Source organism: Cryptomeria japonica, chromosome 3 (genome assembly GCF_030272615.1).
Source record: "Cryptomeria japonica chromosome 3, Sugi_1.0, whole genome shotgun sequence".
Classification (NCBI taxonomy): Eukaryota; Viridiplantae; Streptophyta; class Pinopsida; order Cupressales; family Cupressaceae; genus Cryptomeria; species Cryptomeria japonica.
Genome location: NC_081407.1, coordinates 732,113,191 through 732,185,279, shown reverse-complemented (window position 1 = coordinate 732,185,279; position 72,089 = coordinate 732,113,191). Strand labels below are relative to the sequence as shown.

At 34.1% G+C, this 72,089-nt stretch overlaps 1 protein-coding gene and 1 long non-coding RNA gene across 2 annotated transcripts; one reads left to right on the top strand and one right to left on the bottom strand.

Moving 5' to 3' along the window:
• Window positions 1-19,088: 19,088 nt before the first annotated feature.
• On the top strand, window positions 19,089-20,026 carry LOC131074896 (uncharacterized). Its single transcript, XM_058011629.2, has 2 exons — window positions 19,089-19,142; window positions 19,472-20,026. The coding sequence occupies exons 1-2, from the start codon at window positions 19,089-19,091 to the stop codon at window positions 20,024-20,026; spliced, it is 609 nt and encodes a 202-aa protein (XP_057867612.1).
• Window positions 20,027-21,282: 1,256 nt separating this feature from the next.
• LOC131074905 (uncharacterized) lies at window positions 21,283-61,204 on the bottom strand. The gene is made up of 4 exons (XR_009113137.1): window positions 61,095-61,204; window positions 60,792-60,885; window positions 31,276-31,616; window positions 21,283-21,572 (listed from the first exon to the last, which is right to left on the bottom strand). It is a non-coding gene; the product is annotated as an uncharacterized LOC131074905 (long non-coding RNA).
• Window positions 61,205-72,089: the final 10,885 nt, after the last annotated feature.

Here is a 72,089-nt window from a genome sequence, read left to right as displayed (position 1 = left end):
AAGACAAAATGAATTGGCAAAAATTGAAATATTTAACCATGACTACAAACTTCCACCCATACTGAAGCATCTAGTGAGAGGCTAGAAGGAAGTATCAAGGCATTGTAAAGCCTCATAAACATTATGGCAATCTTCAATGAGGGTAGGAAATTAATAATTTGAAAAGTTGCCATTGACAAGATGGTAAGGTGACTCACAAAGAGAAATTCCCCTAACCCATCCAATAGAAATAGCATTGGCAAGCATGTACCCAAATTCCTCAGTGGACAACATATACAAGGAAGGAGCCTTAGGGCACAATCTTCGTGAATAGATGTGAATAACCCAAAAACCAAGAATTGGCAACCACTAATGGTGATGCAAGTAGAAGCATCCCGAAAATGCATCTTCATAGATTGGATAAACTAGGGGCGAAAAACCAAGAGCTCCCAACATGGCTAGAATAAAAGACCATCCAATTCTATCATAGGCTTTAGCAAATTTGATCTTAAGAAAGATGGTATACTGATTAGATCAACAAGACCACTCCATAACTTCCCATACCACAATGATGTTGTCTAGAATAAATCTAGACTTAATGAAGCTAGTCTATTCAAGGTGGACAATCTATGGTAGAAGATGACAAATTTTGAACATGAGGGCCTTGGCAATAATCTTATAAGAAACATTGACCAAGGTGATAGGCCACTAGTTACAAATGTCTTTAGGGTCTTTGACTCTAGGTATGAACTTAAAATGTTTTCTTTATTAATTAATTGATCAAGGGATTGAGAATGAAAGGCTTCCAGATAGACCTTATACAAATTAGGTCCCACATAAGGCCAAAGAGATTCATAAAATTCAAAAGGAAATCCATCACACCTAGGACCGTTGTCATGGTCCATAGAGAAGGAATCTTCCTTAAGATCCCCAATGGTGAGAAACTAGTCACAAGAAACCTTTTGGTCTTCAAAAAATTAAGAGGGGACAACATTGTGGCATTCCTGCAAAGGTCTATCTCACTTGGGTAAAGCATCCTGAGTAGTGAATACATTCTCATAGTGGTAAACAAATGCTTGAGAATATCCAGTAGCTCAAATTGTACCATTTTCACTTAATTTTTTTGGTACTAGGTGAGGAGTGATGTGCATGAAGAGCCAGGAATAATTCTTTGGAAGCATGATCTCATCCTGTCCTTAAGCCAGTGAAGTCTAAAGTTGATTTGGGCTCCACATGTAGCATGGCTATCAACAATATTGTTATTATGGCATAGATGAGAAACCCTAACTTGTAGGGTGGGAGAGAAAGGATTGGTCATAAGAGCCTCTATGACATGGTGGAGATCTAGTGTAGTAGCCTCATATGACTATTCATGATATATCGATAGTTGTTTTCAATAAATCCAGAAAAAATAAGCCATTCTATGAGTAGAATTATTCCACCAAGAAATCTACCCATCTTGCTGAGTAGGATGGATCTCTAAATTCCAAACTTGTTGAATGTGATCCATCATGGGCTGGTGATTCAACAAGAAAGTATTTTAAAAAAAAATGGTCATGTTTGGTCATACACAAACCACTGCCATTGAATCTTGAACTTGATGGGATAGTGGTTTGACAAGGTAACCTCCAAGAGAGGTAAAATCAGGAGATCTTGATAGTCTCAAAAAGAGAAAGAATATTATGTCATCATCATAGCATAATCAATATGTTTCAAAACTCTATCAGTATTGGCTTGAAAAATACTCCACGTATGCCAAATGCCTTGGAAATGACAACAATATGTATTGGTATCAAAAAGACCTATTTTATAACCCATGTAAAACCATGCCTCCCTTTCACCAATTGTCCATTGAAAGGGAATTAAACCTTCTTTGTCAGAGGTAGCCTCCACCATATTAACGTCATTGCACAACATCCAAGTAGCAATCTGTAATCCACCACCACAACAAAGATTGCTCAACAACATCATTTGGAGCATAAAGATTAATAATCCCAAAAGAATGATTGTTCACATAAATATAATGATCCAAACAAGCCACTGAGTAGGATATGACCCATGAGCCATGATAGAAGACTATCAACATGGCGCAAGGAGAGTGATGAGACCTCCTCATCTTGCCTTGTGATTAGAGGCCAAAACTAGGCTAGCTAACCAAATAAATTTGCATGCAACAATAAGCATGAAGGAAGCAATTTTTATTTCTTGAAAATAAAAAAAATATAAACCCATATGTTTTTGTCGAGTATCCTGGTGATCTTAGTGAGACCTCAAACATTTTTCAACATTATTCATTTTGTCATCAACTTTCAGACCATAAATACCTACTCTCTTTGGAATAAATACTGTCACAACACTCATCTTCAAATGAATACCTGCTCTCTTTGGAATAAAAAATTCTTTTGGGATTCTCTCTAGAATTTCTATATTCTCTATTTCTATCTTATTTAAATGTGCATTTAGAAGCAAAATGACCAATCCCTTCACAATTAAAACATTTGGAAGGTAACTTACCATTGTATATTTCAATTGCTTTCTTCAATCTTCTTACAAAGTTAGATTCAGATTTATCAAGACCTTCACACTGATTAGGATCATATTTAATCTTCTTATTGACTTTGAATACAACTTCCCTTTTAGGAGTAACTTCACCAAACACTCTCATTTCAAAAGTAGTTAGAGAACCATATAGTTTATCTATTGTATATTTATCTAGATTCTTACATTATTCAATGCTAGAAACCTTAGGGCAATAGGATTTAGGAAGGAATGTGAGTATCTTTTTCACAACTTCATCTTCTTTTAGTTCATCACAAAGACCTTTTCTATTGGTTACCATCTCATCAACTTGGAGCATAAATATAACAATATTTTCATCCTTAGACATCTTCAAATTCTCAAATTTACACTTGAAATTTCACAACTTTATTTGTTTTACCTTATCGCCTCCTTCATAAATGATGCTTAGTTTCTCCCACATTTATTTAACAGTGTCATAGTGCATCACCTTCATAAATTTTGAATTTTCTAAATTACTCAGGATAGTATTCCTTTCTTTACCATTATTTCTATATGACCTAAGATTAGTTACATTAGTTGGAGTAGGAGAGAATGTATAAACATCTTTAACTCAGTTCTATACTCCAAACCCTCAATAAGTGAGGTAACTTTCCATTTTTCATTTCCAAAAAGAAAAGTTTGTACCATCTATCTTAGGTGCCTTATGAGATCCATCTTGTGCCATCTTGGATCTTTCCTCAAGTAGTTAAGATTACCTAGAAGAAATTGTATCTAATACCAATTATTAGATACACCCCAAGAATGAGATTAGGGGTGAATCAATCTTTAACAAATCTTAACACTTTATAATTTGATTCATTTCAGGTTTAAACTGTAATCTGATCAACAACAATGGATGATAAGAAATTAACACACATTCACAAGAGAACACCATATTTATGTGGAAAACATAAGAAAGTAAAAACTACAGTGAGAGTTAACTCACACTATATTAAAAAATATTACAATTTTTTGAAAGGCTCATTGCCCAAGGAAGCTCACTACTCTAGAAGGACTTGCTAACTAAGGATCACTTTCTCAAGGCATTGTGTAAACAACTTGTTGAAGAGACTCACTATCTCTAAGAAAGATAAATGATTTTTTCAGTTACAATAATAAGCCTTCAACATCATAGCATCCAACATTCTCCAAAAAATGTAGCTGCTGTTGACTCACTATCTCAAGCAACCATTAGCCAATTTAGCTCTAATACTTCCATTATACACTTTCTACTTGTAATTTTTATTTCACATTCCATTCACCACAACACACATTTCAATTGACTTGATCTTATTTATATACTATCCACACCATCTTAAACATTAATTAGGTCAACCAAATAGGGGATAATAAGTAATTCAACAAGACTGGCCACAAAACACAATTTTGATGTAAGTGGTCCTCTAGGAGTTAGAGAGGACATATAATCATCTTAATACATCATCTAATGCCACTCTAAATATCACACACACTGGCACACATACTCCAAGGTCAGTAATAGGGTAATGTGTAGCACATAACATGTCAGCCCAAGAATAATTTATTCAAAAGAATTCTACAATGTGGATCCCCACAACCCATAAAGGAACCCAAAAATATCTCAAAAAATGTCTGAATGCTAGCAGAGACCCCCAAAGATACATTGCAAACAAGAGAAAAAACCTTGTCACCTAAATAGCTACTAATTACCCTGAACACTAACACTAGACTAAATGTGGCACCAATTAGTCTATCCAACATCATGCAAATCACCTAGGTGTGTTCCATGAACCCTCAACAATATCCTCATATACTTCTTCCCGATTTTCAAGCCAAAAATCAATTTTTGAAACCAAACTTATACAAAATTCTTTATTACCAATATACTAGGCACCATAGTCATTCAATAGACATACCTCTAGAAAACTTTATCACTTTAAATTTGGACTAAGACACTACACATACATTATAAGTCTACCCTTAAAGCCACATAAATGAAAGCTCAATGTGGAATATTCTCCGAATCAATTCCAATTCAAGGTTAATAGACTACCAACAAATTGCCATCACTAGAGACATTAGATAGAACACAAAGGACCTAAAAAATAGGAGTACAATGTCCACAAAGGATAGAAATTACATCCAAGACCACAAGATCATATCTCCAAAAGAAGAGGAATGTAGAGAATTCTTCTAGACTTTATTCAACACACCTTCCTAGAAAACTCATTTTTCATTTATTTATGGACACAAGGATACCACTTTCTCACTTGATAGTATAGGGATAATACTGCACAACCTATAGTATGCACAATACCATCCAGAACCCAATAGTCCATCACCATACTTCTAATCTTCATCTCAATGCATCTAATCAACATCTTAATATGATATCATCATGATATTATCATCAACATCATCTCAGCATACTGAATATAGACATCAATGCCAAGAAAGGTGGCTATCCACAAGAAGGAACCTCTATGTTCATTCATCTTGAATCTCCAAAAACCTTCCACACAACACATCTAGTCAACAATCATGAAAATAACTAATCTCCAATAAAAATTTATAGAAAGAGAAATCACATCTCAATACTAAGTATTTCACCACCACATAGGTCAATAGCAGACATCAATGAAAACACCGAGCTTTAGTAACCCTTGGATTCTATAGGTGGGAAATAATTTCCATGATGACCTTTCAATCAATCAATGCTCTATTTAGTTATATCCTATTATATCTTTTCAAGAACTCCCTCTAACTAATGTTCCATGTACATGTACCTTAAAATTCTTCAAATGATGCATTATAATACTACCATGTCATTTATAAAGACACCAATAATTGTATTTCTTATTTGAAACCTAAAAGAAAATCCAAGTTTTCTGAATTATATGATTGGATACTTTAGACTGGAATTGATGTTATTCCTCCATAGATGATTAAAAAATTAGGGTTAAATATGTTGAACCCAAGGCAAGGCTAAGGAGGGGGGGGCCTATTGAATGAATCCAAATTAAGATTAATTATGTAACTCACAACACTTAATCAATTAAATAACAACATATAATCAAAACATCAACACCTAAAAAATTGTACATGGACAACCCTAACTAGGAAAAACCACAATGAGCATCAACTCACAAAATATATCCACTATGAATATCATATTACAATGAAAGAGCTCACCGCTCTGGACTTGCTGACCAATCCTAACTACTCTTGGGGAAAGATACATAAATAACTTTAAAACCAGACGCTAACTACAACATGGAAAGATACAACAAATTAATTTGAAAAGAAGGATCTCCTAATCACAAAGTTGTCCTTGAATTTTGCATCAAGCAACCAACATCAACACATACACAATTCAAACCTCATTTTTCCACACTATCTCATATTTATACCGCTCTCAAACAACTTGCATATATCATTCGCACACAACTCTTCCTCTCTGATATTCATTGAATTTCATTGTCTATCTCTACATCACACTCTCTGCCATACCATGACTCAATTACACTCTTTATATACAAGATAGATCATCAAGGCTTGAACAAAGTCAGATAAATGCAAAAATAAATCTTTCATACCAAAAACACACAAGTTGATCCACTCCAGGAGAAAGAGGTGACCAAAACACATCTTCCTAAGTGCAATCCATTGATCTGTAAACACCAGTTAATTACCCATAGCATAACATGTCCATGTAGACAATTAATAGGCCAAAATACATTCTCCAATGCAAATTACTCTTATCTAGATCTCCATGCACACTACGGTGAGACCCATAACACATTCAATTACCTCCCACAAATCATATTCGAAGCAAAAAATAGAATTTCACATCGGGCTAAGAAATATACCACAACATCCGAAGAACTCAAAGATATTTCTAGACCACAAAACTCACATATCCATAATGCCAAAACATAGCCAATGAATATAACAACATCAATAACAATTTTTGGACCCAAACACTTCTGGAACAACAAATAGAATAAGTTCAACACCAACACAATAAGATATCTCTACACCATAGACTTCCATATCAACATATACTTGGAACTACAAGTTTGACATTAATGGCAACCATAGCAACACACACTTCCAATAAAAAATTTCAAGACATGGAAAAAAGGATTTTAAATGGTATTATGATAGACCATTTTGTAATTATAAATGTCATAAATGATATCTATGAATTTTCCCTCATCTTCCTTTCATTAACTAGTTGAACCATCATTAGTAACTTAAATATTCTCTTGCACTTGACATTGTTGATTCTATTCTAAGTCCAATAGGCTATTATTTATCCTAAATTGGTCCATTTAACTTAGTGCATCATCTAACAAAGTCTTCTAATTCCTTCTCACTCAACACATCAAACATCCTTTTTTATTTTGTGCTAGAGCTCAAGAAGCTTGCATTCGGATTCATGACTTTTCAAGTTCTTTAGGTTTTCTCACTTTTCATGGCATATAATTTTTTAAGGGGACTATCCTTGTCTCCCTTTAAAGTATACCTATATTTGGCATTCTCTTAGGGTGAAAATTTTATTTAGCATTTGGAAAGATATAAATGTTATTTTTTTTCAAGAAGTTTATTTGATATTCATTTCTCTTTCAATACTAAGGTTATATTTTTCACTAATAAGATTATCTAGCTTCAAATTCAAGCTAGGAAAGATGCATTTGTAAAAAAAATTGAATCATTGGGGTGACACTCTATTAACTATTACTAAAGCTTTGAATCATTCCTCTCCTCCTCCTCAAGGGTGTCAATAGGGTTGTAGCAAGTTTAGCAAATAATATTATAGATTACACAATCATGCATCTCTTGTCCCTTGGAAAGTAGACAAAATGCTCACCATAATTGGTCTCAACCCTCATGACCACCTCCCACCTCTTCATGCGTATGACACTCTTGGTTGATTTGACTAGGGTAAGTTTCCTTAGTTAGAATTGACTATCTCCCCAATTTGTGCTCAACAATCTTTAGAGACTATTGACAAAAATGGTGCTCTCATTGGTTGGGATTCAATTGATGATAATCCTATCCTTGGTTATGTTTAGAGAAAACTTCATGATAAAACATTCCCTCACTTTGATGTTTCTCTAACTACTTAATTATGTTTATGTTATGCTCAATATAGAACCTCTTAACTCTGGTCTTTCATTTGTTTTTAATATTATTTTATCATCTTTTTACTTTATTAAAAAAAAAATTATACCTACTTATTAAAAATTTCATCTAAACATTATTAAACTATAATATTTTTTATTTTTTATATAATTTACTTTATAAATCATACTAATAATTTTCTAAAATTTATCTACAATAATAATATAATTAATTTTTTTCATTTTAATATTTAATAATAATTTTATTATAGATAAATTTTATATATTTTTATATTATAACATATATTCAATAATCATTTTTCCTGTATAACATCCTTAGATGATTGGCTCAAATATATAAATCATTCAGAGATAATTCATATCCTTAGATGATTGGCTCAAATTATAAATCATTCAGAGATAATTCACACTAATTCAACTTTTATAACCATGAGATAATTCCTTATACATAATGAAGATAGAAATATTGATGAAAAATTATTCAAATAAATGGTTGCCACCTTCATTTTTCTTTGTATTCCAAACTGTATAGCTGAATATAAAAGTATGGGGTGTTGTGCTTAAAAAACTTGCTAAAATTGCTCACATTTTTTATTAGCCGCCCACTAAACCAGTACCACAAAAAACATACAATAGAAAACATATATCTACCAAATATTCCTTTTTGTAAGACATAATCATCAGATTCTTTGAACAAAATTCTTGTTTGGGAATATAAGTCGTAATCTCAAATATTTTTATGCTATTCTATTTCTCATTCTTCTGCTTTATGTAGTATCAGGGCGACTGAAAACCTTTCACATTACAGGTAAGTTATATAAAAGGTTTGAGCTTATCTCTTCATTATATTTCTTTATGAATTCCAGGAGACCTAACAGTTCTTTTCTGTATGCCATTCTATATTCCTTCATCTCGTTTTAACTATGCCTATATTGATATTATAATCAATGCATATCTTGAGTTCTCGTGAAAAAATTTACCCTGTGAATTGAATGTACATAAGCATAATCTAATCGCTACTCTTTGGAAGAGATGTAATATACTATATAATGTAATAATGTGGTCCGATTGTTCAATGAATCTATAAGAGATCAATTTTCTCCGGGTGAAAGTTTTTTAAAAAGTGTAATGAAATATGTTTAAAATATTCGATGATAACAAAGAATAACAAGTCTTTTCAAATAATGAGAATATAATTCACAATCTAATGATCAAATAAAATTTATTACCTTCTATATTATTCTGTTTACGTGCAAGATATCAATTAGGTCAATTTCGACAACAATATATGTCTTAGTTTGACCTAAATAGTTAAATAAAAATATAGTAATGATTATATAGATTTATTGAGAGTAAAGGTAGCCACAAACCAACTACTCATAACCCTATGCATACTCTAAGATTAAGGGTGTACTATGCCCCCTTTTCAAAAGAGCATTGTTTTCAATTCTAATCAAGTCTTGATCCTTTTGAATGTGCTCTTCATCATCTCATGTGGCATTTCCAATTGGTAAATTTCTTCCAGTAAATGGGATACTCGATGAGTGTTTTAGTCCTTATTTTCATTCTACATCTTTCAAGAATGAACTCTAGTTTCAACATTTTCCTTCCTTTTTCATCCAGCTCTTGTAATATTTGTTTGTATAGGGATCATCAATTTCTTCTAAATATAAGAAGAAAGAAAAAATGGATGTACTTATGTCTCAAGAGGTTATTAAAGCTTTTAGGGAACACTACCTATTTTTTTCATAATTGAGTATGACCCATAATATTTTTTAGATAAATTCCTAATCTTTGAACTTGTTTCTTCAATGGTATTTTCTTCTAAGGTTGTAATATCGAAAAAATCAAATCCCCAATTTCAAAAAACTTTTCACTATAATTTTTTCAACCTATTTCTTATTCAATTTTATGTTATGGCAAGATTCTCTTCAAGTCTTGAAATTGCATGTCACCTTCAATGATGATGTGATGGATCAAGGATGGTATTGTGTGAGATTTTAATAAAAGGATATATTTTTCCATGAAATATGGAAATATTTTTTATCCCAATATTGAGAAAGTGGTAACTAATCCACCCATTGAGACTACTTATCTAAAGTGAAACAACATGGATACCCTTCCAAACACTTGATAACTACCTTAGTTTGTCAATAAAATTAAGAATGGTATGAAAAGCTACAAGAAAATTGAGTACCTAAACAAGAGAATAAATACATCTAGAATTTAGTACTAAACATAAAATTATAATCACTAACAACAACCTTATATGTATCATGTAGCTTTTGTATAATTTATAAAAATGCTTTTATCATTGGAATTGTTCTAAAAGGGTATGTTAATATAATAAAATAAGAATTTTTAGTGAGGTGATCTACCAATTCCATAATGAGATTCCTACCTTTAGTTCTTGGGATCCTTTTGATGAAATCCACAAAGACCTCTTTAGAATATTGTCTAAGAATAATTAAAAGCTGCAAAAGACTAGGAGTCATAATTGTCTCACCTTTATTTCTTTGGTAAATAAATATTATACCATAATTTTTTGAACATCCCCTTTTAACCCTTATTGAAAGAATTCTTAATTCATTCAATAATATATCTTCAAAATATTGAATGAACACCCACTAGATAATTATGAAGTTCTATAGAAATATTTTGTTTAAGAGTGAAATTCTTCAATATTTATAATCACTCTTTATACCTCAGAGTAACTCCCTTCCAACAAAACTTATCCAAACTACTAGGATCAATTTTTAACTATTAAATGTAGCTACTTGTAGCTTATTTTGCTAGTTTTATTTGTCTTGTACTACTAAATCCAATTTCAATATTTAAATTTAAACATAATAATCCTTCACATTATTTCTAGATAATACATCTACCACAAAATTTTCCTTCTTGTTCTTATATACAATTTCATAGGTAATACCCCAATATCTTAGTGAACTATTTTTGTTTCTCTATAAAAGATAACTTTTGTTCTAAAATATAAGTTAGGCTGTCATGATTTGTCTTAACTTAAAAAATTCTACTCATTAGATATGACCTCTATTATTTTAAAACATGAAAATTTTCTAGAATTTTCTTCTCATAAAAATGCTTGAGCTGATTTTGGCACTTTAGCTGATGACTCTAAAATGAAATGGTTTGACCCTCCTACATGAGAATGGGTCCTATACCATTATTTAAAGCATCACACTCCAAAATAAAATATTTGGTGAAATTTTTAATAGTAAACACTAGAGTAATACATCTCACCTCCGTAAATATCTCATATGATGTTTTAGCTATGTCATTCTACTAAAAATAATCCATCCTTAATAGAGTTATAAGGGGTATTATTATATGGTCATAGTTCTTAATGAACCTTTTATAGTATCAATCAATCCTAGTAAACCCTTGAACGTTTTAATGGTTTTGGGAATAGGTTATTATATAATTGCCTTAATTTTGTTGGGATCAAACATTGCTCCATGCAAAACTGTGTGTTCTAAGCAGTCCATTTTTTGATATGAAAAGAACACTTATAAATCTCAACATAAAATTGGTGATCTTTGAGAATTTCTAACACTTGTTCTACATGGTACAAGTGTTCCTTTTGTTGCTAGACATAAATCAATATATCACCAATGAAAAATAATATATACATCCTTAAAAAAATTTAAAAGATAGAATTCATAGAAATTTGAAATGTAGATGGCGCATTACTAAGACCAAATAGTATCACAAAAATCTCATAATGGTCCTTATGAGTCCTGTAGCGTCCTAAAATTGTGACACTTGCAATTTCAACTGCATTTGGGTCTTCACGATGGCGGCGCAACGTTAAACCTGAATGGAGACCCCGAAACCTGTTTACGACACCAAAAACTGCATCTTTTTGCACCTTGGCCTGATCCTCCTTGCACTCTGCTGTCCCGGGAGGTGGGACCATGGCACCCAGTGCACTGGTCCCTCAGGACCATGGCGCCCAGCGCCCTGGTCCCTGGCCCTATTTTGGGCCCGGTCTCTTGTTGGGCATCGGGTCTTCAAGTTTGCAATTTGGAAAATAATGTTCCTAGGTCGGCCTAAGGTCAAAAAAATCAGTCTCCTAACCCTAATTGACAAGTATATAAACTACATTTCCCCTCCCAAAAAGGGTAAGAAAAACATATGTGTGTAAGAGGCGGAAGCGATAGACAAACATTCAAACATTCAAACATTCAAACATTCAAACATTCAAGCATTCAAGCATTCCTTCAAGCAATTGAGCATTCTAAGTCTCCATTCAAGGCTAGGTGTTGCATTCAAGACAAGGATTCAACCATTGAAGAGGAGATCACCTACAACATACAACATACAACATTCATTACACCTTCGCATGTAAGAATACAAACATTCTTACAACAAGGTATCAGTACTTGTTTACATTACAAACATTTACAATTACAGCATTCTCATTTCTTGGTTAATTCCAAAACTGGGGTTTGACCTGAAGGCAAAACCCTAATCCCTAACCCCCCAATCGTCCTCTCTTTTCTATGTGTAGTTTGCAGGTACGCAGCTGTAATTGAAGATCTGGAATCCTTGTGCAGAGACGAACAGATCCCCCTTCATTTCACGGATTTTTCGAAGGACCGTGTGCACTCCGGGCGCCATCATCCCGTCAACTTTCACTCAAATTTGCAGGACAGCATCATCTCAACATTTTACTGCTAATTTCAGGTCCGTAGCATCATCCCGTGTCCCTATCTCCGTCTACAAGTGAATCTTTCTTACTTTACATGCACTCCTAGTTCAATCCTTCTCTCTACATTCTTTACAAAAGAGGGTATCCTTGTTGTCTCAACCCTTGAAACTCATTTAGAATTCAATCTTTCATTGTGTGGGATTGGATCTTGTGAGTTTCAACCCCTCTTTTGAATGTAAAGTCTCTCCTAAGTGAAAACCGTCAACCCTAGTGACCTCCTTTCTCTCTCCTTGGAGTGGGGGAACACCTAGGGTTCGATTTTCCGCTTTACAAGTCCCAAATATATTCCTAGGAATATCAAATTTCTTAATTGGAGTTTGATGATAACCTAATCTAATATCTTGGTTTATAGAAAAATACAGCTCTATTTAGTTCACATGGTAAATCATCAATGACTAGAATAGAAAGGTTACCTTTGATGGTTTGCATATTTATCACTCTATAGTCTATGCACATGAAAAAATGTTGATATTTTTTATATATTGTAGCATTATGAATTGTAACCGGTCCAATTTACACATCATACTTGTGCTCCTACTTTAGTATGTCCCATTTTCATTCCCCTTAGGCTTGTTTTGGACCCTTTTTGCTCCAACCCTAATGTGACCACTAGGTGGGCCCCATCATTTAGGTTTTCCTCTCCTATTTCTCATTTGGTACTCCTATTTTTGGAGGACTAGGGTGTGGAGCACTATGGTCCTAGACCAACGCACCCCAAAATGCCATGGTCCCCCTTAAATAGACCCCAATTTGAAATGGGGTAGGCCCTTTAACTCATTGATGGATTCTAGTCCCCGTGGCTACACTTGATCATTGGAGGTCAGCGTAATCAGTAATTTACCCAAGGAACCCTATATAAAGACATCCTATCAATTCATTTTTACATTTATCACATACCCTATCATTTGTGCATTCGTGATGCATTCTTCATCAAGCATTTTCAGACATCAAAGGATACATTTCATCCTTCAAGCATTGTGGATCATAGTTTGATAAATATTAATGCAAGCATGTGTGTGTGATTAGTTTTTTCATGTGTATGTGTTTTTCATGTCATTAAATTCAATAGGTGTGATTACATTCAAAGAGAATTCCATCATCAATCCTTCTATTAGCCATTGCAGATCTAAGGTATATCTCCTTAGCATTTACTTTAGTATAAACATTATTCAATTCAAGGTTAATTAACCGGGGTTTGAGATAAGGCAAAACCCTATTGACAATCCTATTTACTTTCTTTATGTGTGTAGAGAATGGGCTTAGGAGTTATAGTCTAGGATTTCGATAGATTCAAAAATGATGAACATGTTTAGCTTTTGATGGAGTAAAATTTTAAGGACCAGGGTGAATCTGTACTACCTAGTCCCGAAAAATCATGTCAAACTTTTAGGAACGGGTTCTAAATATATTACTTTTCCCAAATCTTAGTTTGTGGCTCCATGGGATATCTTTAGCACTCCGCTTTTTTATAATTTACTTCAATCATTCCTTGTTTTACCCTAATTTCACAATTACCATGTAATTTCAACTAGACAGAGGGGGAAAACAAATAACCAATGAATCTAATCAAAATTTCAGCCTTTTCCTTATTTGGATTGTGGCTAGATCTATTGGATTCACCCCTCTTTAAATGTAGTGGTTCCCAAAGAAATTAGTGGCCTTACTATCCTTATCAGTAAAACCTTAGTTTTTCCACCATTGCATACACCATGAGCATGAATGTTGAGAACTCTAGCTATACTTGATAATATCCACCTCTAGCATCTCAAGAAAATAATATTTTAAATATTATTATTTTGTAAATTTGTGTACAAGATTGACTCTCACCTATGTGTTTTCTCTCTTCAAATGTGTGAGGTCTCATTGACAACCCTAGAATATATTTAATACGAGATACTCATTGTTGACAATATGGTTTATTTTGAGCTACAACTCATATGGAATAGCTAGGACTCAAACCTACGACCTTCTATTTTCTATTGAAGTTCTCTACTAACTTAGCTACTCACCCCTCTTTGGTAAGACCATTGTGGGTCCAGGTGGAGCTTATTTCCAACACCCTCCCTAAGCCACACTAGATGTTATTGGGGCTCCTATCCTAGCTTTGATATCATAGATTGAGGTACACCTCATATGGACTAGATAGGACTCAAACTTAGGACCTTCAATATGCTATTAAAGTGCATTACCAAAAGAACTATTGGCTCCTCTATGGCCAACCCATTATCATTCTAGGTATATCTTATTTCCAATAAGTTAGATGTACCATACTTGCAAGAACTAAAAATTTCTAGTTTCATACTCTATAAATTTGGTCATGTCATTTGGCCTTCCAAAACTACGTTTGGTACCAATCACAATGCTATTCTTTGAGGCATTACCACTTTTCTCTCTCCTAGGCAGGCTCCATGATCTTTATCATGGTTAACACCTCACTAATAATTTCATTTAGAGCATCTTAAATTATAATAAATATTCATTTAGAATAATAATGTTTGTACTTCCAATAATGTTATTGAAGGATCTAATATATTGTGATAAATTTCTTATTCAATTCTCGCCATTGCTTAGTTTATGTGCAGGGAATTTAATATTCTAAAGATTGAAGCTAATAAAGATGGGAAATTTCCTTTTCACTAGATAAGTGATAAGAGAGACACATTATATTACATGTGAAATAAATTGGGGCTTAATAATCCCAACTTGGGTCACTACCACTTCTATCCTTTTTATCACATGTGGTATCATTTTAGGCCTAACCCTGATAGGGTATTTAAACACCTTAATCATGCTATGTTTATTTCACATTTTTTTTCTCTTTTGTTATGTATTTTTCCACTACAAGTAGAGACATTTTTAGATGTCACATTGTTAGAAATATTTTCCATCTAGTTCAAGATTGAATGGCAAGTGTGACCTCTCTATAATTGTGAGACATGTTTTTTAAATACGATTTTTTTTATTTTCATCAATGTTCACTCGGTCACATTAGAAATATTTGGAATCTTAAAATTTTTCCCATTTAGTCAACTATTTGGATTGCTTGCTGGAACAAAGCCATCCAACATACATCTCATTTTTCTTTCATCTATGATAACTAATTAATAATAACTTGAAGGTGTGCCTACAAGGCCACAACCCCATGGAGCCACTTGAGCTCAACACATTTCCTATTTTCGTAGGCTAATTTGGCATAGTTGATTCATTAAAATTATATTGTAGAAAACCATTTTACAAGAGTTGCTCAAATTAAGATCATAATTCACTTCCATAAGCTGGGTGATGGGTTAAAAGAAAATTTTACAATCCATTAGATATTTATGCACTTATCATGATATCAAAAAGATAAAGGATGATCAAAATATTATTAGAGAATTGTAACCAAATATACTCTAAGATTTTTTTAATCACTACAAGTTTTCATTGCCTAATAAAATTCCCTTGAATGAGACCATGCCCTATAGAATTAATTTAGGTTGTTCCTTGTTAGCTTACTTCCTCACAAAAAGCTCTTTCAATCAATTTATCTCCACTACTAATCACTAACTTAGGAAACTCACACCATGAGTGATGATACAAATATTAGGTGTAATGATTTTTCTTATGAATTTTCATAATCCTCCCCAAGGCTATATAAGGGAGGACATACATAAATTATCAAGAATATTTCAATTCCATATATTTAGGGAAATATATATATAAAGGAAACATAAAAATCATACCTTAGGCTAGCATTTGTGAGGACATCTCCAACTAGAGGCCCATTACTTTTTTCATTATTTCTAGAAAAATCATCACCAAAGCTCTCATTTTTAATATTCACAATCTCCTCTTCCATATAATTGGGCTTGAGAAAAATAGCTTCATCAAACACAAATATATTTTGGATAATATTATTTCCATCTAGGATGGTATGAAATAGTCTTACTGCTCCCAAGAAAAGGCTCCTTTCTTAAAAAATAATTTTATCAAGTCTTATGACCATATGGAATGGCATATTATTCATGCCCTCACTAAAGATGAAGCCTATAAAATATTACTTTGATTTTGCATCTCCTCTAGCTATTTACTAAATCAGACTACCTATAAGGGGAATGATTGTTAATTACTTCTCAGCATGAAGGAACCTTTGTGGCTAAGATCATATGAAGAGAATGTGAGGCCATCAAATTGAGGCTTTTCTACAATGGTTTTCACTTTGACAAGGACATTTTTATTAACTAACAAAATAGTTTTTGGTCCCCTATTTTGTAAGACCAAGGCCAGCCATTGGCTCATTTTCCTTTGGCACAGGCCCTATAGTTTCACAAGAAAGACATTCAATATCTATAGGATTTATTCTTGTAGACTTCTATGAATATTATTGCATTAAATGAAACTAAGGCCATGTTTTTGTTCTCTAATTAGGACTATAATAATTTTAATATTATGATAAGGGCAATTTCAACTAGTATGGTTCACAAAATTGCTATTCAATCTTCCAAACCTTGGTGGAAAGATTGTAAGTTGGGTCCAAATACCACCTTTTGTAATTATGTGCCCCATCTTGGATATTGTTGGCTTTCTCTCCATTTTCCCATGGTGCCAACTTTAAACTAGATACATGGCATTTGCAATTTCTAATCTTAGTTTGGCTTTATATATATTTTTTACTAGCTATTTTTCTATTTTGAAACCTAAGTTGGCCTACTTTTCCTAGCGTATTAATTTATAATTCTTTCTGGTGTGATTGCAATTGCTTCATATGATAAATTGAGACTCTTGTCCCTTTTGTTGATAGTTAAAATATTTTAAGCACCTAAATATTATGGTTTTTTTCTAGAGCCCAAAATCTCTAGAACTAGATTTGTGATTGTTTTCATCCTTTCTTAATAGAACTTTTATCTTGGCATATGGTTCTATTAGCATATTGGTCTCATCTTCCCAAAATACTTAACCATATATGAAATGTTTTCAAGGTTAACATTATCTCTAACATTTAGAAATAGAGAATTTCTTTTTTCATTTATTTATTGATTAGAATGTTCCATTTTTTCCTACATCTACTACTTTTTCTAATGTGCTATTACATATTGAGATGAAAGATAAATAATTTTTCTTTGAGGTGGCTCACCTTTGGGTTTTACTTGATCACTAGGGGAATGTCATGTGTGTTGTGTCAAGAGTTAACCCATCTCCATTCTCCTATTGAGGTGGCTCACATCCTTGTAGACAACATTGAGATTGAAGTCCTTTATCTCATGTTAAATGTGTTATTCTATTATAGGCTTCTTCCTTTGTTGGTAGAGGAGACCATGGACATCAGAGTGCAACACACCCTATTTAACACAACTTTGCTTCTCACAGGTGACCTTTTGATGAAGTTTTTAGCTACTTTGATTTCAACAAGCTTTTCAGCTTGTGATGAAAAATATAAAGATAAATATGACGAGGCCTAGGACCCTCTCATGCTAACTCTAAATCTCATGGATGTATGGGATAAATAGGACGATCGAGACCCTCCTCCTCCCTAATCTATTATTGGTTTTTTTATTATATAAGCAGGGAGAGGGCCTTGATCCTATAAACAACAAAACTATCTACTATTGGTGTTACCACTTAACAACTAGTTTCTATATATTTTGTTATTAGGGTGTAGCCTTGTATGTACATTAATGTTGTGCTTTCATATCCATTCACTTTTTCAAATATATTTCAGATTACATTTTATAAACAATAAATTAGATATTTGTTCATAAAAATATAAATATTGATCTAAGAATAATGAAATGATAATTTTTCATTTAAATTTATGATTATAATATTTTATATACAAATTAAATATTTTAAATATTTATTATATATATTTAATGAAAATTTCTCTCCTCTAACTAGCTTGATTCTAAGTCATTTATAAATAATTCACAACAATCCAATTTTCATAACCATGAGATAATTCATCGCATTAATTATAATTTATCTAATAAAGATTGAAATATTCATGAAAAATTATAGAACTAAAAAATAGTGCTCGTCTCCAATTTTCTTTGGATTAAAAAGTCGAATACCTGATTACAAATATGTAGGGAGTTATGCAAAAAAGAACTCGCTAAAATAGCGGGTCTACCATAGGTGACCATCAAACTTCGAGCTCACATGTTGAAATAGCTGTCCATCATTAAACCAGTATCACAAAAAATAGAAAGCAAAACTAATGTCTACCAAATATTCCGTTTTTTATAACATAATCATTAGGTTCTTCGAACAAAATTGATGTTTGGGAATATCAGTCGTAATAATCTATTTTCTTTTATATTCTATTTCTCATTCTTCTGCATTATTTTGTAGTAGGGCTGCTGAAAACCTTTCACATTACAGGAGTTATAAAAAAGGTTTGAGCATATCTCTTCATCATATTTCTTTATGAATTCTAGGTAACAGTTGTTTTCTGTATGGCATTTTATAATCCTTCATGTCATTTTCAACTAGGGAGAATGGTTGAGGGGTGTCTTTCATGACATAATCATTCATCTTACTGCTACCGAATCCTCTCATATGTTCTTTAAGTATCTAGAACTTGTGTATCAAATACATATTTGCCCTGTTTTGCAAAATCGATCATCTGAGAAGTTCCTTCTATTGACTATCCTTGGAAGCATTTATAGAACTCTGCAACCTGAGAGTTAGAAGTGTTGTAAGAAAAAGGTTTCTTAATGGGCTGGCATCCAGAGACTGCAATCAATGCATATCTTGATACAATAAAGATGGTAAGTTCTCTTGACCTAATTTATCCTTTCAATTGAATATACATAAGCCTAACCCAATTTTTCTCTTTGGAAGACATGTAATATGGTATAATGTAGTAATGTGGTTTGGCCATTCAATATTGATCAGGGTGCTTTGAAAATTATATAAATTGCTATCAAAGAAAGCGTAAGAGATCAATTTTTTGTCTAGGCAAAAACCCCCAGAAAATGAGGCCAGTGTTCTGAATCCCTAACACATTTATGAACTCAATACCATGAGACAAACTGTATCAGAATGTTTCTCCTGCATAAAAATTATCAGTCTAAACTTACTATCTTGCCATTTGCAGAGAACGGAGAGAAAATCCACATTCTTGGAGATTACTGAACCCCAGAGCAGCGAGTTCATATCAGCTTTGGCAGCGGGAATGAATGCACAGAATATTATAGAAGTGTGCTCTTGTGCAGCAGCCTCCACTGTTGCGCTTGCAAATGCTGCTTACCACACTGGGGGCCATCTAGTCTGCATTTTACCGGAGGATGAAACCCTAACAGAGCTGCAGAAGACTATAAAGGAACTGGGCTTGGAAGATACTACAGAATTTGTAAGAGGAGATGCCCAACATCTACTTCCCATTTACAAAGATATAGATTTTGCTGTTATTGACTGCAATACAAAAGACTATGGAGGACTATTTCAGCACTTGAATGTAAATCCCACTCGGGCTGTTGTGATTGCTCATAAATTATTTGATAGAAAAGCCAACTTTGCGTTTCCGGAGGGCTTTAAGAGGAAGCTGGGAGCCCAATCTACCACCCTCCCCATCGGCAAAGGCATAGAGATCACCAGAATCGGCAATGCTATTATTCACAAATGTACTTCGACAAAGACCAAGATTCCATAAGAGGCCTGCCAAATGAATGTAGTAAAAGATTTGCAATATGTTTGTATTTGGTGACATAATTGTAGAGAAGAGTCACCCCTTATGCTCTCATGTAAATATTGTAATATGTGCATAGCTTCACACATCACTTGTAATATCTTCTCAGGTAGATTGTTGTAAATTCCAGATTTGCTTACTGTTTGAAGTCTTTCAACTATTTTTTTGGTTGAGGGACTTGTAAGAATAAGAAAAAGTGTCCGTATACATAAAAAGGTAGATGTATTAAAAGGTTGCAAGGATTGTTTGCAGTGACAGGTTTCTTTATTCAGAAGAAATGCAAGCTGTCACAAGCGAGGAGTAAAGTAAGCAGATGAACCACATTTGCCAATGTTATATTAGACGGCAACTGATAAGATTCTGTTCTATTAATTCTTTTGTAATGGGTTTAATCTTTATAGCCTCTATAACCTAACAGCCGCCAATGAAATTTTTGTGCTTTTTATTTTTATTTTGAATGTTTGTGTCATTGTCTTTACAAGCAGTTGGATCTTCGGAGCTGGAAAGATAGTTTTGGGAAAAATGGATTGAAAATCAAAAACAGAAAATAGTGCGCACCCTTATCTGGACAGCAATTCAAAAGATTCCATATCAAATATCAAAACCTGGCCAATTCCAGAGAGTGCAACTTTTAAACAAATAATAAAACAAAGCAAGGAACAAAATACTCTGCTGTACATCTGAATAAAACATTGTGTAATTCGAGGTAGGATGAGCAACAGCTTGATCTGAATCAAGAGTGTGATCAAAACCATCACAAGAAAATAAAAAAGTATCTTGTCATGGTAACTGGGAGATGAGAAACCAACTAACATCTAAATTACAACATGATGATAGGCTGAATTTATTTAACAACATAGGAAAAAAGCAGCACATACATCCATTCCTATTTATAGCTTACTTTCCACATTCACGGCTAGCGATACAGTAATACTTATTATTATACAAATGCACACAAGAGAAAACCTTTGTTTCCTCTGTATGCTCTTGCAATATTATATGAACATTTCAACGATATTTACATTGAAATATTCAACAGAGGACTACAGTAAATGTTTACCCCCTAAACACATTCATCCTTTGGCAAAAGAGATTATTGTAGAACCTTATATTAGAGTATTTAGGTATTATCGCTATTTTAATATTACATGTTCTCCTGTCAAACTTGTCACATTCTATTTGTTAATTTTATGCAATTTTACCAGTGTTCACCCAGCACAAACGATAATCGTCTTAACACTCTGAATAAAATTTGAAAATAGATATCTAATTTCAAGAGAATAATGGCAATAAAAGTATTAAATTTTCAAAGTGAAATATCTAATGTTTCAAAACTAATTCATAAGAAGAGCATCCAAGATTAACATGGATCAAATGCACAAACTTCATTACGCAGGCACATAGACCCAAACCAATCTGCTAGTCAATGTTTAGGCAGCAAAAACTTGGAATTATTTGTCTTTCATCTCCACCCATAACATTAGATGCATGATTTGAAAAATAGTTGTTTCTGAAAATTTCAAAACAGTACTGTAAGCTAATTGTAAGAGAAACAGCTAACAGGATATTATCATTATAGTAAATCACATCAACTTACAGCCAAGAAAAGACAAAAACATGTTTATAATTAACAGTATATATTATCATAATAAAAGATTTTAACTTACAGTCAGAAATCAGAATTAAATCAACACATAGTTGGAAAAATGTTGATAACATAGGAATCCTACAGACTTGCACACACTGTTCTTATTGTGAATAAAAACTGTCAATAATTTTGTACAGTTTATTATAACAGAACAGCAAAAGGGAATCACTCTAGTGTCAAATGGGTAGAAAACATTACATCTTGGTCACCATCCTGTCCCCAAATATTCAAACCACCATCTCCCGCCCTTGGTGACTGGTAGCAACGGCTTCCCTGGTAACGACTCTTCTGGCATTGGCTTTCCCATCTACAAACTAGTTGTGGACATTTCCGACTCGGATTTGTCTCCCTCGCGGAAAATCCAACTTGCTGCCTCGATGTCTAATGCTTTTGTTAACTCTCTGCTTAAAAACTCCTTTACAAATTTTCTTCATAAAACCCCAAGGGGATCTTCTGCACAACTTGCAAAATGCCTAACTTGTGCCTCCTATGCCCCGAAGATGGTTTTGGGCAAGGAGGTTTTGGACTGCATTTCATATTTTGAAAAATAGGTAGTCATTTCGGTGGTCATCTCTTCCAACACTACACTCCCCCTTGTGTCAAATAAACTAGAAATTTATCGATGTGGTTCTGGGTTTTTTTTACTCTGTTTGACAATATAGAAGATAAGGATGTTGTTTTGTTGATGGACTTTTGGAAATGGGGTCACATGCTTTGTCTCTCTGCCTTTGTACTCCATCATTGAATACCCTTGGATGCTATTGAATTTTCCACTACCTTGGTCAATCCAATCCACCTCCCTCTCTACTTCTAGTACTCTGCTGCATATGAATCCATTGGTAACAAATTGGATCGCTTCATCAAAGTCAGCCCTTATACAAGCCTTTCCTTCCATACCTCTTTTGTAAGAATTTTGGTGGATTTGGACCTCTCCAAACCACTTCATGCTCAGATTTCTCTTAATATTAGTGAGTTTTAGTGGACATAGATCCTATACTATGAAGGGATCTCATTAAGTTGTAAAGGCTACTTTGCAACTGGGCACTTGGTCTCTTCTTGTCCTCACAGTTATCGGCTTCACTCCACTCCTACGTGACAGAAAGATGCTGGAAGGTGTCATCTCACGGTCTTCCCATTGGATTTAGACTTGGCTTTGGACTCTTGTTCAACTTCAATGCTCCACTCTATGATGGTTGTCCCTACTTCAGTGGTTCATGTTTGCTTGACCCCTTTGGCCCCTACCCTGGAATCCCCCATCTCTACAATTGTTGCTATTCCTACATTGGTGACCCTTGCTCCTATTCCCTGTTTGCGAGTTGTTGTTTCTCCTCTAGATCATTGGGTGTACTTTTGAGTATTTGACTTATCCTTTCCATTGTCCCTAATTCCGTCTCTGTAGATTGCAAGGCTCCCCTTTTGGGTTTGGCGGCTTGACTTTCCGATTCATCTACTACTTCTAAGGGATTTCCTAGTATTGCTCCCCTTGTTTCCCGAGAAAAGGATTCTTCTTGTATAGTCGTATGATGAAAGAAAAAGGATCATTCTTTCCTAAGCCGAAAATCTCAAATTGTTCCATGGGCTCATTTCTCGGTCCCAACTCTGATTTCAAATAGTTTTTGTTTTTTTAATCTATCTTAACTTTGTTGTGTTGTGCTCGAGTTACATAAGTGTAACTCTACTACCAATCAAGGTTGTTCTAATGTAATTTTCTTGATTTGTAACAGGTTGGGGTCATTCCCCACTTACATTAATAAAAAATAGAATAAAAAAGGAACAAAAATTCTAATTGTACCTTGTCATTAAATAGCAACATGACATTCTATCCTAGCTAATGAGCCTTATTGTTCTTGAGAGTAGTTCGATGTTCTTGTTTGGGGTTCAGATTCTAAAATACTTTATTAGGTTTCTAGTGGATATCAAATATTAAGAGGAAAGCAATGGCATAAAGGATTTTCCATTCTAGAAAAATATCTAGAATATTTTTTGTTGGTTCTAGTGTAATTTTTTTCTTTAGGTTTGTTTTCAAAATTAAATGCTCTATTTGAGACAATATTAGGAAAAGGAGATTACAAGGTCCATCTAAGTGTATTTTGAATGATGTTAATGAGAAATGTGTGTCCTATCTCTTTTTTGAGTGTCACTTTTCTATGAGTCTTTGGAAGCAATGGTGGCATATCTAAAATTGAATCTTATTAATGCAACTTTCTGGTCTAAAAGACTTTCTCGAGCTCCAAAGCACTTTTGGTAGGAGCGATCACTCCTCAAATTTTAATTTTATCTATATTAACTAATCTAGTAACAAAGACTAGCAGAACTACACCCTTTATGATGCACAATGATGGCAATTCACCTACCCAGATATCATGGTGTAGTATTCATGTGAATGAATTCAATGGTAAATGTACACAATATATATAATAGACTAGCCCATCAATGTAGAACTTTGAAGTGCCAATTTTTTTTTAGAAATGCCACCATCTTTTCAATTGTCAGATGAATATATTTTTCTTTGTCCGAGGAGGCAAGGTAGGAGGGGCCAGGGAAATTATTGTAGCTTAGTGTATTTCTTGGGGTGGATGTAATGGAGATAGATTATAAGCATAAGCGCAAACACAAATTTAGATTTTATACATAGAAATCAGAAATGAAATCATACACAATATCTCATCAAACTCATCCTCTATGTGATACAACACATCTTGTATTAATCACTTGAATCCATAACATACGCTTGGAATGCTATATCATTCTTAACCACTCTACATGTTCATCTCAGATGCTTGATGCTCAAACCCATTACATGATATCTTTTTATAGAGGTCTTAGGAATTCCTTACATAATTCTAGAAATTACATAGAATCTTCTAGGACTTTGGTTGAATTATCAAATATTTAATACTTTTCCCATTTAAACTTATCTTGATTCTTTCTAGAATATTTCTACAATTCCTCTAGAACTTTACATATAATTTTTCATGTTATTTATTTAATGTTTACAATCCATTTAGGGAGAAGTTGCATATAACAACACTCCTTTATTTAGACCACAAATTCTTTAGCATTCAAAATACTCAAAAGTCTCCAGACTTTCTCAAACCATCCCTTGATTGATATCTTCAAAACATCTCTAAGGTCTCTCTATCTTCTCTTCAACACTGATGCCTACAAACTCACTTTCTCTAAGATATTTGTATATTCAAAATTTCATTCTAGAACTTCCTACAAACTCACTTTCTATAGATGTCTCACAAGACAATCATTTTTTTTTACCCAAACATTTTGTATCCTTCTTCAACATTCAAACCTTTCATGATTTATATTATTTTTCAGATATGAATATTTATAATCGAATAAATATTTTAGCACACTTGAACTCTTTGGCCAATTTTATTCATAACTCCATCTACAATCTATTTTAATGCAACCCATCATACATTCATTCTTCAACTCTTTGTTTTGATTAATATAAGTGGGCTAAGCACATACCATTAAATATTTGCAAGACGACACCAAGAGCGCATGAGAGATGCACAACCATAAAAAATAAAAAAAGCGCTACTAAAACACAACAAAAACCCAATAGGGCAACTCAAAAGATAGCAATAGAACTAAAAAACTAGCAAAAAATAGAAACAGACCGAACCACCATAAATAAGAACAACCACCAAGTAAAGGCACAAAGAAATAGATAACTACATGGGGGAACCTTTTTCCTGCCAATCCTGGCACAAACTTAAAAATTTATCAAAAATGGACACCTTTTTGTTTGAACCAATCCCAGAGCCAGAGGAAACTAGTGTGGAGTCAGGGGTGGCATTAACAAGGGACGTTGTGGGGCTTGAACCCATAGCCAGGGCTTCTGTGCATTTATGTTTCTTCACCCTTTTCCTTTCCAGCTTAGCCTAGAAATCCTGCAAGGAGTCATTGTTCATATTGATTGTGTTTTTGCACACAAGACTAACTTTCGCAATTTTCTTCTTAAGGGCTTCCTGGGATTTATTTACCTCCTCCAACTTGATTTTGGTCCTTTCCATTTTGTTCTTGGTGCCCAAGTCTTCAATCTTCCCACCCACCTTATTTCATCACCTCATAAGGCTAACAAGGTCACTCACAGATTTCCATACTTTGTCTTCATCTAGATCATCCAACCAGGTGTTAACGCTAGCTTCAACCTCTGCCACTACCTCCAACCAATTAATTTTACATGATAGCAATATTCATATGCCCAAATAGCACTTTAACAGGTCATCATGCCTTTGCACATCATCATGTAGGTCCTATACAATTTTAGTAAGGACATAAATAGAACTTGGGGGCTTGGTATTAGTAGAGGGAGAAGGGTTTATGGGGGAAAATCTAGGGTTAGCGTCAACATTATTAGTATTGGTAGGGGACCACTTTAACCCCATGGTTTCTAAGGATTCTGACTCATCCAATGAAATAGACTTAAAACCCGAATCCTCAACAATATCAACATTCTTATGCATCTCAAATTGGATTTCCAAATCTTGGTCCTTTTTAGTGGCGGTAATGGCTTTAAATTTGGCTTTATGGTGTAGGGTTTTTTATAGTGGGAATTTTTGAACTCAAGTTCGACACTTCGCCTATATTGGAGGGAGTGATAATGAGATCAACATATAAGTTGGGGTCATAAGTGCACCCAATCTCAACAGTGGGGATCCCACCAGAGGGAGTTAAGGTGAAGTGGAAATTATATAACCTATACATGAGGCCCTGGTGAAGATTGGGTTTACCCTTAGCAATAGATTTAGAAACAAATTATGACAAAGAGGACAAAACCCAATAGGGAAAATTCATTCTTACCTTGTGGAGAAGGCGATTCAACATGGGGAAGATCTACAAGTGGAAATACCTTTTTCTTCCATCTAGAGTGAAGTACTTCATGAGAAGGGTTGCCTCCTTCCAAATGCTAGGAGGCTCTTCCCTGTTATAGCCACTTTGGAGGTTGGAAATCCCTTCCCCCAATTCAAATAAATGCTCAAAATCCTCCTTGTAACTCCCCTTGGGATTTTTAGGAAAGGAAACGCCATTAATGACCAACCCAGTCACCTTCGCTATGGTTCCTTAGAAACCACAAAGGCAACACTCCCAATCTTCATGACGCCATTATCCCAGGCTTGAACAAAAGCAATAAAAAGCTTGGGATCATGTTCGGTCATCCCTCCACATAAGAGTCCAAATTTCCCTAAATCAACTTGTTCCAAAGCTCCCCATTATTTTTGAATTTAGAGAATTCATTCAATTCAACCTGGTTCAAATCACCACCCATCTTGGAATAAGACTCTAGATTGAGAAAGCAACAAGTCTCATAGATACAGTGGTAGGTACCAACAAAATTAAAATTTCGCCACCTTATCCAGCAAGGAAAGGAAAATGTGAGAATGAAAAGTACCAAAAAGGTAATCTTAGGATTATGCATCACTAATAGGAAAGTCACCCAAGATATTTTCATGAGCCACATTGGGATTTTGTGCAAATCAAACTATATTTCAAAATTATTAACAAACATGTCAAACCTTGCCAGCTTGTACGCCACACAGTTGCCCTAATGCCACACGTGAAAAAAGTTGATGTCGCTGATAGTAGGAAGGAGAGTATGACACTTGGCAATGAGAGAGGTAGTCTTCTTGTCTAGTTTAGCCACCCCATTAAGCATCATGATTGTATTGTGAGAATCTCCTTCAACAATGATTTGTCTCAGACCCTTCTCCCTGCTACCAACTAACCCATGAAAAATTGTAGCCACTTCAGCCACGCTGGAGGTTTGGACACTAAATTTTGCCACATAGGCAAGGATGAGGCCACCATGTGAGTATTTTCTCATGCCACCCCCCTCCCGCCTGACCTGGGTTACCACAGGAAGACCCATTGAAATACAGCTTTCCCCAATCAGTGTCAGGGGGAGGGGGAGTCCATTTAATAGAATTTTGGAAGCCAATAGGAGTGGTAGAAAATCCAGATAAGGTTGAATCCAAATAACAAGATCTAGCGATTGCCCAATCTAAAGGAAGTGGAGGGTAAGAATGTTTCCTCTTTACAAAACAAATCATATTCTCCTTGACATTAGAAATAATCCTGATAGATAAATCTTCCATCCACACCTTCTTTCATTGAAGATTTTGATATTTCGCTCCTTCCACAAGCTCCAACCAGTGTGAGAGAAGTATTGCCTCCATAACTCAAGAGATAGGTGATGATTGGAAGGCATAAACACACCCTTAAGATTATCCTTAGTTGCATAGTTCCACACCCAATCTAGGAAAAAAATGTTGATAATCTTTTATCTAACATTCTAGGAGATAGCTTATGAAAACCCTTCTTAGTGGCTGAGGGTGCCTGTTTAACCCTTGTTCTTTATTTTTAGATCATAGCTTGATGTCTTAGATCTATTGTTTCTACCATCTTAGGTTGTTTTTCTTTCTCCTATTGTCTGGATGGCATTTGTTTAGTGATGGCTACTCTATTTGTGCAGCCTCTTTTTCCACTAGCTTTTTAACGTCTGATTCGAATTGTGTGGTTGTGGTTGGGCTACTTATTGTCTTTGTGGTATCCTTTGTCAGGGTTTCTTTGTTGGTTCTAGATTTGTGAAAAATTTGAGGGCTTCAGGTCCCATCAAAACTTGTTGTACATGGTTTTTGGTCTCCTCAAAACCTGTTTATCCTAATCAAAAGCATTCTAGGAGAAGGGATGATGAACCAAAATATGTTTGATACTTTCCTCGTCACTTTCACAAAGAACACATTTGTTGACCAACTAGAATCCATGCCTCTTGAGGTTATGCACTGTTAAAATTCTATAATGACAAATAGTGCACTAGAAGAAACGGATTTTGGGTGTAGTATTCATTCTCCAAATAAATTCCCACTTGAAGAGGGGCATTGGAGAGGGAAAGGAAAACTCAATGCCAGATTTATCTGTGAGCTTACCATCCTTCAAGGGAGCCCAAACTAACACATCATTGGCATATCTCCTATTAAATTTGACAGTATTGAGAATTTTGAGAAGCCTTTCCATAACACACTTCTTCGGCTAAGGAAAATCCAAAGCATTTAATCTCCATTCTATCGGTTATGAATGAGAAACCCAATAATCATAGAGACAAGTCCCAAGAGTAGTAGACAGATCTATCTTAACCACCACACAAATAGGATTGAATTCAAGGGGAATGGAGTAGATCCATGGGTCCTTCCAAAACCTTATGTTCCGACCATTGCCAAGTTGCCATATCAAGACTTAAGAGAGAAGATCACAAGTCTTGAGAAGATTGGTCTAGCTATCAGATCCTGAAGGCACCACATTCAAATCCAGGAAGGTCAGGGCTCTCCCATTAAGATACTTATTATCCATAACTGAGGTCCACTTAGCAGCTTTAGAAAGGAGCCTCTAGCCAATCTTAGCCAACATGGCTTCATTGAAGGGCCTAGAACCTCTGATACTCAACTCCCAACATATTTGGTATAACAGACTTTTTCTGACTCCATGAAGGACATTTTATTTTGTTGCTCCATACCCACCCACATTCTCCAACTCTTTGTTACAATACAGTTTTTTGAATGATTTCTCAAACCACAAATAATACAAGGATGTAGATTACAATGAAAGCATTCAATATGCTACATTGCTTGAATTGTTATGTTTAAATCCTTAATACCTATAACATCATTTCCTCTCTAGGTGACATAACCAACACCTTCATATTTTAGCCTCATTGATGGATCAATAGGCTCTCGCATTCCTTGTTCATGCTTTACTAATCCTTGACCTTTGTATGACATACTTTTCATAATTATCAAACCAACATTATCATAAAAAAATTTAGCAACTTTTGCAAAATCAAATATATCATCACAACTAACAAGATTTGCATATTCATATTCATCTTGACACTCTTTATTACAAATGACTTCAGAAAAATCACACTTGCCAAATGAAAAACACAAATCTTATGTACCACATGAAACATCACAAGACAATTACTTTGATGATAGGGATTCATCGTACGCTACTAATTGATCATTCTTTACTTTCAAATTTGAGATTTCTTTTATATATAAACTATTTTCTTCTTCTATCTTCTTACAGTTTTCTTCCAAAACTTCATTCATTTTCTTAACCTCATGAAATAACTTTAATCTTTCTTTTAACTCTTCATTTTTATCTTTAACTTTGTTAAATTCTTTTCAAAAATCATAATTTTCATCTGAAAATTTAAATTTATTTTTGCCTCTTGTTTATAATTGCTATCATTTCTAAATTACCCTTCCTAAGTTCTACTAATTTTTCTTCCAAATTAATCTTCCCATTTATTCTTTTACTAATTTTTCCCATTGAAATAAACAATTTTAATTCACCTTGTTTATACTCTTGACTTTTCTATAGTGCTTTTGAAGAGATAAAAAATACATAGTCTAGGTGAAGCCGATCTTCAAAAGAGAAGATCAAAGCCAAAGAGAGGTTCTGGCATAATTTGGATAACACCTGGAAAATAGATGAAGTCATTGATTCATGAAGTCAAATAAAAGCCCTTAGAAAATGCCTGTATTTTGTCAAAAAGAATTGAAGCTCTCTATAAGAGGAGAAATCATTGACCTCTGAAGGAGTCGTAGCAAAGAATTTTCCAAATGGAGATCTCCACACCATAGTAGGAGAGAATCTTGCGGAAGTTGGAAGAATAAGTAGGAGAGAAACCCAATGAAATCAGACAAAGATAAGACACTATCATTGACATATGAGCTCAATGTCACATATATAATTGTGTTTTTTTTTTGTTTTGTTTTGTTTTATAAAGCAATTTGTGATTTGAAACTAAGGAGGAGAATATTGAAACTGTAATTTCAAACATAAGATCATCTTAATCTAGTTATTTGCATGAAATTAAAATACTATCTCTAAATATAGGATTTACATGTCTATTGTGTGTTTGTTATTTGTGTGAAGAAGTCTCTAGAATTATGTAAGACCTCTATCTAAAGAGGTAGAATATAATGCATCTCCCATCTCTGATCTCGAAGCGCTTTCCTAATCAGTTTGAATGAATAAAGTATAATTAATAGAGTGTAATTAATAGTTTGCCTATTGCTGTAGCAATTTCTATATATCTTGTCATTTTCTGAATACAAGAACTTCTTGGTCATATGATCATGTATGGTCACGTTCAGAGATGAGAGATGATTACATTCTACATAATTCTAGATAAAAAGCACACAATAGACATACGAATCCTAATTTTGTCTCATCCAGAGAACTGCAAAAGTTTACAGATGATCTTATACAATGTGAAGAAATTAGAGTTCCAATATATTTGAATCACTTTTTTTTGACAACTCCGCTTGCCGCCACTCTCCAAGACAACCAATGGCTGTCTAACTCTTCAACTTTCACCTAATCCATGATCTCTGTGGATAACTTTCGATCTACTATTGTGTGTAATCTTTGTCGGCTAGATACTATCTTTATTTCTGATTTTACAGACTGGAATCTCTATCTTTCTGATACTTCCAACGCAAAAGTAATAAAAATTTTCAAGTAAACAATTGCTATTTACCTTTTACCTTGGCGATTTCATCATGCAATTTTGTATTCCCTGTCGATTTTCACAGTCCCGCTCACCAGTGACGACTTTCATTGTCAAACCCACGATTTCCTTGATGACGGTAAACAGCGGATCTCAATCTTTTGACAACCTTAATTTACTGCGATTTCTTCCTTTCCATTAGTTGAGTGATCTTAAAAGGGATGGCGGTTCCATACTTGCGAATGTTCTAGCTTCAAAACCGAGAGATTCTCAAACAACGATGCAATTTCCTTAAGCATAATCTTCAAACAAAATTCATCTGCGCTCTTTTCACGGACCTGCTCCTCTCACCTGCGACCTCGAACTTGATTCTGATACCCAAAAAAAACACTGCTGGGGTGAATGCGACGGAGATAGATTATAAACACAAACATACGAATTCATATTTCATACAAAGAAATCAAACACAATATCTCACCAAATTCATCTCTGATACCAATTTGTTGGAGTGGATGGAACGGAGATAGAATATAAACACAAACATACAAATTCATATTTCATACACAGAAAACAAACACAATATCTCAATAAATTCATCCTCTCTGTGTTACAGCACATCTTTTTTTAATCAATTGAATCCATTACATATGTTTGGAATGCTACAGGATTCTTAACTACTCTACATGATCAGCACAAATGTCTGATGCTCAAATCCATTTCATGATGCCTCTTTATGGAGGTCTTAGGAATTATATAGATAATTCTAGAAACTACAGACTCTTCTAGAACTTAATCTCACCTGTCAAATATTTAATGTTTTTTCCCTTTTAACCTTATCTTGATTCCTTCTAAAATTTTAGACATATTATTTGTCTTATTTATTTAATGTCTACAATTCAGTAGAGGGGGAAATTACATATTCCGACAGTAATGAGCTCTAAAACATTATATACAATTTCTGTCTTATTTATTTTATGTTTAGAATCTATTAGAGGGAGAAATTAATGAATCCCAACAACAATGAGTTTTGTATTTGGCTTACATGTTTAATGTTTACAATCCATGAGAGGGAGAAATTACATATCCCAACAATAATGAGTTTTGTATGACGTAAAAGAAGATTTTAGTAGATATTTATGGCAAAATCCATTTCATTCTTTAGTTTGGACACACAAATCGAAGAATTGAAATAAATTTTGTCCTAGATTTGCCATTTTTTCATGCAAATACACTCAATAGAGATTTTTTCAGTTCTACATCATTTGAGGGTTTTAAGGTGCAAGAAAGGTTTGTGTTTTCAACACGAGGTGATTTGTATGATGTTTTGAATGTAGTGCCATAAAAGTATTATGAATATTGCAACAATATTAAAATGTCTATTTAGAGCTTAAGTATTGAGCTCAAAATGCTTTATAAAGCATTCTCCACACTGCTTGAAATCTGTGAAGGTTTTTCAGTTTTATCTAGGGGTTTTCCTATTTGAATTAAAGTGATTGAAGGATTCCTTAGGAATTCAAAGGTGTCTCTTCTAGATATTTTAATCCATTCTTATATGAAGCCCTTGCCCAACAAATGGGCTCATGAAATAGCATGGTTTATTTAGATGACATATTTATTCATGTTAATGTATTTCTAAGTATAAAAGTGAAGCATATGAAACATGGTATATTTATCTCTCAAGAAAAGTATGCAACAATGGTTTTGAAGATGTTTAGAATGGAAAACAACAAATCTAGAGTTGTCAAGTAGCTTTACATGTTATGTACAATAAATTCTAGATGACTATAGATTCAACATAATTAGCTCCAAAAATTTAAAATGATCATGGAAACAACTCATGATTAATGAGACATTTTTGAAATTTATTACTATTGATCTTGTCTTCAACCACCTACTAGAAAATAGCACATTGGAGATCTTCTTAAGATGTATATCCCCTCCTTTCCCCTGATGTAGTGCAACAATAGTTAGTTTGGTAGGTAAGTTTGAATTTGAAATCAAGAGGAAATTTGGCAAAAGGAAAAAATGGTTAGGGTAGAGAGATTTTTCTAAGTTACAAAGAGAATATTCTTACAATAGTGGTAGTTTTAAATAAAGAGGAGTGTGTGCAATAGGAGATAGGTTTTAGACAAATAGAAGAACAAGGAGTTCCCTCTAGCTCTAAAAAGTTATACAAATTTAAGTTGTGGTTGTAGCTCTAGACTATTGTGGAATATTTATTTGTAAATAGTTTGTAATTTGAGTTCATAATCTTTGTAAATGTGTTAAATATAAATAACTTATTTCCTCTAGGGTTCTATGTTTTGTTGTATGAGAAATAACTTTGTTTATGTTTTTTTTTTTTGGTGTCTATCTCTATCCATAGCCTTTGATTTTAATCCATCACTTCATCTTTTATTCCCATCAAGTGGCTCCTTATGGTGAGAGAAAGTATTGCATGTGAGTTAAGTAATACATATTACTTAACTAGAAAATATTTCATAGAAGTTTGAATGGAAGGAGAGGAGCCAATACAAACACTCAGTGAAAGGTTTGTTATGTTTGATCTCATCCTCCATCTATAGTATTGAGGATTTTTTTATGTTTTTCTATGCTAATGGTTGGATGCCATATGGATATTTCATGTGACTAGTATGTTTAGTGATTTATGGTTTGGAGACTCACATTGATGATAAATATATTTGTCCTTTAATTAACTAATCACATACATTTGTTTAAGGAATTAAAAGAAACACCAAGTGCAAAGTTAATTATGTCATAGAGGATATTTAAAAAAAAAAAAAAAGTAATCAACGACGGATTCATTGATCAAATCATGTGGTCTCTAAAGATAAAATCTTCGAAAGATTCACAAACATCAATTTGATAAATTCTAATACATCAAAATAGAGGGTATTGATGCCAAGTGAAGGAGGATTTCTACAATCCCAAGTTAACTTCTCACTTAGAGAAGTTTATTTGCATTCAAAGTTCTACTCATATCCTTTTTATTTCCTATTTTTATGCTAATACATTTGACGGATGCATATATTGTGAGGTTTATTTATCTGAATATAGGTGAGCAATTTGGTGGAAGCAATATGGATTGTTTCCCAACAAGATCATGAGATTTTGGTTGATAATTATGCCCTTCGAAGGGTTATCGGATAACTTGATGGAGCTCTATTATGGAGCACAATATTGATTGTTCTTCAATAATTCAATAATTTATAATTCAAGAGATCAACTAGATTTATGATTTGATTCATTAGAGAAAGATCTTCTCTTAATAACATGTATCTATTTTATGTAATCAATAAATTTTTTTATGTAGGCCTTAAAGGGATTCCCTTAGCAAGGTGAAATTTGAGGTTTCAATGTTACATTTGTCGGAATGTTGTAGTAAGGCGGGAAGTTAGCATATTAGATTATTCACTATTTAGTTAGAGAAAATAAAATTTTAGGTGTTTATTCTTAGCAATTGCATTTAGTAGTTATGGTTAGTAAGTAATTATTCATCTTATATATATTACTCTATTTGGTTGAAATTTCAATAATAAGTTACTATACACCCTTACACAATGGCTAATAAAAATGTATGATTTCTATTTACCCCTTGTATTTCTATTAAGTGAGTTCATTTTGATGCCTAAGATGTTGTTGTTCTCTATTTTCATCTAGTTTGTTTAGACATATTTCCTTTTCACCTTCTCTCTCTACATCCAAGTTGTCATAATCCACTTTGTTACATCATGTATATAAAACCTCATGCCATGAAAATATTGGCTCCTCTTAGCTTATGGCATTCATCAAATAGGTTCTATTTCCCCCTTCCAATCATAAAACGTAGCTCAATGAAACTATTAGAATCAACCATAAAAAATAGCTTTTTGTTCATTCCTTGACTTGAAAACCTTTCTATTTTTTTTTATTAGGAAAAATAAGTTTTGAAGGGCCCCCAAAACCATTTACACAGACCAACAGTTGCTAACCAAAGATAAACATACTAAACCAACAACAATAGAAAAAAAAACCAAACACAAAACCAAACAAAAAAACAAGGCAAAAGTCTAACCCAACCTACTGTAAGACTTTGAGAATCTTGACAGCTTCCATGTTCTTGTGAATGATCTGGTCATGCATATCTAAGACCTCTTTAATAACCTAGGAATGAACATCAACAACCTTTGACTAGCTTCAGGGCCTCGCCAAGGGCCCCTACATCTTGGATGAAACCTATTTACCTAAACCAACAATAATGTCAACTCCCCGCACCTCCTCACCAATAGCATCACCACCCACCATTGAGCTATTAACTACCTTCTTCTTCTTCCCACCCATCCCTAGGACCTAAGATTTCTCATTTAGCATATGGAGACCATTGGGATTTCTCTAAACTACCTCCTTGCTAACATTAATCATAGTATTGATATTGATGTTAACCTCGAAGATATAGCTTTCCAATGTGTTGATTTTGTCCTCATGATTAGATTTCATATACTTGACATGATTAGTCACCACCTCAATCAGGGCCAAAATTTTCTTAGACTCGCTATTTTGCATCCCTTTGTTTCTTATTATCTAAAGGCTATCCACCTTATCGAAGAGGAAGCCAAGCTTTTTTTGATTTTATTAATCTATGAGACAAACCAATTGGCCAAAATGACTTATCAATCAGTCACTTTCAATATGAGTGTCTCCACATCCTCATCAACATTCATAGGGTTATCAATTGAGGTCTCCTCCTCAGCACCTTCTTGGGAATCATAATCTGTCTGAAACCAATATCATGAATATCCTCATTTCTATCTATGACCATCTCCTCACAACTAGGCATAGAAAATAGAGCCATCTCACCTTACCCATCTTCACTTTCCCCCACCTCCACAATAACTCCTTTGACCTTATTAGCTTGAAATCCCTTCTTCTTCTTTTAGGGTTTAGAGGCTTCCCTAACACAACATAAAGGCCCACCCTAATTTTCATTTTTTAGCTTTCCCTATAAAATCTCCAAATGGGTTAGGTCTCATAGGTGAAACGAATTCCACCTCTTCATATTTAGCTTAAAATCCCATAGACCAAGAGTGTGAGGGGATTTTCTTATGTTTCTTCTTGGAAGTGGAATTCTTTCTATTACCAATGTGATTGTAGTCCTCTTCATTCAACACCTCATCCTCAGAGTCAAAGGACATATAAGAGTAGTACAGTGTCACATTCTAGGCATACTCAATTTTACTTTTCCCCAAAGGGGACTTGAGGGAAATGGACATAGACTTTCATATTCCATAATAAGAAGAATAAAGCCCTAATGGAGGATAAGGGTAGTAGGGCTCTTTCTATCCTCATCAATGCTAGTAGTAAGAGAAGAGAATATCCATAAAAAGGTACCTGCAAAGATACCAGACACTTATGAAAAAAATTATTTGGAAGAATAAAGTGGTAACCAAAAGGACTAGTGAAGTGGTCATCCAAGGTAAAATTCCTCATAATAACTTCCACTATGTATGCCAATAGAGTTTGATGGTACTCTGGTCATAACCCTCAAACCTTGTCATTTTCACTTTGTCAAAATTTTCACCCTTGAAAAAGAGGGCAATGGCTTCCTCTGATGCATTCCGGTCTCTGTAAATCTTCTTTCCCTTACAATTTAGGCATGTAATTTCAGTAATTAGGTCTGTAAAAACAACCAATTCCACCTTATAAGAACAAAAGGTCGCACTCTTTCAACCATCAAGGAAAGAATTCATTGGCTATGGTTCATGGCCATGTAGTGACCCGAATAGTATAAAGTATACCCTAAATGGAAGTCATATTCTGTCACTTCTCACAAGAATTAGGATCCATGCAAAATCTATCCCCACCCATGGAGATAAGGGGTCCACTGTGATAGAGGCAAGGCATAGGAATAGGGAAAAAAAGGCAACCAAAGAAAGGCACAATAACAAGATAAATGATGCAAGAGAAAATAAACTAGATACACAATAAAGTGGCAGCAATAAAAAAGGTTAGGGTTAAGAAAAAAATAGCCACAATCTATGTGGAGTATAGACTGAACTAATATGCAATAATCATGAGTTGTAAAGGAAAGGTCATCCACATAAATAAATCATAAATGCTCTTAGGATTGAGAAAGATCTCAAGACTACAATTCCCTAAGGTAAAATAGAAGAGAATAAAATTTAACTTTAATAGCCAAAAGACCACCACCTTAGCAATCATGGGCCCTCATTGGAGATTAATGTTTTGATCATAAGTGGGAGAGGGTCATTAGTCTCCCACCTACAAAAAGAAACGCTATCAAGACCCATATTGGAAAAGTGGTATACAAAAAAATTTCATTCCCTATAAATATGGTAAATAAAACATTCATCCAATGTATTAATGATCTCCAAATAATTCACAACCAACCCTAGATGGTCCAACTAGGTTTCTGGATCCCCTTCAAGCAATCGATGATCTTTAAAGAATCCCCTTCAATCCAAACCTTCTTGTAACCTTTAGAAACAAGTAGTTTAAGACCAATGTAGGCAACATTAGCTTCAACAAAGTGATTTGTTTGATTTCCCAAGGGGAGAGAACCTTTCTATTGTTAGTGATTCATGCAATGTGAATTTTTGAAAAAACTAAGATCCTGAAAAACTCATTAACTATATAACCTATAGATTTTTGAACACTAGTTTCGTGTAACCATGGATGGAATCAAATTAAATGATATTTATCCTTTATTCTAATCACATAATCTAGTTCTACCTAATACATCTTTCATGTTAAGTTGTAGAAATATCAACTCTAAGTGAGTATATATCCTCCACCTAGTGAGTCTATTATGTGTATGAAAACATGTCTCTATAATAGAAAGCGAAGCCAATTTATTTATATTTGAATATGTAGCACAATATGATGGATGATACAAGAAATCCTCTATTTAAAATATTATACAAACACAACAAATAAATATAATTAAAAAACATTTTTTAAATCCTTCCCTTAGTTTCATGGAGAGCAATTAGTTTTACTAGACGATTACATAAAATATTTACTCAATCCATGTGAAATTTATGGTGTTGAAGCTAAGGAGGTTGCTCTTAGGATCTTGGCCATTTTCTCTCAAAGTAAATCATTAGAGTGGCTACAAGGTGTAACACCATCATCCATTGCAAGTGTGGAGTACTTAAAAAAAATTAGCATCAGAAATTCAAGGAGAAGACTAAATCCACAATTTTTATGAAGAAGCTCATAAGAATTAATAGAGATGGAGATTTTTAACACTAGATTGAATGAAACATGAGAGGATACTAGTTTATGTTCACTAGATTATAGATTCTAATTTAGACTTGATTATTAAGATTCTTTAAAGACCAATTAAGATTCCAATTTTATATTTTAAAAAGCACTAGATTGTAATTTAGTTTTGATGATTAAGATGCTATATGATATAACTCTTCCCCATGCATATTATATTACTATGAAAATTAAGAAAAAAAATTATCATGGTTAGAAGTATTTCTCTCATGAATACACCCTCTTTTCTTGCAGTATTGCATCTATCTTCTTATGAGGTCCAAAATAGATGTATCCAAAATTTAATCACATCCACTTTCTTTCCTTCTCAATCTCCTAAACATAGTGAAAAGGTTGTGAGGAGAAATGTATGGTCCAAATTTTATATTGATATGATGGTTCCCAAAAATAAATTTTCAGCTAAAATTCATCTCATAAAACCTATTCCCAAATAGTTCTTAAGTCAAAACTAAAATTTTATTATCATTCTTAGCTTATCCATCCATAATTCAATTAACCCATGTTCTACTTAGATTTCATTTTGCCGAGGAACTAAAAGTCAACATTATATAAAGAAATATTGGGCATTCATGATGAACAAGGAGTTTGTAACCATGAACCATTGATTTGTAAGTGAAAATAATTATGATGTTGATAGTATTTAGTGAAAAATGGTAGTAGAGGATGTGGCTCTTAGAAAAGAAAATGATATAGTTAAAAATGAATGTTGTGGTATAGATGCAGCAATTAAAGAAACACCATTTTTATTATAGAAAAATAGATGAACTCTCATTGAAGGATAAAATGTATCCTTAATATAGTATCTAGGTTAGCATTTATAGGATTCTTCAACAAATCAACAAGAAGTTGCTAGTGCTATGTGCACAAAACTTTGAAGCTAAAAATATTAATTCATTTCATAGATATAAGGTAGAGAAATATAAAATAAAGTTAAGGGTTTTGGAAATATAAATATCATGGATAAATAAACTTACAAACTATGAATCAATTTATAGTACAATTGAGAACATCTACATCCTAGAACAAAGGAGAAGTGGTCTAAAAATAGGCATGAATTCCACTAAACTAAGATTGAGGATATTCAATACTCAGTGTACCTGTGATACTTAGAATAGGAATGCTCTAACACTAGCACCCCCATGTCATTAAAAATAAAATTTTAACTAGGCAAAATTTTCTATATGCACTCCAAATTCATTAGCGATTGATTGCAATTATTGCACTATTTATTGTGGCTCATTCCTTTTATATTTATTTATATAATCTATAAATTAACCTTCTTCGTACCAAGTTCTTCATGGCATTGGGAAATCAAAAGGTGTAGGATGGGTACATGCTTTTATTGCTTGAGCCAAAATAGATGTTTCTTCATTCCATCTATACAAGAATGAGATGAGAATTCTCTGATTCCATATTGAAAATATTAGAGCATTCAAACATAATTGTAGTCTCACATAATTAAAAAATAAAATGCACACATGAAAATGATACTAATTTGATTTTTAAGGACAATTTTCCCATTACAATGTAGTGTCTTATGAATAAACTATATTCTTGTGATAACTTATTTATGGGAATATAACTTCCTACAACTAATAACTAATATTATTTTTTTTATTTATCATCTAAACTGACCTATATACTAATCTATTAATGTAATAAACCCAACATATTTGTAGTCACCAAAGGTTTGCCCAAGTAAATGAAAATATGTGACATTAAATTAATTATTTTGAGGTAGGTGCCAACATAGCCTACTTATACTAGTGAACCAAATGAAGTTTGACATCATCTCTAAGATAAGGAAAAACTCAAGCTTAAGGATCGAAAGCAAGTGATGATAGAAACATAAGAAAAATAATAAGCATTTAGTAAATCTATCAAGAAAAATAATTGAACTAATTATGATGCTATAAATAGGGTGATAGAGGTTGACATTCCATGTATATACATAAGGAGCTGAAAAGAAAAATTGAAGGGAAGCAGCTAAGAAAGATGAGTTAAACCTTTTGACAATAGTGACATTTGAGAATAGACATCTCTCATGAAAGGTAAATGTTTGGTTAATTGTAAATGGACCTAACCACAAATTTCAGATTAGATCAAGTTATTAAAAAGCATAAGCCAAGGCTAGTGTGTAAATATTTCTCATAAATAGAAGATATAAATTATTTTATCTATATACTAAAATGAAATATTTTTATAAAATAAAACCACAAGAATTTATTCAATCTAGTCAATAATTTCTACTATGTGTACTAAAAAAATCATTATATGATCTTAAACAAGATCTAAAGGCATGCTACTTTAAAACCAATGAATGCTTTCTAGAAATCAAGTTCAAAATAAGTAGAGTCAATTAAGATATGTATTAAAGTAATGAATAAATTATTATTATGGTATTATATGTATATGATTAACCTATTATAAGAAAGAAGGTGTATATACATTGGAGAAACTAAGCATATAGAAATAAACTATGTAGGTCAATGTAGGGTATGAAAGTATACTATAAAGAGGAATGCTTCTCTCAATCTCAAACCAAATATTGTCTAGATATATTGAGAAAACTTAAAATACTTGAGCTTAAACTAGCTAGTACACGATGTAACATGTATGATTAAAATGTAGTCCTTCACCTAATATAAGGTAGGGTAATTGTATTAGCTTGTGACACCTATTCTCTTTTCTAGATTCTTCTTAGCTAGACTAGTCCATTGGCTATTTTGAGCTCGGCCAGAGTTCTATACGTGACCTATAATTATACTAACCACTCCACTACCGTACAAGCAAGGAGTTTCAAATACATTCTACTGCTATATATATATATATATACTGCAAGTCTATGAGTTTTAGATCTACAGCTATTCTATATTCATGTTTCAGATATATCAGTCATTTTCTCGAAAACCTAACAAACTCTTACGAAGCACACATTTAAATATTTTGAGAACAAATCATATTAAGGCATAACTGTGCTTTAGGGTTCCATACGTACAAATTTGTAGAAATGCTCCAGCTTCTTCCTGTATTTTATAAGAGTACAACGGCCACAATGAAAAATGTATTTCTATGTTATCGAGAAAACGGTAAAATTAACATGACAACTATAACATAACAGACCGAGAAACCCATGAAGGTAGAGGGATTTAATCAACAAGGAAGAGGGGTTTAAGTAACAAAAGAACATAATGAGGTGTAATGAAACAAACCTAAATATCTGCTTAGAAAAATCGCTGCCCATTTAGCATAAGAAACCACATCAAAATAGATCATTGACTAATTCGTACGGCAGATTCCAAATATCTTATAGCAAATAAAGATTACTAACCAGGAGGCCAGATAAAGAATGCCCGGTTTTTTAGCCTCAAAGGAAGAGAAGGTTTCATACGGAGGAGGATGACACTGTCCTTTGCCCACATTAGATAAAAGTGGGGCAATGTCAGTGTCATCTTTCCTGCGTATGAAACACAGAACGCCCTCATCGTTTCCTTCAAAACCCATACTTGGATATTCCGCGCTTGCATTTGTAGCGTATTAAACAGAATTTAAAGTTGTTTACGGGCTTCCACATGTTGGGGTTTGAGCAAATGACAGCAGATCCGTTGTAAAAGCTACAGAAACCAGTCATGAAGGTGATGATATTTCCTCGAGTTTTCCTGTCACTACGTGGCAAATTGCTATTTCACCGCACTTCCACTTTTCTTTTGTTTCTACAGACGAGGCCCACAAGAATTTCTGCGTTCAAGGCCCTCAAAATTTGACCGAATACACAGAAGAAAAGTCTATAGTCGTCGTCAAAAATTCCAAGTTGTGCAAGTTACAATCGTCCTCTAAATTCCAGCCTGGAATATATCCGATTTTAGACGATGTTGCCTTGGGATAGCACGGAGAAAATGTCGTAATCAAGCGTGTTTGACATTAATTGACATTTTTTTAATGTAGATAAATGTTCTTTTGTTTTCTAAGCAAACAACAATTAGTAGAATTAAAAGTTTTCCAAATTTTCAAACTTAGCAGTCAAGTTGATGCAGCCATAACTGGTAAAACTCTCAAAAGACAATTGACCGGCTTATGCAGCAAGAGTAACACAACAAAAGAAACAAGAAAACATAGCAAGATCATAGAAACATATCATATTATTGTCTTAGAACCTTCAGCAACCAACCGGTTATCATCATACAATCATCATAGAACATCCGGTAGTTAACCAGTTACATGCAGGCTACAAGCCAGATACAATCCAACCGGGACTTTCAAGAATCAACCGGATCACTAATCACCAATCTCAATCCTTATTCTGATTTCTACTTCTTGTGTCTCACAAATGATTACATAATACCATATATATACCCTCCGGAACATATCCGGGTCAACTATAAAAGATTACACTTACCAATGCAGGAAAATGAACGTGTAACTAGGTCGACCCTAAGAATGATTGAAATTCTTCTGGAAAATAACAACCAAGAAGTGTGGATCAGCAGGAAGGTCGGCCACATGTCAAAGAACACCGAACAAGACTCCAAATAGATCCATATGCCAAGAACTGCTTCAGAAATAAAGGAAGACTAACCGGTAAGCAAAAGAACTGTCCCGAAACCTAGAAACAGTCAAACCAAGAGCGATAACTAACTGGAAAAGAATCCAAAAATACTGAAAGTCTGCAATTAAACACATGAACTAGCCTGGAAATCGAAAATTGGATCTGCAATGAAAAGCAAGAAACTACCGGCACCTACCGATAGGAACTCAGAAAACTCCACATTGAACTAAACTGAAAGGAAATATTTTTGGTTGATGCAAGATTGTTCATAGACCGGGGATGCTCCTGCATCAAACACCCCAGGTAGAAAGAAATGTTCCATGAGAGGCAACTCATGAACATCAAAAATGATTCGGGATAAAGACACCATGCTCATTCTTGATCCAAACATCTTCCTTATCTGCAAACCTATTCTTTAACTCCTCCAGGATCTCAACCGAATTCTCTAACCCCTGACTCTCCTTGTTTCTCTTCCTTTGCTCCAGATATGCACATTGTCTCTACTTACTGCTCTATTTATTTTGCAACTCTTATTTGTTTCTGCAATAGGACTTCATTCGGTTTGTCACCATAAGCTTTTTGTCATCTAGTTTTATTTGTCCATCAGGCTTATTTATCAGATCCTTCTATAAACACATGCCATCTTCCGGTATAACCTCTGCAACCAGTTTCTTAGTACTGCAACATTTCTCAAGACTCGGATTCTTCATGTCCTTCTCTTTCTCCTTCAAAGAAGTCAACGTGAACGCCTGCCCATCCTTCTCAATGGTGATTAGGTTTCTTCTACAGTCATAAATAGCTCTTCTATCAAACTGCCAAGGTCTTCCCACCAAGACATGATAAGCACTCATAGATACAACACCACACAAAACCTCATCCCTAAAAGGACCAATATTAAAATTCACCAAATATTGTTCCTTTACTTCTATATTTTGATTGTCTTCTAACCAACTTACCTTGTAAGGACAAGGATGCTAAAGCCTCTTCAACCCAAGCTTCACCACCATCTCTTCAGATACTAAATTATTAGTACTTCCACTATCCACAATAACCTTGCAACACTTACCACCTAATTCACACACAATCCCGAAAAAACTCTTTCTCTGAGTAGATCTGGTATCCTCACTACTCGGCTCCATCATGACTCTTCTGAGCATAAGAGATTGTCCTTGCTCTGGTGTACAGTTAGTTCTGGTAAGTTCACCTTCTGGTTCCTCATTTGCCATACAACTTCCTGCCATTCCCTACTTACATTCATAAAATCTATATCCGGTTTCTCCACACTTGAAACATTTGCCGGCAAATTCTCTGTTGGTACTCTCACTACCTTTCCTCTGTGTTTTACGTTTCGGTTCTTTACTCCACTTAGGTTTTGATTCTTCTTCAACATTTTGCTTCTCTGTCCCCTTGAATCTCTCCTTCCCTCTAGGGTTATTTGACTGTCTTCTTCTCACCTTTTCCTCAGCCTTCAAAGCATACTGGTAAGCTTCTTCAACTATGAAAACCCTCAACATATTCATCTAATCCTGAATGTTAAATGCAAATCCATTTATATACCTCGCCACCTTTTCTCTATCCATCTCTCTATGTCTATATCTAATCATCACCTTGTAGAATTCCTCAGTGTACTCTTTCACAGTCATGTTTCTCTGTTTCAGGTTCTGCAACTTCTCGAACAATTCCAACTCTTAGTCTACCGGTATGAACTTGGCCTTCAATCTTGAAACCATCTATCTCCACTAGGTGATCTTCATTTCACCATTCTCCACTCCGTCTTTCTGCAATTCTTTCCACCATAAGGCAGCATACCCTTTCAACTTAGTCTATGCCAACCGGACTCTCTACGGGTCCTTGACATTCTCAAACTCAAAGTAATCATCCAACTCTCTGATCCAATCAATTAGATCCTCTAGGTTTAGTGTTCTGAAAATTTTTGAAACTTCCACTTTCTGAACTTTACTCGCTTGTGCAATTGCTCTCAAGAATCTTTCCTCTCTTCTATCTTCTTGTCCTTCAGCCTCTTCCGCTTCAAGCTCTTCACCGGCTTCTTCATACTCATCCTCAGATTCAGGGATTCCTCCACAAACCAGCCAATGCATTCCAGATTTCGTTCCTCACCTTATTCTTGAAGTCCTCCATCATCTCTACCCTCTAAGGGTTCATCCTTATAGGTAGCATCTCCTCTTTCGCTCCAGTGAATTGCCTCAACTCGACGATTTGACTACTGGTTTCAATTGCCTCTCTTTGGCGATCTACTGAACACACGTGCAGCCTGCCTCCAATCGACAATCTATCCACCCAAAAGAATGCCTCAAGGTTTGCAAACAAATCTTCCACCAACCGCTTCATAACTAGTTGTGATACCAATTGATGCAGCCATAACCATAAAACCCTTAAAAGAGAATTGACTGGCTTATGCAGCAAGAGTAACACAATGAAAGCAACAAGAAAATATAGCAAGATCACAAAAACATATCATATTTTTGTCTTAGAACCTCCGACAACCAACCAGTTATCATCATACAATCATCATAGAACATCCGGTAGTTAACTAGGTACATGTAGTCTACAATCCAGATATAATCCAACCAGGACTCTCAGAATCAATCAGACCACTAATCACCAATCTCAATCTTTATTCTAATTTCTACTTCCTTTGTCCCATGAATGATTACATAATACCACATACATACCCTCCAAAACATATCTCAATCGGCCATAGAGGATTACATTTACCAATGTAGGAAAATGAAACGTGTAACTAGGTCGGCCCTAAGAATGAAAGAAATTCGTCTGGAAAATAACAACCAAGAAGTGTGGATCAGCATGAAGGTTGGCCACACGCCAATGAACATTGGACAAGACTCCAAATAGATCCGCATGCCAAGAACCACTCTGGAAATGAAGGAAGACTAATCGGTAAGTTGTAGAGCAAAAGTAGTAGCCTTAGGTGTATCTATTCCTACAGTGTAACTTGTCGAAAAGACATATGGGTCCCACCATGAGTTACAAGGCTCTTGAGTGAGTCACTGCATAATGAACTTACATCTAAAGACATCGAACATTACTAGAAACCTCTTATTTTAGAAGCCCACCCATTCTATTGATTGAAGATATTTGTGAAAAGTTCAGTGGAAGAGCATAGAAGGTTTTGCTCCCAAGATACTCAACATACATATTTCCTTGCAATACAAAACAAATGAATGGTGATTTATTCTCAACATTCTTACAAAGATGGAGACACCTTTCTAGTAGATGTTCCTTTCCCATTCCCGAAGAGCAATTAGTTGAAATTTTTATTTCAAACTTAAATGAGGAAATGGAATTTTACGTAGACATAAAATGTTTCGACAATTTCAAAGACCTCATCGCTCAAGGAATTAAAATAGAGAAACCCCTTATCAAAAAGGGACTTGTCAAAATATACAATGATAACAAGGAGTGTCCAAGACTAGCCTACAATAGTGACAAACCAAAGTTTTGGGCTAAGAACAAAAACATTGTTAACGATGGTGTTGTGGATGCACAAACTGTCAAAATGGTCCAACTCTTAGTCAAAATTGCAGGGGTTGCAGATAATTGCAACAACCCCACTACCAATCAAGGTAATCTTCAAACCAATCCAGGAAATCAACCTTCAAAGACACAACAAAAGGAACCTAAAAATAGCTACCCGACCTACAAACCTAATCGCACCTACACACCCTTGGGAGAATCTCCTTAAAAGATTTTACGCTAGCTCATCTCTTTTGATCTTATCACATTATGTAAAACATCAAAGTATGAACCACAAATCAAACCTTCCTGGTGGAGAGATAATGAGTATTGTGAATTTCATAAAGGAAGAGGACACAAAATAAATAACTGTCAATGATTAAAGGATATTATTCAAGACCTCATTGATGGAGGTGACATAGAAGTGGATGGTCAGAATGCAAAAACTTCCAGTACTGATAATACAATGTTCAAAAATCCACTCCCATCATATTTGGAAGGAGGTCCCTCCCACCAAGATAAGAATCAAGATAACACGACAAATTATACATGCGCAACCTATTATACCTATGTGCCAATAATCTTTATGATGCCAATGAACAAGTTGCTACCATTACCATCAAAGGCAAAGATCTCTCATGCAATTTTGTTACCCATCATGTGGACCAATTAGATAAGACGCCAGCACTTATCTCCATACTATAGCTTTTGCGCATATCACCCTCATATAAAACCATCTTAGATCAAGCTCTCCAAGAAGCGTCAGTTCCACCCGACATCAATACAGATCAATTTAAAGCCATGGTTGGTAGTCTAAAATCATCACCATGTCTCACTTTTGCAGAGAATGATGATGCATCCTTTCAACAACCATATAACACCCCTCTCCACATTGAGGGATTCATACATAAACACAGAATCAAGTGAGTCTTGATTGACAATGGAGTTTGCCTTAACATTTGCACATTATAGTTAATCACAGCATTGGGATATGCAAAAGATGCAGTAGATGCCAGAAAGCGGATCACCATCAATGCCTATGATGATGCAGAACACTCCTCTAAAGGGTGTGTCACACTAATAGTCAGGGTAAGATCCATGGTGAAGAATGTGGTTTGTCAAGTCCTAGACCTCCCTCTTCCATACAATCTCCAATTAGGTAGACCACGGATTCACGCCATGCAAGTTGTACCATCTACTTACCATCAATGCATTAAATTTCCATATAATGGAGTAGAAATTACTATCCTTGGTGATGCCAACCCATTCACTTTTTGCAACAATATAAGGTATCAACCTGATATCATAGACCCTAGCAATAGGGAAGCCACCTCCTCATCATCTTACATCCACCCAACAAACCTCACCAATCCACCGATCCCTACACCCAAACAAGAAAAGTTGAAAATGAAAGTACAAGATGAAGGCCTAGGAGAGTATAATATTAGTCAGCTTTTCTATGTTGGCCAACTATGCCTCTCACCTAGGACTTATGGAAAACCACAACAATCACTCAAACCACTTGTTACAACCCATACTACTACACTTTATGGCTTCAACCTAGGCAGATCATAGGAACAAGAAACTATTGATGAAGATTGGCAGAATAGATCTACAAAGACCCTTCCGACATAGCTAGACAATAGGTCAAGATCCCAATAGAGAGGTATGGTAAAGGTTTTACCCTAATTCAAAAGATCAGCTATGATGGCCATAGTGCATTGAGATTCCACAAGCAAGGTGTACAAGAGCCATTGCAACCATTGTTACAACCATGGGATACAACTGGACTCGGATTCAACCTTGGTTTAGGTGGCTCTTCTAATCTTAGAATTCCAAGCAAACATAAGTGAACCACTTCAAAGATCACCCCTTCTAGAACTAGGACATTATCTATTGCAAATCAACCTACTAGGTCTAATTTTCAAGTTACAAAAACACTTCTAAATTTACAGCAAGTAAGCAAAAGAGTTATGTTGCCCGCCAAACTATCACTCATGGGATAAAACTCTTGTCTACTTCAGATACCCAAGCAACATCAACAACCCTGTCAGATAAAACCCCTACAGCAACTATTGACAAACCTTTCACATTAGCAGACATCTCTAGAACATATAGTGACAAAGTTCTACCGAGTGATTCTGAGATGAATTCACATGAATACGAGTGGGATTCTTCATTTTTACAATCATCTGATAGGAACACTTTTGAGGTTAAGAAAGATGAAGGAGATGCATTTATTGAAACCTTTTGGGACCCAGTTGATGAGGAGTACTTCAAAAATAGATAGGTCACCTCCCGAGCCTAATAACAAAGAGGATAGTACTGACGATGACCTTGGTTCTTCCATACTTACCATAACCGATGCATCCTATGAACTTAACCTAATCGATGAAGAAATGCCAATTATTCACCCTGAACTCATTATGTGGAACCAACAAGATCCTCCACACCTTGACACCTTCCAAAATAATGATGTGATCATAGACTTTCTTGAATTATAGGATGACATACCAAGTGGGGATCATAAACCTGGGTATGCTATTGAACTTAACAACACAACTTACTTTGGAGAGAATGCCAAACTTTTCAGTCACAAAAATATTACAATAAAAACAAGACCCTCAAGTGAAAACCACACTGTGGCACTTGTGGAAACAAAAAAAGTAAAAACAAAGGACATATCCAATGGTGAAAACCTCTCTAAGGCGCCCGAGGATGGAAGGTTTGACATTCTCCCCTTTAGCACTAATCAGGAGAGATCATCTATTCTCATAGAAGAAACAACTTGGAAGTCAATCTGGGGGCACCAAAAAATCCACACACACTACATCTAGTAGAATCAATGACTCCAGCAGAAGATCTTGATTTTATAGATTTTTGTTGCAAGAGACAAATCAATTTTGCGTGGTTTTGTGCAGACATGCCAAGCCTTGATCTAGAACTCATAATGCATCACTTAACAGTAGCAGAAGGAGCCAAGCCAGTAAAACAAAATCTTAGAAAGATGCATCCTCAGATTGCACTATTAGTAAAAGCTTAACTCAAAAAGCTATTAGATGTGGGTTTCACAAGACCCATTGACTATGCAGAATGGATCTGCAACCTGGTACTAGTGGCAAACCAACTGGGGGCATCTATATAAGTACATATTTTAGAGATCTAAACAAAGCATGTCCTAAGGATGACTTCCCTCTTCCAAACATTGATATGATCGTGGACCTCATAGCAGGACATGCAATGCTATCACTCATGAATGGCTTTTCAAGATACAACCAGATAAAAATTGCTCTAGAGGATCAACACAAAACAACTTTTACATGCCCATGGGGTACATACTGTTGAAATGTAATGCCATCCAATCTCAAGAATGTTGGTGCCACATATCAAAGGGCAATGACTACTATCTTCCATGACATGATGTATACATTGATGGAAGACTATATGGATGATTTACTAGCTAAATCATTAACCAGAGAGGGTCACCTCGTTGTACTGCACAAAATCTTCAACAAACTAGAGCAATATAATGTACGCATAAATCCAAAGAAGTGTGTCTTTAGGGTAACCTCTGGGAAGCTCCTAGGATACATTGTCTCAAACAAAGGAATTGAGGGTGATCCTATAAAGGTAAAAGCAATTATGAAAAATGCCAACTCCTAAGAACATCAGTCAATTAAGAACATTACAAGGAAGGCTACAATCAATCTGGCAGTTCATTGCACAATTGGTCGACAAATGTCATTCCTTCACACATTTGCTTCACAAGAATGTTCGTTTCAAATGGGAAGAGAATTGCCAACAAGCATTCTAGCAGCTAAAGGACTACCTAATGAAACCACCATTACTGATACCACCATCTCCAAAAATGCCATTATTGTTATACATATCAGCTACAGTTATGGCCTTAGGTGTCTTACTCACACAATATAGTACAAAAGGCAAAGAATGTGCAGTATACTACATTGCTAGAACACTGGTAGGGTATGAACTCAATTATACCCCTATTGAACGATCTTGTCTAGCAATAATTTTGGTAGCCACTAAATTGAGGCACTACATCTTGACACACAAGATACAACTCATTTCCAAGATAGATCCACTCAAGTATCTACTTAGTAAAGCAACACTAACAGGCCGCTTGGAAAACTGGGTTATGCTCCTCAGCAAATTTGATCTAGAGTATGTGGACTGAAAAGAAATAAAAGGGCAAGTCATTGCAAATTAGTTGGCCAAAACACCGCTCATAGGAGACCATCCACTCATCTCAAATTTTCTAGATGAGGAAATCTTCACAATCCTGCCAACACGACAATGAAAGTTATATTTTGATGGCTCATACACCAGACATGGTTCAAGAGATGGCATTCTCTTCATCACACCTCAAGATGATAGCATTCCAAAATGATATCAGCTTACATTCCCATGCACGAACAACATAGTGGAATATGAAGCCTTGATCACAGGACTACACATGGTTGTGCAGTGGAACTTAAAGAGCTACAGATCTATGATGATTCAAAACTGGTAAACCAATAGGTCAATGATGAATACCAAACTAAGGATGATAAGCTCATGTCTTACAAGAAAATGGTTGATAGATTCAAAGAACTATTCACAGCTATCACTTTTGAGCAGATTCCTCGAGATCAGAACTGAGCTGCATACGCAATGGCTACAATAGTCTCTCTCCTCGATCTACCATAGAATTCAATATGCTATGAGTTCTTAGCTGAACATCTTTGGATCCCCACTTATGATATCTTGAAATCCAAGATGGTATGTCAACTCATCGATCTTGATTCCCCATGGTATGGAGATTTTTACACTTGCCTATGTGATCAAATCCTTTGACCTAACCAATCAAACAACCAGCAAAAAACCTTCATATGCCAATCTACTCGATACACCATCATTGATGAAACCCTATACTGATGAGGTCTCGATGGTACTCTCCTCCGATGTCTAGAGAAAGGTGAGGTGACCATATCTTTAGAAGAAGTACATGAAGGTATCTGCGAAGCTCATTCAAGTGGCCCTTCATTGGCTAAAAAGATCATGCTAGTAGGATACTATTGGCCTTCTATGGAAAAAGACTCCTACTACATTGTCATAAAGTGCAAGAAGTGCCAAGTTCATGGAGATCTAATACATGCCCCAGTGCAAGAATTGCAACCTATCACAACACCATGGCCCTTTTATCAATGGGGATTACCTTGTGGGTAAAATCCATCCATCTTCATCCAACGGTCACAAATTCATCATTATCGCCATAGAATACTTCACAAAGTGGGTTGAATCTGTTTCGCTTACCCAAGTCACCGGTAAGAAGATCACCTCATTCATCCTCAATTACATCATCTATCAATATGGTGTACCCATGTCCATCATCACAGATAATGAGCTTCCTTTCAAAAATCAGGATGTTCGTGAACTTTGTGAGAAGTTTCATATCCAACACCGTTTCTCCACCCCATATTACCCACAAGGTAATGGTCAGGCAGAAGCCTCAAACAAAAACATATTGAGGATCCTCAAGAAGACAGTCAATGATGTCGGTCTTGATTGGCATATTCGTTTGAATCCTGCACTATGGGCATATTGAACTAGTATTCGAACCATTACAGGCGCAACCCCATACTCACTTGTATATGGAGAAAAGGATACCTTGCCTATTAAGGTTGAATTACCATCTCTATGAGTTTCCCTGTGCAATTTGATTACTAATGAAGAATATCGAGTCTCAAATCTTCAGGACTTGGAACTGCTTAATGAAAAGCGACAAGCTACCTACAATCACCTAAAATCCTATCAACAATGCATGAGCAGAAGCTACAATCATAGGGTCAAACCTAACACATTTAAATTAGGAGATCTTGTTCTCAGAGAGAATCCTCACAATCAACCAAATTGAGAACACCGAGGCAAATTTGAATCCAATTGATTGGGTCCCTATGTTATCACTGTAGCCTTTGGGTCTAGGGCATATCAGTTAGCAACTTTAGAAGGAGAACCACTAGAACATCCAATCAAGAGCATGCATCTCAAAAAATTTCATACATAAGTTGTGCAGAGAATTATGCTCATCAAATGTCAGAAAATACCAAACAAAATTCAGAAAAAAAAAAGAACAAAATACAAAAAATTAAGAAAATAGTAAAGAAAAATCATTCATCCAAATGGTGAAAATGACTCTAGTGGTGCCTTGGGTAAGTACGGTGGTGAAAACCTAGTAAACAGACACCATTTGTAAAGGCTATGGCTCCATTTTCTTTCAAACTTGTTCCAATCACATCCATTCATCTATCATTTATACCATGGCTTGTTATTGATCTGCAATCAAGGTTATTGCCTCATGTGTACCATGTCACACTTTAATACTGACACTTAACTGGAGGCAATGTTCTTAACCTAATGATGGGAGTAGATTTTCCAAGCTTGTGATTCATTGAGTTACTTATTCAAAACATCCTGAAATAATACCAAAAACATTCATAAAATCTCAGAAAATACCAAAAACATTTGAAAAATGTCTTGAAAAAAACACAAAAAATATTCACAACATTCAAAAATCCAAAAACATGACAAAAACATCCAAAACAATCAAAAACATTGCAAAAAAAATTTTCCTTGCACATAAACATCACCAAAAACACAAAACAATATTTTGAGCTACTCAAACGATGACCACTTATCAAAAAAACAAACAAATCAAACATTTGAGCACAACCATCTTAACAAGGATGCATCCTTCCTTACAAACAAGACATGGTACCATATTTCTTTGACAAGAAAATTATGTTTGGGTGATAGGCACTTGGTCGAATCTTTTGCATTTATATCAGGTTCCTACACTACTCCAGGATATCCATAAGTGATTAGAGTGGTCAGGATGGTTCATGATATCTTTTTTTTTAATTTCTATCTATGGATTATTCCAATAAAGTTCTGGGGCATGTACTAATGGTGTCTATATGGGAATTTCACTAAGCTATGAGATCCTATTCAAAAATAACATCACTATGGCATACTGACTATAACGTATAGGTGAAATTCTTATAGGTGAAATGATCAACCTTGGTTTCTGATACGTCGGCCAAGATCGGTATTACTATTCTTGATGAGGAAATAAAGCATTATGAATAAGCCATGGATCACCATTTCATCTCATCTGTTTATATTAGATTTCGTTGTATATCACTCATACATCTATTCATTCATACATTGTAAATATTTTGTATGCATGCATACGCAAGGAATAGGGTTTCTATGAGAAAGCTACATGTGAAGGGCTATCCCTAAAATCATGACTGAGTACAATGATATGCACCCCATTCATGTCAATGGATAACTCTATTTTGATCATCTTCCACAGGAATGAATCCTAGGTCCTCCATACCTTCTATCTAAAATTTACTTCCCCACCTCACTCTCCCCATCTCGATCATCAACATCGCATACCCTACAACGTGTCTCATCAAACTAATCAAGTCATGTTCATCACCCTCCATCTCTAAAAAGAGGGGGTGTGTAACCTATGTTACCTAGGTCATCCTATAAGCAAAGAGGGGGTGCGTAACCTATGTTACCTAGGTCATCCTATAAGCAAAGCAAGTTACTCTGTCTACATAGGTACATCAATTCACGCACACCTATACTACAATAGACATTTACATCAATTGCCTAGTCTCAATAGGTACGCTAAGTCCAGCAATCGCCACAAACAACCTAAAATGCAAACACTATCAATTGAGCAACCAATCAAACATAATCAAAATAGACAATTACATCAATTGTCTAAGTCTCAACGAATATTTTGCTTCAGATACCTTGACTTCATTGGATAATTACATCAATTATCTAAGTCTCATCAGGTCAATTTGACTCACTTACTCAGACTTTATCGATCAAAAGAACAACACTACATTTGCACTATATTTCCTACTTGACCTAAGGGTACTCACTAGCCTACCCTTCGCCTCCTTCATTCCCAAATCCTCCATTCCATCCATGCTTAATTTTAAAAAAAAATTTGAGAGATCGCTCGAATTTTTAAAAAATTGTCCCATCTCTCAAGGGGGCATACCTAACCACCAACTTGGTGCATTTTGGGACATGTACCATGCTTACTTGTTTTTTCTTTAAAACGATGCAATAAACCACACCGTCTCGAAGAGGGGCAAATGTAGACACCCAAATCTCTCCACTTAATTAAATGAATACTTAATATTTATTTGATTAATTAACCATCGATCAACAATTAATTAAATTAATATTTAATTAATTCATCATAACCCTCTTCTCTTATTAATTAAATAAATTATTCAATTGATTTGATTTAATTCACTTAAACCATATTCTAAGTTTTAATTAAATAAACAAATCATATTTATTTAATTAAATACCTTCTCTCACATTTAAATAAATAAATATTTATTTAAAACCCTAAAAACCTCACCCACTTGCACTTTCTAGAAAATGCAAGTTTCACCACTATTTTAAATAAATAAATTATTTATTTAAAATCATATTTATCCTCACCCACTTGAAACCTTTAATGATTTCCCTTTAAGTCTTCAAACTTAATGGCTTCCTTCTAGAGTCTTCTCAAACCTTTAATGGGTTTCCTTAAAGTCTTTCAAACCTTTAATGGCTTTTGTTGACTCTAAATTTTACTTTCGAAACAAATAGCCTTATGGGAAATTCAGTGACTGAGGACCTATTGCGCTAAATTCACTGAATGACCTCTGGATTTAAGAATTCGGCTCTTCCTTGTGATTCGGGGAAAAAGGGGAAGAAGAAACTTAAAGAAAAATGATCTAGACTATTTAGGCAATGTGCCAGAGCATTTTGTGACAAACATAAACAACATATAAAACCTATACAATAATCTATACATCTGAACAAAACCATAAACAAGACACAACCAAGATTCCTTTTAACATAAAGAAACATACATCATGCATCCACCAGATAACAAGTGCAAAACATAGTTTAATTGGCAGAGTATTAGGCATATATTTCCAAAGTCATCAAAATTATAAGAATGCACAGAAAACTATTACAGCATACTCAAAACAAACATCGCAGAGGCCGTAGGCACAATTTGATTATCCTTTCCTCATAAAACAATAATAACTAAAAGACTTAATTGCTATCTAGAATACTTAATTGTTCTTTTTAATTAAAGTTTTGAACCCCTAAAACAAGAAAGAAAACAACATAAATAGAGCCCTCGGCTCGGCTAACAGTCTAAAGAATTCACCATCCTCCCACAATCACTTCTGAGCAGAAAAAACCATCGTGGCATCCTGTAGGAACAAACCCAGCAAAATGACTTCTGAGATTGTTGCCTCCACCTTGTCGTATCATCTCTATGCCTGCTCAAATAGAAAATATTTTGATGCGAATCACAGCTAGAGAGACAGGTCACCACGGGTAACACGCGGCAGCTCTGAGGACATCCAAAAAGGAGCATCTAAACAAAAATAGGACGGGAAGCGCGGAGGCACCATGTGTCCCTATCTTCGCACGATCCAGAGTGGGGTCCAACGGGATGCACAGTCATGGGAACCCGAGCCATTTGGAAAATCCTTGTTTCCCCTAACCTCAAACAGAAAAAGTAGGCCATTAGGAACAACGCCGAAAAGACACCTGGCCTGTACGATGAGCGCAGTTGAGAACTCAAAAGAAAGGGGTGTCACCCGATTAAAATGCCACCTATGAACAACCCCAAAATAATGTTAACAGCTTCCTTATAGAATCTTCTTAAGCCTTTAATGGTTTCCCTCAATGTCTTCAAGCATTTAATACTTTATCCCCCTTTTTCTCATTTTAATAAATTAAGATTTATTTAAATAAATCCAAAATTCAATTGCACACTTTTAAATAAAATTATATTTATTTAAAAATCCTAAAAATCATCCCACTTGCATTCTCCTACAAAATCCACTTGCTCACTAACCTCCTTCTATATTCTTCTAACCCCCTTCTAGATTCTTCTAACTCCTATTTAGCCTAATCCCCCTCCTAATAATTTGCACATTCCTCAAGGAAAATGTCACCTCTCAAAAACATGCAAAGTCTTCACAAACCATTAAAGGCTTTGTGTCACTTCTCCAAAACCTCTGAATTCTTCAATAACCATTTATGGTTAACTCAAACTCAACCCTTGGTTAGAGACTTTCTCTCTAACTCAACCATCTCTTTAACTCATGGGTCTCTTCAAGCATTCATTTCTTTGACCATGGTTATCCCTTTAATTCTTGCACAAGAGTTTACCCACTGGATAAAAGATTTTTCCACTAACTCAACCCTAACCAAACCCTCCTAAGGTGACCCTCATGTCTCCTCAGGCATTTAATGCCTCTTCTCTCCCCTCTCAAGCTTCGTCATGGTGACACTTGTCAACATGGGGCTGGGTTGAAAGTCTCACATGGATTGAATATCTTTCAATCCTAACCCTTGTTAAGAGTGCTCAATCTTAACCTTTGATTTCCCCATTTCTTCTATAGATAGAACCCTTCTCCTCAAGAAAAGAAGGAAGCATTAGAGTATTGTTACTATACTGGTATTAGCATAGATCTTTCTCATAGCATCACTATCTACACTTGCATAGCATTTTTTTATCATATCCAACCATCTTGAATCTCCATATGGCATCCACGGCTAGTGCTAAAAGCTAAGAGCTACACTCATTTGGGACTTGGAGAGGGGAGAAACAAGGGAAAAGCATCAAAAGGCATCATGAAAGCATCTTAGGGAGGCTTTTCTCCTTTCTTTTATTTTTGTTAAACTTCTTTCATGGTTTTTGAAATCTTTTTTGATATGTTTGGAATGGTTTTAGTTCTTTGTTTTGGTTTTATGGTTGAAACTAACTTATTAATGTATTGAACTTTTTGCTTGCCTTGTCCCCATTTCCACAACATCAATAATCATTATAAGGAGGTAGGATACTCCTTTTCAAAACTAAAAATACTATTCATATTTTGTTAAAATCGAATATGCTTAATTTTAAAATACTTAATACACCATATGAAGTATGACTATATTTGAGTTCTAACTACACCCTAAATAAACTATAGAAAATTGTGTTGATAATATTTATTAAATATCTTGTACCTCACTATTATCAAACTCGATATGAAATATTTATGTTGACAATATTTGAGTTCTAACTACACCCTAAATAAACTATATAAAATTGTGTTGATGATATTTATTAAATATCTTGTACCTCACTATTATCAAACTCGATATGAAATATTTATGTTGACATCATGCCCTAGTATAACAACATTGGTCATTGAAAATCGCCTAAAATAATACATATATATTAGAAGTATAAAACATATGGGATTGAATACAAAGATGGAGAAGAACATAAATTTTAGTTTTTTTTCTTGTTGTACAAGGGGTATCCCCATGACCTAGCCCATATCCCAACCCACCTTATGTTGGTCTTATTTACTACCGAGTTGAAGCTAGGAAGGGACAAATTGAGGCGAGACTATTCACCTAGGGATGCAAACAATCAACTACAAATCACATGTAATAAGCAAGTATGTGTCTTGGAGTCAAACTTGAAACGAAAGAGGAGGACATGATCTACTTTGGTATAAAGGTTCTAATTATACCAAAGATGATGCCAATATTAAGTCAACTTCAAGATCCATCTTTTACCATAGGTTAGTTCTACTTTCTTGGAATAGTAACAAGCATTCAGCAATGTCATTAGAGTAATGTAAATTAATATTGTGTATATACTTGATGAAGGAAAAGAAAATTCTCAATAGGAATTATCTATGCAAGATGTGTACGACTCTCTAGTGAAAAATAATACTCAACAATTGACAACTCTCCTAAAATGCAAAATTATAATTAGGTACGAATGGACCTATTAAAGAAAATGCATACAAGCCTTACAAATAAATGTTTCTGAAAAAAAAAGGTATTACCTATATTAAGACCTTTTATATAATTGCTAAAAATACTTCTATTTATAAATAACTTGTTTTAGCTACAAATTTTGTATAGAAAATTCATCAAATAAATCTAAATTTTTTAATATTATATAATAATTTAAAGGAAGAAATTTACTTACAAACACCATAGATTTGATAAATATGAAAAAAAAAACTAGTATAGATTGAAGTTATCATTATATGATTTTAAACAAGATTAAAGAACATGACACTTAAAAGTTAACAAATATAGGAAATCGTGTATAATGTATTGAAAACACTGCTGAACAATTAAAGCAAGTTTCTGAAATAATATATCTTGGATTGATTAAAAAAAATTGGGTAGGCATGTATTGCAAATGAGGTAGGATCTTTCTTTCTGAGAAAAAGTATGCTATCGATTTGCTAATTTTTTTTAATATATTTGAATGTGAATCAGATAGTACATCATGTAGAGTAGGATTAAAATTGAGAGCTTACCACATCCTAAAAAAATTAAATAAAAAATTCTAAAAAAAGAACTTGTTGAAAATCTCTTATAGCTGATTACACATAAACCAAATATTGCACATGTAGATGACATTGTGTTTAAGTATGTTAAAAATTTACTATTACAAAGTAGTATGCTAATGTACATTCAACATATAGATGAAATTAGGATTTAATATGAACATGGAGGAGAAGCTAATCTTGTAGGGTTTGTAGATTATGATTATACAAGTTGATGATAGAAAATTAACTTTCAGATATCTTTCAAATTAACTTAAGATCACTTCCAAGAGATAAGAAACAATCAACAATATCATTGTGATCCATAAAAGCTATTGATTCTGCACAGGCTTAGAAGATTACATGAATAAACACATAAATCACAAGATTGTCCAACTACTATATTTTGTGACAATAAAAAAATACTATAAAAGTACCAAAATCATATTGAAGTGCTTGATAAATTGATTGAAGAGAAAGTATTGGAACTGAAGTTACGGGGAACATGAGACAAATTTATTAATGTATTTAGCAAAGCCTTCGCCTTTGAAACTAAATATATATTTAGCAAAGCATGGTCTAGAGTAAAACTTTTCTGACTTTGAAACATCTTATATCTCAAGAAAGTATATGTAGATTAAGTGATGTTATGAATATTTTGATCATCTTCCTAAAAAAATATTTATATTTCTCTGAAGATGTATATGAAATCTGTAAATGTTATGAATATTTTGATAAATTGATTGAAGAGAAAGTGGTGGAACTAAAGTCATGGGGAACATGAGACAAATTTATTAATGTATTTAGCAAAGCCTTCGCCTTTGAAAATAAATATATTTTTAGCAAAGCATGGTCTAGAGTAAAACTTTTCTGACTTTGAAACATGTTATATCTCAAGAAAGTATATGTAGATTAAGTGATGTTATGAATATTTTGATCATCTTCCTAAAAAAAATATTTATATTTCTCTGAAGATCTATATGAAATCTGTACATGTAAATATAACAGCAGTTATGCTACCATACAATACATATGCTTATGTTTTTCTGTTTTTTTTATATTACTACTTATATATAATACAATGATAGCTGCCTTCTTTTCTACTGTCTACTTATCTAAAATATTCCAGCAGTAAATTCTAGATTTCTCTAGAAATCTATGTGAAACCTAAAAATATAACAGCCACTATGCTACCATACAAACAAGTATACCTCAGATATATTTTGCCTCCATTTATTTTAACCACTGGTTTTATATAATATATTTGTGTTCTTTTTTATATCTAGTGCAAGTCTATATCTGCTATAAAAGAATATTACTAGTGAACAGCTAAAATATTGTTGGAAAATTTAAACAGCCAGAGGAACTAAAATATATTTCTGATCTACTATATTAAGGCTCACGTGTGCTTTAGAAATGCAGAAGAACAAATTTGAAGAAATGCTCTAACATCTATCCGTACTCCCTAAGTTTCTAGACATGTCCCAATTTTTTTTTCCTTTTTTTTCAATTCTCGGCAACCAGATCATAACAATTAACATAACACAACCCCGAAAACACAATTTATTCAATGCAAAGGACAACTATATAGGCTAACGAACTAATAAACCGAATATGGTAGTGGAACTTGATCAATCAAGCATCAACCACAAGGCGGGGATTAACTTCAAACAAAAATAACAATTCCCTAACAAAACCATTGCGCAATGAAGGATAAAAATGCTTAATCTAGCTTTGCTCATTATTTATTTAACAATAAACTTGGACTTTACCTTTGAATGGGTCGACCGATAAATTTAATCCGTGGTTGAGCATGCCCTTCCAGTTACAGCAAATCCAGTGTACAACTTTTCTGTTTAATATTTTCTGCCCACATAAAAGAAAAAATGACATGGACATGTTAGTCTAATTGAGAGTGTCAAGATTTAAAAACCCACATTAAAATAAAGCATTTACTGATTCATTCTGCAGTTATGAAATCTCTGATAATAAATATTGACGAAAACTATGATGACTGGAAGGGAAGATGCGCAAATTAATAGCTAGCTTTTAGCAAGAAAGAAAAGGTTTCATACCAAGGAGAATGGCACTGCTCTTTGCCCACATTAGATCAAATTAATCAGACTTTTGAGTATTCGAGGCTTGAACTTCCATCGTATTTAAATATTGTTTTACGGCTGACGATGATTACGGGCCACTAAGATAAAGTTTGACCAGATGGCAGCACAATATATAATGTAAACGCTCTCGTAGAACTATAGAAACCAGTCAAAGCTTCTAGAGCTTTTCTAATCAGCTTGTTTAACTCGTTGCGATTACACCGACTTTCTAGTATCCGTCACATTTAAAATCAACTCAACTTTTGACTGAATGCACGAATCCAAAGCTTAGTAGCCGCCAAATTTGACTTCCAAGGTCTTTAGTAGAACAGTAGCCGTAGGACTCCCCCCCCAAACCAAGCCAAAATTGTTTGGTTTGTAGGCCTCGAATAGCATAATTCCACATACATGAATTGGTACACCTAGTTCGCACAACCCCGTTCAAACCAGCTATATATTGCATTTGTTTTATTGTAGTCATATAAATAGCATGTCAATTTGGAGAAGAGAAAATATCATTTAATAGCTATCAAATGTATGAAATTTGTGAAGGCAATAAGAAGAACAAGTTCTTCAAACAAATCTCTATCTTCTTTTACTATTATTGTAAAATAAGTCTAACATCTTATGTGTTAATATTATGTAGTGCATTAAATGATGAAAAGAAGCATTATGCAAAAACTAATAATATGGATTGTACGCATCCAGGCAAGAATTGTGTTGGGCAAGAATTGTGTTGGTGTTTTGACGTGAATTAATAGGTAAGGGAATTTGTAGACAACAAATTTTCTCTTAAAAGGAGGTGAGAATTCCTAGAATTGTTCAGATTAAATAATGTGGGAGAGGGATCGAACCCTTCATAGCAACCAAATGACTGCCAAGTGGGGTCTCACAAGCTGCAAGAAAAAACCAGCATTTAAAAACAACATCCACGACAAAAAATCAAAATCAAATTGAAACAGAAAACAGAACGAACCAACAACACAAAACCAAAAAATAGATACTCCAGGAGACACAAACATATGGTCTACAAATTAGGGGCTTTAACACCATATCAATCAAGGCTGAGGTCTTTCAACTTCTCATGAAAAAGAAGTCTTTCTTGGAAAAATAAGGTTGTGTTGTCATTGATATCAAATTTGCTGTCATTGATGATGACTTTGGTTTGGAAGGTTTTATTTTTATTTTTGAGTAATATAGTATTAGAGGATTGGTTATGAGCTCATGTGGATGTGTGGAGATTGATTGTGGTTACTTTAGATTGTATATCCAGTTGTCTTTTGACTATTCTAAAACTTTGGAAATGTATTATGTGGTCTGCAGTTGAAGCTAGCAAAAGGTGACTATCCTGGTGAATAGTTTATCGGACTGGGTATAGATTTATGGTCTGCATTGTGGTGCATTGCTTGATCGTGACTTGTGGTTGTAGCATGATGTTGGTGGATGAAAATTCTTGATATGTCCTAATTTGTATATTCTCATTTTATCTATAGTTGAAGTTGTGATGGTTTGAGTATCGTCTTGCATAGTGACAATGTGATAGTTTGGAGGAATGCATTGCAATCCTTTTCTTTTAGTAGTTTTGGTGGTGTGGCTAAAAGATTTAGCTATATTGGTGTTAGATTATGCTAGATTCGCATCATGTTTTGAGTAAGTCTAGTCGGTGTGATTTAATGGTTTTATCCTTTGAGGTTGACTTGTGCATTTTTGGTCCATGTGGTTGTATGCAGAGTTGTAGGGATTGATTTGGGATGGATAGGAAGGTATACCGATATAGTGTGATACTTCATACATTTCATTTTTCCTTCTATATTGCTTTATAGATTGTTTTGGGCTATTTATTTATATCCTATACATTACAACTAAGTAGAACAACCTAATTGATGTTCCTTTGGTTGTGAATGGTATATAAATATTAAAGATGAAATCTATTTGGAGGATTACATATGTTGTATGAGTAATATTCAAAGTTGTGTATGGTGTATCTTGTAAGTGTGAAGATTTACAAGTGCAGTTGAGGAGTGATGAAGTCAGTTTCAAATTTATAATACTAGTGAACCGTAATCAATGCTTCAGAGGATGTGTTTCTTTACAGTTCAAGAATATTGATTCATTAAATATTTAGATCTATTTTATTATGCCCTAGAGAAGTGATCTTCAGTTTTTGCAAGTCCATTGTATCTTTCCCTAAGGTTGTGCACCTTAGTATTGCAAGTCAATATCAAGAGTATTGATCTTCCTTTCCCTTGAGCCTAAAACTTTGTAACATATTTTCATATAGTTCTATAGTTCTCACCATGGTTTTTTCCTCATTGGGTTTTCCATCTTAAATCTTGGTGTTCATGTGTGTTTTCTCTATTATTTTTTAATTCTTTACTTCCACATGTATGGTGACTAAAATGAATGATAAATAGATGGTTGAAATTGGTTAAGTTTTAATACATGTTGATTTGCCTCCCCCCCCCCCCCCCCACTCTTCGCATCTAGAAGTGTTCAATGATTGGTATAGAAGAAAGGTTTCTGAAGAAATAGTCTAACAGTAGAGGTAGATCTAAGATTTGAACACAATGTTTGAATCTAAAAATTTGGATGCTATGGAATAGCATGAATGGGATATTGATGCGATTGTAGATCTTGAAGGAGAATTAAGAGTAGCTTTGTTTGGTCTGGAGGTTTACTAGAAAAGGTCTAAGAAAGAATAAGAACATGACATCCTTCTGAAAAGACAAATTCATGAAGGGAAAAAGACCATTGGAAATCATGAAAAAAAGCTACATAACAAATCCAAAGAATGCACCAAGCTTGAAGAAGAAGTGGTTATGTTAAGGAAGAATTAAAAGAGGCAAAAGAAAAAATTGATAAGAACCTGAAGTTCAAAAGTGTTAGTGATATGCTTAATGAGATGCTAAGTGCTTAGAAACCATTTAAAGACAAAGGAAAACTTGAATTTAACTAAGGAGAATATTCTAAAACACCTAGTAAAGATGACAAAGGAAAGGAAAATGTCAAGGATTAATCTAAGAAGATAAATGAAGATCAAAAGGGTTTCACTCAAGTTTGGAACAAAAAAATATTAGGAAGCCTCCTCTTTCTCAAACTAGGTATTCTACATCTTTCAATGGTAAATGTTTTACATACAAAAAAATTAGACACAAAGCTATTGAATGTAGAAGTCAGATCAAACCCCAATCCTTTTATGGACAATGCTATGCTTGCAATAAGTTTACACATAAGGCAAATGAATGCAAAAATAGAATTATGTATGGATATATGAATATAGGCTATGGAAAAAATGTTCAGTGTTTGGATGGATACTGTTATGCATGCAAAAAATATGGGTATAAGGATATTTGTAGATCCAATTTCAAAAGGAATAGAAGTGGTCCACAACAATGTCTTACTTGTTATAATTGTGAAAAATTAAGATATCTTGCTAGGTTCTACAAAGGAAATAACATGAAGGCGTCTACTCCAAAAAAATATGATTGATATCAATGATATAAAGGAGAATATGTAGAAGATATGGGTGAATAAATCTGATGAGAACTTAGATGGCAAGATAGAGGATGGGTCTATACCTACTAGAGGTATATATGCTTCCTCCGAAAACTAGATAAAGTACATTATCTGAAGGGGACAACTCATTGAAGACCTTAAGGACCCCCTTATTGTGTGGATTCTAGATTGATTTTAGAATGGAAGATATTAAGAAGGTATTTCCAAAACATTCTTGATGTTTACAATGATCTACTAAGGTATTTGTGATCATTGGTATAACAACGTGTCAATTTTTTTATGTAATACTCAAATGCATTTAAGGTAAAAACCCTAATTTGGTGGAGTTAATGGATAAATTATGATTTCAAATTTATTAAAATCACTTATGGTCTTGCAAATTTGACTATTATTGTGTGTGAAAGAGATTTTTGGTGTTAAAACTAAAGATAAAGTGTTTCGATATATTCTATAAATTTATGTTTTTAGTTCAAGTTGTATGATCAAGATGGATACACTAATTTTTGTCCACGTGTCTTTGAAGCCACAACTGCAATTCAAACCCTATCCATTTGTTGCAATAGAGAAAGACAAGTAAGGTACTTTATTAAAGGTACCATTGGATGTACAGTATACAAAGGATGTTAGGGCTTATACCCATGTGCGCTTAACAAAGGATAGTCATGTAAAGTTTAATGATTTGTGGAATTAGTTGGTGTAAGATGACCTAAAAACATTTAAGTAATATTATAAGCACATTTTGAAGTTAGGATTGAATATTTGAAAGGAGTTTACTAATTTCAACTATGATCATGCATGAATTTGGATCATCTTGAGCTGAATTCATGGAGATTTTATGTTTATGGATCACCCACATAAGATCGCAAGGGATTCCATTAGAGCTTTAATAGGTTTATGCATCATTGGCAAACTTCTTGTTCTAAAATTAGTGAAGAATGATATTGTGTCTGAGCTTATTGGTGCAAAATCTAAATAGAAGGGCTATGAATGGTATGGACATCATTGATCTGATTGTCCTCTATGTAACTAAGGGTTTGGCAGACAATATTTACTATTATAATTGTGAGGGTTCTACCACTATCACCACAATACATGTTGCTTATCAAATGGTGGTTGAAGAAGAGAAGTTTGATGTTTGTGAGATTCTGAGATAACAACTTTTGGATAATCTAGACAAGATGAAGAAAAGAAAGTATCCATTTAGTTATGGGTCCCTAATAATTTATTTAGCTTTAATTTTTATGAATGATCTTGCGAGTGTTAGAAGTAAATTGTGGAATAAGTTCACTTTGATAGTAGTACAATTAATTTATCCTATTAGAAATTATAATAATGATATAGAAGTATACAATACTACATAATATGGTTGGTTCAATAATTTTCAAGATAAGATGCATGAAATGGAGAGGATTCCTACTAGTTTGATATAGACATATAGAAATGAGATCACTTTTTTGGTTAGTAAGAACTATTACTAAATTGAAGTAGTAAAAAAAAGAGTGCTTCACTACCTGAGTTACCTTATAAAATATAAGAGTATGTGGAGAAGAAAATTGATACATTATAGTACTTGCTAGTAGATCAACAAGAAGATAAATTTGGAACTGCTATTGAGATTTTGAACAAGATGATCTAAAAGAAGGCCAAGACCGGACATGCAAAGTGGATGGAGAACCCATACAAAAAGATAAATCTACCCACAATAGAAGAAGAATTTAGAAAGAAAGAAAAGAGGAGAGCTAGGTCAGTTATTGCATCTTCTCAGGTGAAGGTTGGTTCCTCAAGAATTCTAGTAGAAGTAGTTTTAATTAAGAAGAAATTTCAGAGATCTAAGTAGAAGGTGACAAGAGAGAAATCTAGTCTGGAGCCTAACATAGAGGAAGTAAAAAATGGAAGAATATATGAAGAGGTTCAAAAGAAAAAGTTTGTGATTAGAAAGAGGTCAATAAGGAAAACAATTAAGGAAGAGGATGTTGAAAAGGAAGAGGGCATTGTTCCTCTTAGTCATAAGAAGACAACCAAGGCTTCTCTAGTAGAGAACTCTACAAAGAAAAGGAAGTGAAGAAGAAAGAACCATACAAGATAAAGGGAAAGAAGAAGAAGAAGATAGGCTCCCCTTTGGTTGATGATAATTATCAAATACTTGACCTTGAGAGTGTGGTGAATGCAATTTTTGATCATTATTTATTGGTGTCTAGAAGGTTATATAACAATGCCCCTTGGGAAAACAAAGAGAAGACAACAAGGCTATTATCTAATAACTAATTACCTTTGACAAGAATGTGAAAAATATTATAGATAAGTTATATGTGGAGTTTTTAGAAGCCTTAACAAGAAGAAGGAAGGATGCACTGATAGAGGAATCTAATATGAGAACATGGGCTTTAGATATGGTGTGCAACCCTTTATCCAAGGAAGATAGAAAAAAGATTGTGTATGCTCTTAATACAAGGTTTAGAACAAACCAAAGAGTAAATATCATAATGGGAAAAGACCTGAATGACTATTAGAGGATAGTAAAAAAGACTAAGGATGTAGCAAGTGAGGCTATAAAAGAGATAAATGATACTTTGTTTTCTCTTATAGAGAAGGAAAAAATATAAATTGGTCCATAAGGGAGTACAGTTGGTGTTGATAGTAGTTTAGTTTATTCAAAGAAGAAAATTGATGAATGATTAGGTGGTGATGGAGATTTGGGAACTGATCTAGATGAACACATGGAGACTGATAAGAATATTAAAATAGTTATAGAAAATATTCTAGAGAAAAAAAAAAGAGTAGAAGGGTGCAAAGAAAGAACAAGAATAGCAGAAAAAGATAGAGGAAGAAAAGATTACTATATTTGGTGGAGAATCTTCTAATCCTTTTGAAGACTCTACATCAGAATTGTTGAAAATGTAGTTACAATTTGAACCAATAATTACCACTGAGGTATTTCAGGTACCTATGACACAAGGTATGATGGACCTTAACCAGTTGTCCACCCTGCACATGTTACACTTGGGTGATATACTTCACCACTCTTCATGTTAAAATTTCATCAAATCACAATTGTAGAGTAGAGTTGACCAATGTTATAGTGAAGTTTATCATGAGAGAATTCTAGAAGTTGTGTTGTATGAGACTTTGAGTGATGTTGAGTGGCTATAGGTGATACTTAATGGACTAAAATATCATGCTTCTAACTCGGAAGCAACAATTTTGAAAGATGTTGAATAGAGACAAGAAGAAACAAGATCAAAAGAGTTAGTGAATAAATGTGTAGTTGCACATAGCTGATTGCAAGAAGGAATAATATTTTTTTGAAAACCATGTATAGAATTTAGTGGAAGCATATAGGTTTTCATTAGTGGCATGTATCCACCAAAGATATTAAGGGTAAAATAGACATTTTGGAAGTACACAGTGTACAGTTATCTAGTTCTATAGACTTCAAGAAGGATGTAGATAGTAATGGTAGATTGCAGATATAAAATTTGTATATGCACAGTTAAATATGCTAATTTATCAAAAAGACAAGATTAAGGCACCATTTTTTCATGAGAGATATTGTAGACTTGCATCTCACCAACATGGCGAGACTTCTTTTAGAGTCTCAAAAGTTAACACTAGATTCATGATTATTAGAAACCAACATAGTAGAGAGATTATTATAGTTGGTAATGTTGATCATTCATCCAAATTGTATGAGTTCGCTCATTTTGGTCCTATTGAGCTTGTAGTTCCATTGAATAGTCCTCACTCTCATGCATACAAAGTGGATAAAAAGTATAAGGATAAGTTTGGTCAAGTGAACCTATGTGCCTCAATTATCTAGCATGGTTTATATTGCTTGTGTTGAGCCTCCCCCTCCTTCACCTCCTGCTTCTTCAAAAATTAATTCAATTCCATAGGTTCATTGTTCCCTTACGTTTCAATATTTTAGGGTGAGTACTTGTCAAATATTGTATGGTGATGAGTACTTGCCAAATATCGCATGGTTATTCAATATGCCACACACTCTAGACATTGAGGACATTGAGGATATTTCATTCCTCTTTGATGGTAGCTTGATAAATCTAGTCATCCCATCCTCATTAGTGCCTTATGAGGTTATTTATCAAATAACCTCAAACTTATTTCTATTTTCCTCATTTGATTTTGTATCATAAATCTTATAGACATGTAGATTATGGAGCAATATTTCATTGCACATGTCATGAGACTATTCCTTTCATCTCCTTTCATGAAATTGCTTCTACCTTGGCCATTGGATCCATTTATTCTAAAGGGGAGGAATGGGTCATCATCAACATTCATCTTCAAGAATTTTATTTTGATCTTCTTCATTATGGGGTGATGCATCATCTCTTCCTTTCTCATCTTTCAGGGCATGTCGATTCTACTTATGTGAATGAATCGGTACTTGGGTGACATCTTGAGTGCTTCACTCTTGCCACACATACATATTTCTATTTATTTTTCTCTCTTTTAGAGAGGGGTTTTCTCCCACTACATTTTTTCCATCTTTTGTTGGTCATGTGTTTTTATTTGTTTTTACATGAGTAACAAATCAATGCTTTATCAAGTTAGAACCTATTCACTTTTTATTTCACTATTATCTCATTATCTTATTCCTTTGTTAATCTTAACAGGGGGTGTTGGAGTAATTAGGAAATTGTCTAATTAATTAAATATAATTAGGTAATTTGATACTTTATTCACACAAGCTAAAATTAGCTTCCTTTTACCTTTCATTATATTAGACTAATATTAGCTCACGTTGTCTCATTCATTATTATTGTGACACTTGGCACTAGCTAATTTGATCTTCCTTTAGAATTTGCATCTAAGGTTTCATTTACCCTTTTCATAAGGATTCATTCACTTATTGTAGTAACTAATATATTTTACATCAATACAATTATCAAATTTATCTTAATTGATCTCTTTTTGTGATAGGCATGTTCCTTGCAAGTCATTCATGGGCTTCCGAGTTTGAAGAATTAACTCCAAAAAATACAACTAACAAAAAAACTCGATCTTTAAAACCCATTGTGAAGGTTTGGGAAGCCTTTCAAAATCCCCCTTGGCTGTTGTTTTATGTTTATTTTATTGATATTTGGTTCAGGTTGTGGGAGCCTTGTAAAACCCACAAGCAGGTTGGATGCTAGTAGTTTTCAAGGGCCCATCCTGACCACTTGTTGTTTTGGTTTTTGGTTAAGGATAGGTTTTGTTTTTGGCAACCTAAGATCTATGTTGTAGGTTAAGGGATCCTGGTAAAACCCTTCTCTGCTGGTTTTGGGGGCCAGTTCAAAACCTAGGTTGATGGTTAGGGGAGTCGTTCAAAACCCTCTGAGTCCTGATCCTGAATATATGGATACCTATTGTAGTCTAGTGTCTTTGAAGGTTATGGGTGCCTAGAAAACCCATGTTGTCAGTCAAAGGTTAAGGGAGCCTTAGTAAAACCCTTATGTTTGTTTTAGAGGCTAGTCTTTTTTAGTCTCGGCTGTGGTTGGGCTATTGGTTTTCTGATGATTATTCCTCTAGGCAATGTTGTTTTTTGGGTTCCAGATCTTGGTAAAATTTGAGGGTTTTGGGTCCCTTCAAAACCTATTGTTTGGGGTTTCAGGTCCCCTCAAAACATGTTTGTCCTTAATCAAAAAAAAAACATATCGATCTTTCCTCTTTGTTCACAATAGGTGACTAATTTGTTATCTCTCTACTACCCAACTTGTACAAGATGTAAATATTTAAATTTGTTGTTATTATTAATCATAGAAACTTTAAATACATCACTACCACTATTGTGGCTCTTAAATCTATCCTTATTCAAGAAGTGATAAAGAAAAAAGTAGATTGCAGACCTTAAATTTTTAGTATTCATACATTTTCTCTTTAAAAAAATTTAAATTGGTGTTATTCTTCCTATCAAGTAGAGCTTCCATAATGAGTATACTTTTTATAATTGTAGTGGTTAAAAATATAGGATTTAAGACACAATATTTTTCCCTATATATACTTAATCTTCTCTATGTTGTTGAAAAATTTATTCTATTTACATGTTCTTAAAAGATTTGATGTAGTACCAAAAGACAATAGTTATAATGTCATTTTATTTTTTATTAGAAACTCTCTATCACTCTACTTCCCACACAAATTTTAGTCACCATAGGGATCAACCTAATGATTATCAAGATGAGAAAAAATAATCTCTCCACTTCACAGATCACAATGGATAGATGCCTTGTCAAACCATTTTTTCTTTCATGAGAGTGCTATCATTATTATACAAAATGTTTCATGTGACATGAACTACAAGTTTGGTAGAAGCACTATGGTTTTACTCATGAGAAAATTAAGGATTTTTCATTTTACCCACAAGTATGTGAGACCAAGAATTAATTGTAGTAGTGACTAATATAATACACTAGAGATAGATATGTAGAGGACATTGTTCATATCAAGGAACACTAAAGGGGGGGGGATCAGTGTTTTGCAATTTTTAACCTTGATAAGTTGATCCTTTAAGCACTTAAAATTCAACAAAAAAGAAATGCAAACACATAAAGTAAATATCCACAATATCATAACACCAAGATTTTATACATAGAAATCCCAACCAAGGGAAAAACCATGGTGGGAACCTACCCACAATATGATGATACCTTGTTGGAAGTATATGAAGTATTACAATTTTTGGGGAATACACATGCATTTAGGCACACTACCTAGAGCTCACTGCTCAAAAACAAAAACAACAAGGGCTACAACCCTTGGAAGGCTCATTGCCTTACAAATTAGTTACAAATGATTACAAGAGAATTTGAACTAATGAATAGCATTTACAAATACCTGGGTATAGTTCTAGTTAAGCACAATATCCATTGATTTCACACTCTCTCTGATACTGCTTTGTTTCACTATTCTTCAATATTCTGGAGCACAAAACTTTGAATTGCACACTACAACTTCACATAATCAATAATAAAAACATTCGCATAACCACCGATATCCAAAATGATCATATCAATCACTCTTATACATCCATGATAGGAAATTAGGTCTTCTACATGTTGGCTTCAAGAATACTTAACAAATAATAAAACCTATAAATGTTGTCAGTTGAATCTGATCTCCAATGCATATGTGGACCAAAAATAATTTTCCACATGCTTCCCACAAGTTGTCTTATCATCCACAAACACAAAAGAAATAACCAAATTGGCTACACCAAAACCGCACAACAATCAAACATACAAGTTGGTCATAATACATTGTTCTACCAAAAAAAAAAAAATGTACACCGAATCTTCTAACACACACGACAGTCATCACTGGAGTCTAAGATCATGAAATAAGGTACTCTAAACATATATCAATCTTCCCATGTCTCCGCAACACAAAATATTTATTTGGGATGACATACTGATCAATATACCAAACTTTGTTGGATGCTCTATTCTAACTCACCGC

Bases quoted from the DNA above. Each gene is read 5' to 3' on its own strand.
- LOC131074896 (XM_058011629.2), top strand. From the start codon at position 19,089: ATGGGCTGGCATCCAGAGACTGCAATCAATGCATATCTTGATACAATA. The intron at 19,143-19,471 runs GTAAGTTCTCTT...TGCCATTTGCAG, and splicing joins ATCTTGATACAATAAAGATG to AGAACGGAGAGAAAATCCAC.